Raw genomic sequence first — 71,055 nt, 5'->3', positions numbered from 1 at the left:
ATTTTTTGATTGTACCATAAAAGATCCTGATTTCCTTGTCCTGATCTATTTTTTGGTAAGTGTTTTTTAAGGATTATTTTATTTTATTTTATTTTTATTAAAGATAAACAGTTCATACATGTCTAGTATGAGTACGTGCAACAAAATCAGAAAACAAAACATCTTTAAAAGTAGTCAAAAATGAGCCTATAGGACATCTACCAAATACAGGGTCATAAAGAAGGTGATTCAATCTACCGCATTGTTCACCTCGCAATAGACATATCTGGCTGCTAGGGAGGCATAGTCCAATAAAATCCTCCGGATATCATATAGCAAGGCGTGGTTATGGGTTCAGACTTGGATCTACCCTACTATGAGGGTTGAATCCCCCTCAATAATCAACTGATCAACTCTGAGAGCCCAAGGGTTTTTTTTTTTTCGGTAAGCGTTTTTAAAAGATCTTTGACATTTTGTCTTATTGAACTTGTTCTACGCATATGACCAGCAATATGGAACGTTCTGGCCCATGTTCACAAGTATTTGAACTCAAAACTCTAAGTTTTTAGCTGTTAGCCCACAATCCAGCAAACAAGCATGCTTTAACTAAGCCTAATTATAGAATCATCTCAACTTTCCTTCATTATTTTTCCTGGGTATGAAAAAGAATGCTTGCTTGTAGACTACAAACAATTCCATTTTGAGTAACATGTGAAATTGTTCTTTCAATAGTTTAGGTGTAGTAAGTCTAGCAACCAATCTTAGTCTGAGTGGACTCAAAATGGGTTTAAAATCCAAGCACAAAATTTAGAGCATGTTACTATTATTGTGGTTTTTGTGTTTTTTCCCTTAGAAAATAGTGGAATACCACATATTTATTGATGAATCTAACATTTGGACAAAATTTATGCTATTCCATACTAAGTCACTCTTCTTGAAAGCAATAAGTCTTTAAAGATGCCAGCTTATCAAGCCAGTAGAGTGTTTAGTGGTGGTAACCTGAAATCAAATCTCAGCTAACGAAGTTTGGCAGCATTAGGGGTATTTGAGGGAGGTTACTAATTATGTGACCCATTGGTTACTGACCTTTTCTACCCAAAAAAGGGAAAATAAGCAATAGATTTTTATTACCAAAAACTCAGAAAGGTTTTTATGAACAATTTAAAAGGCAAATATGTTCGCACATGCTGTTTGGTTTAGTTCATTTGTCTTTGTTAATTTTTGAAAAAAGCAAGAGCAATAGAAAATGGGGTTTTTGTTTAAGTTTTTTTCTTTTTTTTTTTTTTGGAGAACTGTTTCAATGCTTTATCAAATCATTCAATTTCCTGCAAACTTTAGCAAGGGCAAGTTAAAGGTTGTGGCTCAATCGAATTTTAAAAATTTGTTTATCATCGAGCACTTACCGTGATTGCAGCATCCCTTACTACTTGCAGAATAAGGATGGATTTCGACTTTGGTTGGAGTCAGTTAGAAAAGAAGGGAATTAACCCCTCTTAATCTTCAAAAACTAAAAGTTTACTTGTTTTGATTTAAAGAAGTCTATTATTGCATTTGTTGAGCCTTGAAATTCAATAGTAGAACAAGTCCACAAGTTATTTGGCTCTGCAGAAATTCAATTCAGAATAAATTTTGTAGATTTTAAAGCGACACACATGCATTGTATTCTGCATGGTTGCCTTATTCATTGCACCAAAAGATTGGTCGTACATTGTGATCCCTTGATTTCAACTAAAGCTACTTTAAGAACATTCTCTCTCTTTTTTTCTTGGTTAAGCTTTAAGAGCATTCCTCAGTTGACTAAAGGGCAACATCTCAAAGCCAAATACAAAGTTCTTTGGCAAAAGTGGAAAGCACTGAACCACACAATAACTGACTTAATTGTGAAACATGAATCTTTTGTTGACGGAAATCTTGTTATGATAGAGATTTGATAACTTTTCTTCCTAACTTTTCTAGGCTTCCAAATGGATATATAATTTCAAATATTCTCTATATTTCAAATCTAAAATGAGTGAGACACATGATTTTGACCTATCATCCATATCACCCAGTTGCTCTAAAACTTGAAATCTGTTGCATGGTCATCAAAACTTTCACTTCTTAACATTAATTATTTAATTAATAGAGCCAAGAGCTTAAATCTAAGATGTCAGCCAAAGTGGAAGGTCATAAAAAGGTCATGGAATATTGCCCAACGAGTGACAACTTCAAATTTTCAGCCCTTGAAGATTTTCTCACGCTAGAGATATGATGTCTCTTGTCCTCTTCTCTTTCTAAAGGAATACTTTGAGCTAATGATGTGGACTACAAGGCATATCCAATGCCATTACCTTTAACAAAATACTTCTCTTCCATCTTCCAAATAAACTATATGAGGATAGGCGATGTGTCAATAGTTTCTTGTACACATGCTATGCAAAGGTATCCACGCCATCTTCATTCAAAAAGCTTATGGTTGGGTCTTTCCAACCATTTGGTGGCTGGAAATCACTAGGTGGATGGATTTCTATGGTTGCTCGTGAAAGGAAAAATAAGCAAACATGTCTGCACCTTTTGGAAAAAGCTTGAGACTCCAACGTCGAAAAATGGGAAAGCAGTTAAAAAGATGGAGGCTTTTTTTGGTGTGATGGAGGTGGGCATGTCCTAATGGACATCACTAAGATGTCAACTTTGGCTAATCAAGCCACTAAAGGGATTTAAAGGACAAACTACAGCCTATGCCTATTCATTGTCGGACAAAGATCGGACACACCTAATTGACGTTTGGTAATTGAAGCCGATGCAAGATTTTCCATGGCTTAAATTAAGAATTAGTTGTTATCAACACTAAATTATATATATATATATATATATATATATATATATATATATATTAGCTGTTATCGATGTTAGGAACATGTGGAGATGGCAATAAGTTGGATATGGATCAAGTTAGTCTATATGTGTACCCGCTTCATAATTAAAAATTTTATATTCATTCCCATCTCATACCCACTCAAGTTGAGTAAAGTCGGATGGATAAGAGGGGTTGAGTTGGATCGGATCAAACATATATAAATAATATAAAATTATTATAATTTTAAAAAATATATATATATTAAAATTATATCGGATCGAATTCGGAACGGGACATATTCTTATCCAAATTCAATATAATTTATTTTAAATATTTTTTTTCTAAAATTCATACTCTCCGGATTCTAATCCGTCGGATAAAATCTATCTCATTAGGATCGGATCGGATCGGATATCCGATGAATCGACTAAAATTATCATCCCCAGATATATGAATTACACGTGTCACGGTTGAACAAGTCAAATACATAAATAAATTTATTGATAGCATTTCTATATATGAATAATATTTAATATAAGAAACTAAGAGTCTGTAATAAACTTACAAGCATATGTGATTATTTAGAAACATCAATTGTAATTTATGATACAGTCACAAGCATTCTGTAATTTAGAGGAAGTATTGGAATTTAACCAGAAAATATGTCAAAACGTTTTTAATAAATGTGGTTTAAATATATAAGAATAACTAGACAAGTAAAATGTTATATATGGATGTTTAGAAAAAATAAACAAGTTTGGTTTTATTAACAATTTGAATAAATTGTAGTAATGCATCCAGAGAGAGTTAAAATTAGTTAAAGATAAATGATTAAGAGTTAGTTAAGCTACAATTCTTTTTCGTAGTACCAATATATAACATGTCACTAATATATGCTCGTCGAATAAATTTTTACTCACAAAAAATATTAGCAATTCAAATAGCTTGCAATAGCTATTTGTTACCTACTTCATCATCAATGCATATAAGCCGGCTAAACTTTAAAGGTCATTGCAAATCTCAAGTCTATCTAACTATCAATATGAAAGCAATTACCAACTAAGCTAAAAACAATCTTATGAAATACTGCCCAAGCTAATTCAATTGGTTAAGTTGGTGAAATTATTAGATCTCAGAAAATGATTATTTGCATTTGGATCTCACTCTCAAGTTCTTGGACAAAGAAAAAGAAAAAGAAAATAAAAAGCTGAATGAACTTGCCCTCGAAGCACTTAGTCAAAATTTAACAGGCGATTTTGGTAATTGATATATGAATGGCTTGATTTAATTATACATATTGACCTCTAACTAAATGAAAACATTAAAAAGGGAGTGAAATCCAAACTAAGTTTGAAAGGAATATTGAATAGTTGTTCTCCTTTCATACTAAAGAATTATAGAGCAATATATGTAGTTAGTATTGCTTACTCAAATTATGTTTGGGACTGTTTTTTGGAAAAAGTTAGCTCAAAGAGACTAATAAAGTTTTATCAAGGAATGAATGAAGAAATTTTGGGGCTGTTTTAAACTATGGCTGTTATTTTTGTTTAACATGGCTTTACAAATAAAATTAGCTGCACAAAATGCTATGGGCTGTATTATTTCATGATGATTATGTTATCATCGAACAATCCCAGTACTAGAAAATTTACAATTATATTGACATTAAAATGTGCTGTATTACAACAAATATGTTTCTCTTTTAAAAAAATATTACAACTCCTCTAACAAACATATGCTATTGTCATAATTCTCTAAATTTAATGCCATTATTATGATCAAAACATGTATGAAGTCTATGAGATATCAGAGTATAGAAATTTGAATACTCAAAAAGTGTTTTTTTTTTCTTTCAGCAAAAAAAAAAAAGCAATTGAGTTGGTGGTGTGACCATCTGAACCTTGTAAATTATTGTGATGAATACTTATCATGCACGCGAAATTCTTCATGCACCGTAGGTGGTGTAGAAAATCCGACATAGAGCGCATCGTCTTGTTCGATTGATCTATATAGTCATCATTTTTCAACATACATTTAATATCTGTAAATCGACTTTTTTGTTTAATAATTTTATATGATAAAAATGCTCTTGTTCTTTGAAAAAATTACGACATTCTATGTATATATTATGACATCTTGCACTTAGAAAGTTATAATTTTTATTCACAAGATATCGTAATATAATGCAAGATATCATAATATGCACAGAATGTCATAATTTTTTTCAAAGAATAGAGGTATTTTTATCATTCAAAATTTTCAAATGAAAAAACCAACGGCAGGCATTAAATGCGCATTGAAAAGTGATTGAACAAAAATATCTCTTTAATATTATAATATCTTAGATAATAGTATGACATCTTGAGTCATATTATGTCATAGGATGTGATAATTGTTTCCAAAAGATAGGAATATTTTTGTCATATAAAATTTTTAAATAAAAAAATCAATCTGCAAACATTAAATGGATGTTGAAAAATGATGACTATGTGGATCAATCGGATAAGATGCACAATGGACTTGTCTATCATGTATATAATGATTTGCCCTTTTTAGACTATGCAAAACTACAAATTAAAAGCCAATTGTAGAAAATGTTATTAAACAAAAGAATACAATCTCAAACTTGTTTAGTTCTCATGGTTCAGGTTCGTCCATCAAAAAGAGAACACAAAGTCCATCCAGGTCCAGCACTTGGGTCCCATGAATCCCATCAAAGTGATATGGGACCCAGTCCGCCAGCTAAATTCAAGGTACTGCGCCCATGCTGGGACCTACATCAAGTCAATCGTGGTTGATTGAACTGGACAGAACTAAAGTAATGGTCGGAACTCAACCCCTTCATCCTATTTGTTCTCAAAAAAAAATCTTTGTCACTTACGACAAAAGAACCAAAAGAAAAAAAAATCATATCACGTGACTTTCTATGAACCAAACTTCCCTTGAGAGGTATCTTATGGGTGTTTTTTTTTTTTGGTGTATGTTACTTTAATCCAAACTCTACTCTTGGGGCCGGAAGTCCGGCGACCCAAACGACTACATTCCCTCGTCAAAGTCAAGAATCTCCCAAGCTTCATAATTTTCGAATAATATATATATATATTGATAAGAAAATATTTTTTTTATAGGTTGGATGAATTAATCATTTGAAATAAGTATGAATATGTTTTGAAAATTAAAAAATAAAATATTCAAAAAACTTATGGTATAGATTGCAGATGATTAGCCATCTAACTTACCATCCCATCTCCGAGAACAAAAATAAAAAATTTATGGTATTTTTAATACATTATCTCTCTTGAGACCCATATGTAACGGTTACAGGCTATAGATCAGATTTTTTAATTTCTACCAGACATATATACTTTTAGAGGGATCAGAAATTACAACAATTGTAGTCAATGGACCGTGGTCTAAAAAGTTGGTCAATAAAGATGCTTTGTTAGAGTCCGGTCCATATAAAAACCAGTCACTAAGCTCCCCTAATTTTAAATCTCTCTTTACAAGTATTGATAATAGTTTAATGGATCTCCCGTTGTGGCTCAGCGTGCGCATCTTAGGCCGAAGAAGGGGAATAAAGTTACGGGTGTTTCAATGCATGTAGGGAGAATGTCCTCATTACCTTTATTTTTTAATATTTAATTTAGTTCTTATTCTCTTGTTTATGTCAAGTTCGAGCCATCATCATCATTGCATGCAATTAGAAATGCTAATTTAATTAAGAAAATAAGCGATTACAACCTAGTTGGTTCCCTCGGAAATTACGGAAGCTACCTAGCAAGGTAGACCGAGCGCTAGCTCGACCAAATCATTACTCTTTGGAATCCAAATCTGCAATCCAGAAATGAAGCTGAAATATAGGAATTTGTGGCCGTATTCATGGGTAGTGCTTTCCCAACCTAACAACGTACGTCAGGGCTCTCTTATACTTTACTGATGTAAGACATGTGAGAACCACGTAGGAACAATGGGAGGAATAGTCTTTTTTTTTTTTTTTTTTTTTTAATATAAAAATTATATTTTTAATTTTTAAATTTAATTAAATTTTTTTAAATTATTTCTGAACTATAAAATGTTGTCTTTAGGCACTATTTCAATAATTTTTTCTCATTAAAAATTTGATACGGTGATCCTCAATATTTATGTGGAGTATTTTTTTGTTTATGTGACTCAAAATATGTTGATGTGATTTAAAATATTTAAAAAAAATCCTACTGACGTGGCCGTGAGGGTTCCACGATGGTGGAGCTCCATCGAGAAAGGGTCCAAGAGCTCGTGGGTGCGGCTCTACCTAATCGTTCGAGCCGATCTCGATCCTTGCTTCATCCTCGAGGGTCCAAGAGTTCGTCGGCATGGCTCTAGCTAGCTCACCGTCCTGGCCGATCCTAACCCCTGCTTCGTCTTCGAGTTCGGCAGCGAGCCGGAATGTCATCCTTAGATGTTCCAGGTCCAGGGCTCCATACGCCAACCCATCCCTAGCTAGGTGTTCCGATCCCGATCCATGCTTCGTCCTCGAGTTTTTCCTTCTGTGTTGCCATTTCAAGAAATAAATGCTCATGGGTTTCTCCAAATAACACATCATTTTTATCGATTTCGAGTTAAATCATGGCGGTTTTAAACTATGCTATGATTTTGGGGACAGGGAGGATATTCGATTCTCTAATTTGTTGGCCTGATGCATTTTCTTGATTTTTTTTTATGATTTTTTCTAATGACCAAGTCCATGCCGACGGAGCCGTGCATGAGTTCGAGAAGTTGGGGCTACCATCGTTCAGGTCAGAGCGGGAGTGCCCGATCAAGCAACAGAAGGGCTGGTCGCTGACCATCCATGACCTCTCCGACTCGCCTCTATGGCGACGCCCTTCGTGGTGTCCTCAAGGACAGGACCGACCAGGTGAGCCGCTCGAACCCCAACACATCGCTCGTGCTCCATCTAGATCTGCCTCAAGGCCTAAAAGGAGCGTGATGGCGACACAAGCGACGGCCTTGGTTATCGATTCTAGCTCATCTCAGGCACTGCTGTGAGCTCTAGCATCTCCCTAGCCAAATCTGCCGTGAGCACCAGCAGGGGAGGGGAGGCCGACGGTGGTGGAGGGGGAGGGTAAGTGCCTATCAATATCAAAAGAGGGAGCGCCGACTTTGGTGCCAGGCCATGCCCTTCTCGGGGTAGTTGTGATGTCGTCGACAGTGGAGGGAGAGGGTAAGTGTTGGTGAACAATGACGAGAGCTCCGATGCCATGATGGCTGCCTCACCTCCCTACCATGGGAGGCAAAGAGGTCAAGGAAGGTGGCGGACTTGAGGGGGAAGGGGGCATGGAGGGATGGGGAAGAGGAAAAAAAAAAAAAGAGTCATAGGGAAAAGAGATTTTTTTTTTAAAATTTTTTATATCATTAATATTTTTTAAAAATATTTTTTGCCACATTAACTCTGATTCGGATAATGCACGTAAAATTTATTTTATGTAAATATTAAAATTTATCATATCAAATTTTTGATGAGAAAATATCATTGAAATCATATCTAAAGGTAATATTAAATTGGTTCAGATAGTTCGAAAATTAAAGTTTAAAATTTTGTAGTTCAAAAATTTTTTTAAATTTTTTTATTTATTTTAAAAATTATAAATATAATTTATTTATTTATTTAATTTTCACATTACGGAAGATGAAATTTTTGATCGAGAAGAAATTATTGCATGCACGATGTGCAAGTGAACCATCCCGGAGCATATGCAGGGTGGATATACTTGATAAATACTCACCCATTATACTATATTTTTTTATATTCTTAGTTATTATGAGAGTGCACATTAGAAAAATAAATTGATAAAAAAAATAGAAAATAGAAACAGATAAAGATCTCACATAAAAAGTAAGATACAATGCCAATCAGAAGAACAGTATTTTCTAGCAAAATAAATATTAAAAAATAATTTTCTTTCTCCTCAAAATTTATTTAACTAACTTTTTTCCGCCTAAACCATCGAAAGCAAAATTTGTCTCCTGGCTGTAAATAATTCTTTATATATGGTATTAAAAAGCTGGAATTGCACCCATTCTAAAGAGGATGTTTGATGAATATGGACCAAAGTTTTGATTTTAATAATAATAAAATATTTAAATGCAAATGGTACTAATTGAGTGCTTTATGAATGATTGTACGATCTCTTAAGTACTCACATCAGCCCATTCAACGAAGGAAGAAAACTTCTTAAACAAGTAAAGTCAAAAAGATTTTAAAGATCAATTATATAAGTTTTGGCTGGAAAAAATCGGTCCTCGACAGGTCGATCCCTAAATGATCATAAATGGAAACAAAGAACTCATATTTTTAAAGGTTTTGGGAGTAGACCCCTCAAAATCCATAAATTAACTTTGATATATTGGAAGAAACTGATATGATTCACAAATCGATCTCAAATCTTATACAAGTCGACAGCAAAATGACCATATGCAAAAGATAGAGAGAGCTTAGAAATGACCATTTCATAAGTTAATGAACCCAGCTTCTGAATGAGTCGACTCCGAAATGACCATAGGTAAAAGATATAGAGTACTAAAAAATACAGTCTTCATAAGTCAACCCAATCGAGAGACACGATTTGACCTTCAAAATTAAGAAGTTAACTCCAAAAGTAGATGAGTCGACTCCTTTACGGGTGACAACCCAATGATTGATTTTTTTAATAGTTTTCAATAGATAAAATTTAACTCCAATAGCTATTTTGGCTTCTACAATAATTAATTTACTCTTTTCGACAAAACTTAGGGGGTGTTTAGTTCGCAACTGAAATCAGAAAGGAAATGAAAGTCAGAATGGCTTGGAATTGGAATGGCCAAATCTCCTAAAATATTTGGTTTATCATCGGAATCGAAATTGGAATGAAAATTTGAATCTATAGAGAAAAGTAGAGATTGAGTTCTATATAGATTGAGCCATTTCCATTCCACTTTGAAATCGGAATCAGAATGGGACTCCTCCCAACCAAACGATTGGAATAGAAGTCACTGATTCCGATTCTAGACCTCACTCCCTCCAACCAAACACTCCCTTAAGTTATTTAACACATGAAATCAAATTGGAAAGAAAAGACTAAAAGTGAAAGTAGAAAACAAAGAAAGATTAATAAAATGAATGGTTAGAGCTCAAAAGCCATCTTTTGAGAGTGTATTTAATTCTTTGAGAGAAATTTAGAGCATTTATTGGATGAGCAATCTTGGGTACATCATTATTAATATCAAAGAGCCTCTCATTCATTGAAAAAAGAAACTCTAAGTCTCAAAGAGCAATTAACTTTGACTTCTTACAAGCTTCAAAGAATTTTTTCTTTCTTGAATGTCAATTTATTTAATTTAACTTTTACTTACTTTTTGTTCCGTGCAAGTTTCTTGAGATTAAAACTTGTGGAAGAAGCTTGCCTAAATCTGAAATTTGACAGTTATATTGACTAAGTCTTAGGAGACTTAGTTAGAAAGGATTCGATTGGTAAACATATGCAAAACTCACTAGGTTGGTTGTGAGTTCGGTCAAAACAATCAAATTATAATCTTTGGATCACATAATGAAATTATCGAGCAAAAATTCTTAAAAAGTAGATATAGATGCTGAATATGGCATCGAATCATTATAAATTTATTTATATCTGTGATTATATCTTATCTTTACTCATTTGTATTATATTCACTCGTAGTTATTATTTTATTCGACTGCATTTACTTACACTCACAAATCACTATTACTATATATAATTGCTTTAAATTTTAAAGAGCCCAGTTCATCCTTTTTTTTTGGGTTACTATATTTGGTTAATATATAAAAATATCTAAAAGATAGGATCCATTTTCAATTTTTTTTTTAATAATAAAATTTGAACGAGAAACGTGATTCACTCAATTTCCAAACACCCAGTGTCTCCTGCTTTGGTCTCTCTTCTATATGGGGCTCACACCATATCATAACAAAAGAGTTTTGCTTTAACGCTACGAGTACAAAGCCGTGCAACGAAAATAGCATGATTATTCTTTTTTCCTTACCAAATATTATTATAATATTGTGATAGTGATAATTATCCTAATATTACCATAAAATCTAAGTGGTATATTAAACGAAATCAAAATATATATTCTACCAGAATGAAGACCGAAAATATAACTTTTGGAAGCTTGAGGTCAATTATTTTTGGAACCTTTTTTTGGCTATAACGTTCTTGAGAATAATCTTTCTCATTGTAGCACAAATTTGTAGTCATGAATCTATTTACTAATTTTTTTTTTGATGCAAATGAGTTAGGGAAAACCTGACTCAGAAAATATCATATTAGTTTAGATAAGAGGTACAATACTTATTTATACAAATGTATGCAGTGGGGATAAGGTGTTAATTTCCTATTTAACACCTGAAAGACAGAAGCAGATTGTCTACAGGCCCTTGTTACTTGCATTTCAGAGTTTTGGTATGCATTCTTTGGGATTCAACCTGGTTAAGCTATTGCTGTCTTAAACTTGGCACGAAGCACATCTAGCATGATAGATTTCAGCAGACAAGATGAAGATTAGTTTGAGCCAATAGTAAGGATGCTGATTTTTTTTATTCTTGTCCAGGTCCGCTGCCAGGCGAGGATTTTCAGATTTTCAGGTCTTTTTTCAGATTGGGAGTCTTGGCTTCAGTAGGTTGTCTTCAAAGTTGCATTTCAATTCCTGGGCTTTAGGTTTTGATATACTACAAATCCTCCCATGTTGCATGCCATCAGTGGTCTTCAGGGATTATTAGTCAATTGAGGATCTGCTGGGCTGCGCATTTTTTTGATTCATTTCCAACAACTCTTTCATACGGTTTCTGATTTGCTGGTCAGACATTGCGTTTTCCCCACAAAAGTGTTCGGTCCAGGAAATGCAAAATTTGGCATACAGATTTTGGTAAATATGCATGGTATTTGAAACATCTCTTATTTTGTTCTTTCCGTAGAATCCATAGTCCCATGGCCAACAGTACACATGGGTCTCCACGAACACCATAACACCATAGGATGGTTTGGACGTCCTTAAGGTCATGGTTTTCATGAGTATCGACCGGATCGGTCTAGAAAATGGGCACTGAAGGAATAGTAGGTGATCTACCGTCTCTGTGTTTGAATCACACTGTGTGCAGCTATATCCTTTCCTTTCCACCCTCATTTGACAAGATTTGATTTCGTTAGAAGCTATTTACAATTGAAATGGAAATGTTTTGCATAACCTAAGGGTATGGCAAAGGGAGATCAGTGAGTGTGGCGAGATCATCATCGTCGGAAAGTTTTTTTGGAAGTTTGTGGGACGTTAGTGCTAACTCTATCAAGCAAGTTTCACCATTAACTAACTTCCACGTATATAAATGAGAGCTTGAACTAGGCTTGTATCATGGGCACCCAACCTTGGTTTCTAATATATATTTCAGGTAAGATAATTAGGAAAAAAATTTTACAATCAAATCGGTCATGAAAAAAATTATAGTCAGACCGTCATTGTCTACCACTTGTATATATTAGGACATTCATAAAGAAAAGACAATTATGTGATGTTTATCGTTCCAATATCCTTAGGATTTATCCATTCTTCTTTTCTTAGTATTTTAGCACGCGTGGTTACTATTTTGTTGATGAACATTTCGAAAGCATGTCCGATCATAATTTCTTTCATGATCGATCCAAATATAAAAATTTTATGCAGATAATTAGATTCATTAATTATAACTCTCGTAATGGAGATTTAATTGGCTTAAAAATATAAAAAGCATTCATCCACCATAGTAAAATTTACTTCTAAAATTTTAAAATATCCTTAATTTTCTCCCCCGAAAATTGCCTGTCCAGTTATTCTAAAATAATAATAATAATAATAATAATAATAGCGTGCATGGCAGTTCCTTCTTGCAAACGTGTTGCTATACTGCGTCTCCACGTAGACATATCATACCGTCTTACACGTACCTTCTTCCCATCCACCAAATTTCTGTGGATCCAAAAATTTGCATCTGATTTCTCCCATATTATTATTACGATAATAGTACGCAGAAACTTTTCTATGAGTAGGGCTTTTCTGCTGTCCATCCTTGTCCGATATCTAGATCATGGATTTTTGACGGCCGATTAGATAGCTCGCATAGAAATAATGGTATATGAAATTGCATAGAAAAAGTTACACGTGTGGGCGGGGCTCGCAGAATCTCATCCCGGGCACCCATTGAGCTTCCGACCAAATCAGAAATCGAGTTTGACTCTCCCCACCAAGCGTTCCTGGAGCTCCGGTATTTGTCACCACCAGGTGACGAGACCTTCAATTTTTTTTTTTTTTTTTGGTAAACCGAATTTACTAAATCATTCTCGCATAAATACAACTGTAGCTTTCTGAAAAATAAAATGTCTAACAAATTTTTGTTTCCCTTCAAGTTGCCCCTAGGAAACCATTCCTGTAACCTAGAACACCAAAAATACTATGCAAAATTTAATAAGAAATGAAAAAAACAATATAGGAAAGTCTTCATCTTGAGATGTTTAAGATAATTCTGGACTCGAAGATTACATGATTGTGAATAATAATGCATTAAATCCGGATATCGAAATCTATATTCATATTTTATCTGTACAAATGAGTAAAGTGCAGAAATGTACTTATGTATACCATGCTATTGGAATTAAAATAGTACCAAAATTATGTGTTGGTGCATTTTTTTAGTTCTTTCCATTCTCAAATTTGTATTACAAAGTATACTTATTGTAAAGATGAGTTCTATGTGATGGAATTCTAGACGTGATAAATTGGATGAAGAATTTTAGATGAAGTCTACTAAGATCGTATATCATGGTATCTTATCTTTAGTGAGTAATTATGATACGAACAAGGGATAGCTAAGAGCAAGGGAAGTTGAGGTGGATAAATATGTGATAGATTTTTTTTTTTTGGGGGGGGGGGGCGGCGGGCGGGGGAGGAAGAAAGTAAAATTTTTTAAACTTTTGTGCTGGAAAGCAGCTGAAATAGATGTGCTCAAGTAACCTCCATGTTAGCATCCTGGTTGGCTGGGAGAGAATTCATGTCGCATCAACCATGATGCAAGTCAACTTCGAATCTAAACCAATATCTATGAAAGTTGCTTCAAATAATTCTCCATACGTTGTCCGTCAGGTCACATTTGGTGCTTTGATTAAGGACTCATGCTTTTGCAGTATAATCAAACTTTTAATAGCGTTATTTCAAGGCCTAATCCATCACGTAAGTGTATAGGATAATAATAGTCTGCCATTTTCTATTACACGTCATCCGCATGGAAAGGTAAGAGTTCCATTTTGGCTTGTTTGGATGCAAGCCATGTGGAAAACCATCTCTTTCACAAGTAATTTGGAGGAGGTGGGAGAACATTCTCTTGTCTTGCCTTTTGAAAAGTCCCCCGAGCACTGGAGCCATGGGATGGTTCCAAGCCATGATTGACCGCAGCCACCACCTCCAAAATGGGACATTAGATGTTACACAATTTTGTTTTTTTTTTTTTCTTGGCCTTTTCTTTTTCTCTTTCGGTGCTAGGCTCTTGTAAAACCGTTGATGCTATGGTTGGTACAGGGTGCTCAAAAAATATTTTCACTTTATGCATATACTCTCTCTAGAGAACGAAACAAGAAGTGTTTATGAGGGAAAAAGATCGCGTCCTTTTATCAATTCCCTCATCGTACCCATAACCACTAATAGAAGCTTCAAAAATTGAACCATTATCGAGTCCTAAGATTTTGTCCTAATTATGTAATCTTGGGAATTAGTCCAGCATGAAAAACATAAAATGGATTGAGTTAACTACAAAGCCATCTCCTTTAGTAATATTGCAGCCAAAATATGAGACAGGGAAGGAATTTAGTGGACGAATCATGTTCTTATTATTTTTCTTGAAAAAGAGATTGCAGAAAGCCATCTATTGGATAGATAATATTTGTTAATATAAATTCTTAGGTAACATCAATGAGGATTTAAACTTTAAGAAAGTAAATATTAGATAGAACATTTTAATTCATGTAATCATCAATGGAGATTTGATTCCAATCGATCTTACATGAGGTGAGTTGTTTGTTTGCTCTATATTCTTCTTGGTTTTTGATGCAGGATAGAGGAAGAAGGTGGGAAAAGAAGAGAAAAAAGAAGAGGGAAGAAAAGAGAAAAACAAGGAAAAAAAGCCAAAGGAAGAGGGTAACTTAGTATTCTATATTCTTAAACTTTAATTAATACAAATTGCACATATTCTTGGTTAACATAACCGTGGATTTATATAGCCGACCCAATACCCTGACTAGAGTCTGCATAAAAACAAAATGTTAGAGTCCTCATAAAATTCTAATTCTAGAGTCCACAAATTTTAGTCCTAGAATTCACATCAAAATAAAATTCTATAATTTTTAAATAAAATAAAATTCTATAATTTTTAGATAAAATAAAAAATTTTATAATTTTAATATTTGTGCCTAACAGAAATGTGCTTAGGTTTCTTATTGCATTATCCTCCATCATATTCCTCCATTGAGAAGAATTCAATTTTGAAAAGTTCAATTGCAAGTACCATCGGAGAAGCTAAGGATCCAAAGCTGGAAAGTCATCCTCTATAATCCAAGAAATATGAGATGAATGGCAACCTTATCACTGGATAAGATACACTAGAAGCTACCATCAGAAGGAGTAACAATCTAATCATCCATAGCTACTTCAATCTCATCTCTATGTTGAGGAAAATATAGTATCTTAGGAACTAAAGAAACTATAGGAACACTAAATGGCAAAGTAGGAGGCTTCAAGGTACCTCGATAAGATTACAAATCCTCCATATTAAAATAGGATTAATATTATTTGTTGCAAGATTATCTATTAATTAGTATGAAATCCAAAATAACAATAAGTAATTACATACAAAAAATAAAATATAGCAATTCACGTGGTTCAATTCCTGTCCTACGTCCATGGGCGAAGATGGAGAGAGATTTCACTATATCAAAAAATTGAGTACAAAGAGGATGAGCAATAATCTCTATAGTGTGTAGTAGCTTAAATAACAAAAGACATGATTACAATATATAAATGTCAAATTCTAAAATAATAAAAAAAGATAAAAATGACCAAACGGGCCAATTAAAGTTTAAAAATGGATCGGATCGATATTGCCGGGGTTACGTCTCCACACCCCTGCAAGAGGTTAGTGGTGTACTCCAGGCTTAGGCCACCCAAGCTCTCCGCTGCGACTACAAACTTCACAAAAAAATTGCTTAGATCGCCTCCCTAAGTTAGTCAAATCAGATCATAAATCGGGTCACACCAAAATTTACCACACTTAATAAATCTCCATCTTGACTTGAATCCCATCAAACTATAATATAAAATAGTAAACCCCTCTCCATCTCTGCTAATAATGCCCATAAGGGCTTAGCTCAACATCTTAAAATATGAACCAAGTTCAAGCAGTGCTGGAACTTGAGAGGTGGTAACTAGCTTGGTCATTATATCTACAAGACTATCTACTATAAGAATCTTTTTCAATGCACTAACCCCTTGTGATATAATATCCCGAATGAAGTAGTATCTGATATCAATATGCTTGGTCCTCTTATGATATATCTGATTTTTAGTCAGATGTATGACATCTGATTGTCACAATAAATAATAGTCATATTCTACTATAAGCTAAAATCATCAACTAAACTTCGCAATCAAATGACCTCCTTCACTATCTCTACCATTGTCATATACTCTATTTTTGTAGTGGACAAAGCAATAGTAGACTGTAAAATCGCTCTCCAACTGATGGCACAATCTGAGAGAGTGAAGATATAACTTGTCGAAGACCTCCTATCCAAGTCACTTGTATAATTAAAGTTCGCACAACTAATAATACTGTTACAAGTATCTGAACCCTAATCATATATCAAACCAACATTCGCAGTGCCTCCTAAATAGCATAAAATCTATTTTATAGCCTGCCAATAGACCCTTCCTAGGTACCCCATGTACTTGCTAGCAACGCTGATGGTTTGTGAGATATCTAAATATATGCAAACCATTGCATACATGATACCCCTGACTGTGCTAGCATATGGAACACATAACATGTGCTCCTCCTCATCTAATTGTGGACATAAAGCAGTTTAAAGTCCGAAGTATGCTGTGAGTGAGTGCTTATTAACTTATAATCTTACATACCAAAATGCTCAAACACATTCTCAATATAATTTTTTTGCAAGAAGAACAATCTATCTGCATATCGATCTCTATGAATCTTCATATCTAAAATCTTTTTTGATTCATCTAAGTCTTTCATCTCAAATTCACTACAAGCTAAGCCTTCAACTTCTTAATTTCAAATATATTTTTTACTATAATGAGTATGTCATCAACATAGAGCAACAAATAAATAAAAGAACTATTTAGAAGTCTCTTGTGATAAATACAACTATCATAGTCACTCCGAGAGTAACCATGTCGAAGCATAAATGTATTAAACTACTTATACCACAATCTAAGAGATTGCTTTAAACTATACAATAAATTTTCAACAAGTAAACATTATTCTCCTTACTCCAAATAATAAATCTCTTTGATTGCTATATGTAAATATATTTTTCAAGCTCACCACTACGTAAAAAAGCTACATTGACATCAAGTTGCTCAAGCTCTAAATCAAATAATGCAATAATAGGAAGCAACATATGAATAGAGCTATGTTTCATAATAAGAGAAAAAACTTCATTAATGTTTATACTTTTTCTTTGACTGTAGTCCTTTGCTACCAAGCGTACTTTAAATCTTATTGCTCCAACCCTTGAAATTTCTTCTTTCTTCTTAAAGAACTATTTACACACCTAATAATCTTTTGGCCCTATGATGGTTTCACAAGCTCTTATGTCTGATTTTTATGAAGAAACTTAATTTTCTCACTTATAGTAAAACACTACTGTTCAGATTCACTACTATTGTTGGCCTTATGATAACTAACAAGATACTGAACCTTAATAAACTTTGCTATAAACAATACAAAGGAGACCAAATCTATATATCTATATCTCTGAGGGGTCTAATTTTTCTTCTCAATCTACTAGTAGCTATGGTGTACTATTACTCCTATGGGGTATTTATCTTATTAATAATCTCAGACTTATCATATTAAACTAGCTGAACTGAAGTATCATCTTGTGATAGATGAGCTAAAGGTCTAACCTTAAGCTCCACCTGCTTATCAATATTAGGATTTTTATATATAGCAACTGACTCATTATTTTTTGAATAAAGCATAGCCTTTTTATTAAAAATAACATCTTTATTAACTATAAATTTTTGAGAACCAAGCTCCACACACCACAAATCTATAATTTTTTATCTCAGAGTAATAACTAAGGAAGACAAATTTCTATACTATTTTTTAAAATTTACTATCATTGATGTGTGCATAAACAGGATAACCAAATATCTTCAAAATAGAATAATCAGTAAGTTTACTAGACCATACCTCAATAGGAGTATTCATCTCAATAGTAGTGGATGAAGATCTATTTACCAAATAGCATGCCATATTAATAACTTTAGCCCAAACATTTTCAGAAAAACTAGATTGAGAAAGCATATATCATGCTCTCTCCAAAAGAGTCCTATTTATATATTTTGTGACACCATTTTGCTGTGATATCTTTTTAACTATGTGGTATCTTATAGTGCCTTCAGCCTCGTAGAATTCATTAAATTGATCCTCACAAAATTTTTTGCCATTATCAGTTTTCAATCTCTTGATCTTCTTGATGGATTATTTGTAAATAAGTACTTTTTACTATTTAAAAGTAGGAAAGATTTCATTCTTCTACTTCAAAAAGTATATCCGAACTTTTCTTGAAAAATCATCACTAAAAGTTAACAAATACTGAGAACCATTTTTAGATTGAATAAGTACAAGATTCCAAAGATCAGAATAGATATAATCTAATATACCCTTTATCTTATGGATAGCTGTGCTAAATTTGACTCTACACTACTTCTCATAGATGCAATTGTCACAAAAGTCAAGTTTTCTGATTTTTTGACCATACAACAAATCATATTTCTTTAAAAGAGATATGCCAGCCTTACTTATATGATCCGAATGCATATGCCACAAATGAGTACTATTCGAATGTAGATCTGATGAGGAAACTGATGCAATATCAAATTATCCTATCTTGAAGCAAGTAGAGGCTATGGGACAATTTGCTTTTAAGCACTATGAGGGAATCCTTTGAAATCTTTAAAATTCTACCTCTACTAGAATACTTAAAATCTTATGAATCAAGAGTACTCAAAATAAATTAAATTTTTATTTAAATTCGGTATATACCACATATCAGATAAGGTCCTAATAATACCATCATGCATCTTGATCTAAATAATTTTTACACTTACAATCTTACAAGATCTTTTATGACCCATGAGCACAACACCTCTATCAATAGGGTAACAAATGAAAAATCAATCTTAATGAGGATACATATAATAACATATTGAATTAAAAATCCAAACATCTTTAGATGAGCTGACAGTTATTGAGAAGATATTGGCATCATTAGAATTATCCTCCACTATACTGGCTAAATCACCAATATTAAAGGCATTATCAGACTTTCTCTTTTTTCTTTGAGTTAAGGACAATCATATTTTTAATGTTATTTCTTCTTATAATAATTGTATATGCCTTTCTTTTTTTTTCCTTGGATTTTTATTTATATATCTCTGTTACTTCCTAAACTTGAATTTGACTTCCTTTCTTTTAATCTATCTCTAGCGCCTAGACCATTTGTTTGGTTTTCATCCTAAGTTTTAAATAACTTTTTTTCTAACTTTCTCAAGTTCAATAAAGCTCTCACATCTTCTATAGAAAGAATATCCCAATCATATAGCATAGTATTAATAAAATGCTCAAATGAGGAAGATAATGAATACAACAGAATAAGGGCTTGATCCTCATCATCAATTTTAACATCCACATATTTTAAATCTAGAATAATTTTATTAAATTCATTAAGATAGTTTTTAATGGGCATACTTTTCTTCATCTAAATAGTGTAGAGCCACTGCTTTAGATAGAGATGATTTTTTAGAGACTTAATCATATAGATGCGCTTTAACTTGAGCCATAAGATTATAGCAGATGATTAGTTCACAATCTTTTATAGAATCTCATCTACTAAAAATTACTGAATTATACTATTTGTGTGCTTCAAGAAATCATTTTTATCCTCCTCTAACAACATCATCGACAAAACATCTCCACCTTTTAGCATTTTTAGCAATCCTTGTTGAACTAATATGGCTCACATTTTTATATGCTAAATATTAAAATTGTTCTTTCCATTAAATTTTTTGATCTCAAATTTCAAAGTCATCATGAAGAAATCATAAAGAACAACTACAAACTTAATAGATAATCGGAACCCAAAATAGATCCAACAAACAAATCTGAATAAATCTTAAATCGAGGCTTTGATCCCAATTTATCATAAAATTACATGTTAATTAGTATGAAATCTAAAGTAACAACAAGCAATGATACATAGAAAAAAAAATATAGCTATTTACATAGTTTGGCCATTAGCCTGTATGTACGGTTTGAAGATGGAGAGAGATATCACTATATCGAAAGATGAAGTATAAAAAAATGAGCAATAATCTCTACAGCATGAGATAGTTTAAATAACTAAAGATGGTATTATAATATACAACCATCAAATCCTAAAATAATGAGAAAAGATCAAATATCCAAATAAATCAACTAAAATCTACAAAAGGGTTGGGTCTCTACTGTGTGGCTACATCCCCACACCCCCAAAGAGATTAGTAGTCTTAACTTGCCTTGTCAAAATTAATAGTCAGATTGGATGATAAATCAGGTCGCATCAAAATTTAAACCACACTCAACAATATTTGTATGACCAAGAAAATCAAATAAATATCATTAAGTCCAAATTTAGAAGATGGAAAATAGGCTAATGGTTTAAGCATGCAACTTCTTGAAGGAATGGTTAGGCAAGCATTCTAGACCAATATAAAACATGATATTATCTCCAACGTTAAACTTCTCAGCTCCATGATGCACATCAATAGCAAGTTTGTAATCAAAATTACTCATTGCAATTTTGTGTCTAAGTTTATGGTTCATCCCCTTTCATTGATTAAGAAAATGACATATGGAGAGTATATTTGCCATAAAAATGGTGTGGATATGTCAGTATCCAAGATGAATTTCAAAAATTAATTATCTTGATAAATTCTCTATATATGAAATTTAATGCTTAAAGATGAGATATCTTTTTATTGTTGCATAAGTTATCTCTTGGTCATATCTTAAGATTTGTTTTTCCTCTACGAGTAAAAGCATATTAATCAAAATTGATAAAATTTTAATATTTCATAAAATTCAGTTTCGAGCTTTGCATAAATAGTCTAGCTTGTCCCTATAGCATTAAATGCTTTAAGTGTATATTGGTTTCCAATCACTTTCTATTGTACTGAGTGACAAGATAATTACCTTCATGCACTTGTCCGCTTTATAGATCATAGTATGATATGTCAAAATTTATAAATATGAACTAATTGGCTCTCTACCTATAATACAAAGTTCTTGATAAGTTGGCATCAAATGCTTACATAAGGAAAGATTATAAGAAGCCAGCCATTTTTTGAATTTTAGAGAAAAAGCAAGAGAACATTGGGTTAGTATAGTGGATTGGAGCTTAGCCATCATTTTTTTTGTTAACTAGGATTAACCATATTTAAACATGGTATTAGAGATAAGGTTGCAAATTATTTGGATCAACATAAGAAACTAGTCAAATTCTTGAAGGAATCTAATATATAAATTTGGAATTAAACTACAACATTCTAAACCATATGACTTTATTAGATTGTGGCTAGGACATAGAAATTAGACTTATATTTGTCATACATTATTCAATTTACAAGTCATCTTTCATACATATATGTTCCCAAATCCAATCAACCAGGTCTTCAACTTAATTTCAATCTAATTTATTTAGTAAGATGTTATTGTAGCCATAATAGCTCTCTCTATCTCTCTCTCTCAATATATTCTACTAAAAAATAAATTCTGGAATGATGCATGTGGCTTCATATCTCCACAACAAATGTAACTTACATGTAATATTCTAGTGTACACTATTTTGTTCTGTATAATTAATGTCTGATAAGCAATTATGGGTAAAAAGTTCGTACCTTTATATACAAAAACCATTGGCTGTATAGGACCATATTGCTTGTTGGTAAATGTGATGCTTTTTTTGCATTAGTATCTCTAAAATACTTTGAGTAAAAGACAAGGAAGTAAATCTATCATGGACCAAAGGTAGATTTATGAGATTCCAAATTGTACATGGAAGATTTACTATCTTGGCAAAATCTCCATAAAAAATTAAAGTAAATCTTACTCTATTAAGAAGTATGGTTATGAAATTTCAAAAAGAATTTTAGAAGATTCAGAATCCTATAGGATTCTTCTTTTCCAAAGAAACACGAGGGACTAAATCTATCATGAGTCAAGAAGTGTATCTATGAAATTTCATAAGATATGTAGGAGATAAACTATATCTAGAAAATCTTTATATGAGACTACACTAAGATCTGCATCATATAATAACAATTTTTCTAGAAGTTATCCCTTGTCAAATAGCACTTTGATCCCTAAAACTTCATAAGATATGTAGGAGATATACTATATGTAGAAAATCTCTATATGATATTGCACTAAGGTCTGCATCGTATATAATAATAATTTTCCTAGAAGCTATCATTTGTCACATAGCACTTTGATCCCTAAAAGGTTACAATAATATATATAATAGGTATGAATTTGTGCAAGGGGACAATATGACAACTTCACGATGTTAACCAAGAATATATAGAAATTGCTATTCAAATGTGCCATAGACATAGACATGCACTAATTCATTAGGATATGTTCACTATAGGATAGTTTATCTAAAATAATTCACATATTTATTTAGTTTAAGTAGTCTTTGGTTTTGGATTAATTTTTACAATAATTTTTATTTTAATTTTAATACTAATCTATACTAATCTATATATGTGAATTATCTTAGTGTTTGTCAATCAACTTCCTTTGTATAAGCATGATTTTATAGCGATACATATTACAAGAAGTGCAAAAACTTTAAACATCAATTAGCAATGTATGTTTTGAAAGGCAAATATTTCCTTGGGTATCATCTAGATGTCATGTGCAAAATTCAAATAGTATCCTAAATAACATTATGGATTCATCAATAAAATAGATCATAATTTATAGAATTTAGTTTAACCTACTATTTTTTTATTGGCTTCATGATTTACTGTAAAGTTCAAGAAAGTTACGGTTCTTCAAATTCTCCAAATCCAAGGTGATTATATTATTGGACTAGTTCTATTACTAACAATTAGTTTCATTAGATGCTTACTATGCATTTCAATGCAAAACATGTCTACTGCTACTCTAAGTCAACTAAAATCAGTCAGCACTTTTACTTATTAAGCAACGAATGTGTTCCTTTCTCAACTAATCAATCATCTTATCGAGATTCCATTCCAGCTAAATATGATGAACAGTCGATGAATTCTATAATCATAATTGTTAATTGCCAATATTAATTCCACCATTAAGAGACAACTATAAATTTTGGGGCTAAAATGAATAAATCAACTACTGGATAGTACCTCTTGATCATTAATAGTTCTAGTGTTCATGTTGTAGAGATGTTATAGCATCAAAGCTACGTGACGGGTGTTTCTCCTCAAGCATGTTTTTTCTCAAATGCTTGAGGCCATGATAGGCACCATTAATTTCAATTTTTTTAATACACTGAACACGAATTATACTTTAAGTGATCATTATATCCATTACAGAAAACAAATTTGTAAAGTACAAATTATAATAAGTTTATTTAATAAATTCTACATGTAGCACTATAATAATGATCGGATGACTTAAAAAATTCCATAGGCATTCAAAGTCTATGTATTGCCTCTTGACAACCTCATTTCTCACAAACAAGTAGATAATTTAAAGCTATTACATGTATAAGAATCACATGGGAAAATAATGTAAATTACAAAAGAGCATGGGACCTAAAAGTAAATAAAAATATTATCTTATTCCTGATTGGTCGGGTGAGGTTGGCGAAAAGAATCTGAGTTAATCCAAGAGCTCCAGACAAACACCAGAGCAGAAGAGAGGAGAAAAGAAACAACCCTCAGAGGGTGGGGGGTGAGGAAAGCTACCAGGCTTTTCTGTTCTCTGAGAGAGAGGCCCTGCAAGCTCACCCTCTCTCACATACATCCATCTCTATCCAAACCCATGCTTGCAGCCAGGTCCAGAGAGAACCAGCTGAACCCTAGCTAGCTAGGATTTACTATGTTTAGAGGGATGAGGGTGAGACATTCCTGAGGAGGGGTGGTGAGCTTAACACCCTAAGAAGGGGCTCTTTTTGGAAATATTTTAATGGTTGTCCACTTTGTTGTAAGAAAATCCTCCCCTCTCTGGCCTATAAATCCTCCATCACCTCACCCGTTGGCCCCCCATCCCCTCCCCTCTCTCTCTCTGTCTCTCTCTCTCTATCTCTAGATTAGGTGGTGTAGTGTTTTAGAGGAAGTGGGTCTTCTTCCTGTGGAAGGAGAAGGAGGTGATGGTGAGGTGAGATGTGGTTTCTTTCAGGTGATGGTGGCAGGAGGAGAAGTGGCTCCGAGGGAATGGTTTTTCCCTCTCACAGAGAGGTGTAGAGGTGATGATGGGAGGAGGAAGTGGAGTATTCTCTCTCTTTCCTATTCTTTATAGAAGTTGTGGTTTTCCTCCCTCTGCGGAGGGAAGAAATGGTTCTGGCGAGAAGGAACAGGTGAAATGGGTCCTGCCTGGCTCCCTGTATGCCACACGTATAGACCAATCAATTGTGAGATTGGCTACTGTGGGTGGCGTGCAAGGAGCCAAGCATGCCCTCTCTCCCCCTCCCTCCCTCCCCCCAACCATCTCTCTTCTTCTACGGTAATAATCTCTTTTGTGTTATGTGAATGATGTTTAAGAAGACGAGGTAGGAATGAATGGGTAGGTCATTCTATATCTGGTTCTAATGGTGTTTCCATTTTGTTTGCAGGGGCTTCGAGGGCTTTATTTCACCACAGCTAGCCCTTGTCAAGGATTAGAAAGTCAAGGTTTAAGATTTCTGTGATCTTTCCCTGCCTTTTTTTTCTTTCCATTTTTGTGGATTGAAATTCTTAGAGCTTCCCATCAAAAAAGAAAATCTTAGAGCTTTTAGAGATTTGCGCTACGAGGGTGACATTTCTGGCATTCCTATCTTGAAATATCAAAGTTTTGATTAGTATGAATCATCAATAACATAGAAATGGAAGTATTGATTATCATTGGATAATAACAAAATTTTAGTGAAATCTTGCATCAAGATCTCGTTTCATTTTACAGATGCATTATCAGATGATTACTTTATTGATGCTTCCCCATTTACGATAGAAGGAAATGTGTGAGATATTTTTCTTCTTATCATGGTGGATCACAAATCTATAGCGATGTTTATATGAAGCTTCTTGTGAATTTTTCCTTATCTTAATATGGATATACTTCTAAACAGTAGTGAGTTCTTTCATAAATGGAAAACTTCCCCACTATCCTTTTGGTGGGATCGTAGATCAGAAGGGTTCTTGTTTTATAAACAGACATTGTTTTGGTTTTCTTTATTTTTTGGTGGGTCGTTTTAACAAGGAATACAGAAGAATGTCCAAATCCAATAGCCCTTAATTACTTTATTGCTTAACCGGTAGATGATTCATTCGTAGTTGGTCTTTTTATAACGTTTTGTTGGAAGTTAAGGTTTGGATGCTGCTGAATTCATGGACAGCTTTGAGTCATTATATCTCGGAACAAAAATTCCCTGAACTACTCTATCTGCTGAGATTCTCACTGAGTTCAGATGTGTCAGTTCCTCAAATTATATTGATGGGACTTGGGGTTCTCTCTCACGCTCTCTTTCTCTCTCTCTCTCTCGCACACACACACACACGCACGCACGCACGCACATGACAGTAATAGGTATTGCAACACCACGACCATCACCATGATCTCTCTTCGAGACACACAAATGCTCCCACATTTAGAATGACTTCAAATATTCTTTTGTGCGATTTACAAAATTTGCTGAACAATTTTAACTTGTGATATCTGGGCTTCTTTTCCTGAGATGCAGCAGTTTTCGACATCATTTCGCTATCTTCTTTGTCGATATATGGCTCAAAATTCTTACTCAAAAAATATATGGCTCAAAAATATATTCGACATCATTTTCACAAAGACAATGCTTGGAAAATAGTCAGTGTTGTATATGTTAGCTTTTGTTTCGAATGTATTCAACTCTCCTCTCCTCGTTATACGCGGAATTAAATATATGTTGCCTAATAATATCGTTCTCTATGCACAGCCAGCAGCCTCTGAACGTGTGACAATTTTGATATTCTTAGAGGAAGAAAGATGTATATATAGGCTTATCTCATCCTTATTTTTAGATGAACCATTTCCTGAACTCTTTGCACTGTTCAACATGCAGCGCACATCCCTCGTTACCTGTCTCAGGTTTGAGTATTCAGTATAGTTGAGTGTCTGCTAATATATGTTTGGAATATATCAGAGGGCTTTAAGGTATATCTTAAGCAGTCGAATGTCATCTAACGTCCTCCTAGAGCTGAATGTCAGTATGTATTGTTTAGAGACTCTCTCCTATCTCTATGTATGCGTGGGCGTGTGTGTGAAAGAATGTGAAAGAGATCCATATTCCACTTTAAATTTGTTATTCTTTGAACTATGATCATTATGATAGTAAGAGGTGAAACCTTCGCTATACCAAGTATACATATATCAAGATGCAGTCATGATCCTCTCTATCTCCCACCCAGACAACATACATAAAAGAGTGAGTGTGTGTGAGAGAGAGAGAGAGTCTAATGTCAATGTTTAGAGCTGCGTAATGAATATTTTAAAATTGTTCCATCGTAAAAATCTTTGCTCAGAAAAATCTTTTCCATGTTTAAGACAGTTATTTCGCGGATATAGTCTAACTTCTTGTTTTTTCTTTCTTTTTTCTACGAGTAATCAATCTTTTGGATTCTGCAGTCTGTACGACTCCTAGCTCCTTCATCCACTCAAGTAGTCCGGTGCTTTCTTGCACTGCCTTCAAAAGCTCAAACCTCACTATTTCACTCTCTCGTATATGGCATGGAATGCAGTTTACCACATTGGCAGGTCCCTATAAACACACAATGTAATGTGGTCAGAGGCCCCTGCTCATAAACACACAACGTGATGTGGTCAGATATGGACTCCGGGCTGTGGGGTCCACTTCCACCGGGCCCTACTTAGGCCTGTGCCTATGGTGGCCAGGACCCCTACCACATGGGTGGGTGCAACACGGTCTGCCTTTCTGCCTTGCTTTTGTTGCTGGCAGTGCAACCAGGAAGACCCAAGTGTTCTGCCGCAGGGACTCAGCTTTCTATCCTTCCGAGGAGGGGGAGGGGCGGGGGGAGAGAGAGAGAGAGAGTATTGGTGTCCTCCGTAAGGAATTTTCAAGGGCAGCCAAAGAAGCCCATCAGAACAAACCCAGCACCCGGAACTCATACAACCCACTGCCCTTTCCCCAAGGCATTGTCCGCAACCCTCATGATGCCGTGTCTTTGTACGGGCTGATGCAAGAACATTATGCGTATGTCCTCAAAAGAGAGCTTGGTTCTTCACGTCATCGTTCCCTTCCCAAACTACCCCCATCATCATTCCTAGTGAATTCATCCATATGAGGCTAAGAGCCCTCCATCCAATATTTTCTAATGCAGGTCAAAGCAAAGGGCATGATACTTTTTCTTACCCAAAAAAAGGGCATGATACTTTTTCTAAGAAATGCTTGGATGAGTTATGGTGTCGTCGGGTTAACAGAGATGGCAAGGGTTTGCCATATTGTGATGTCTTGGTACGATATATTGAATTATTTAGTTTGCCTGAAGTGCTGGTCAATTGACACCCGGTCCTTTAATGATCTTCATTTGGTCTTTAATCCTTATGGGCCAAAAGTTTAATTCCCTCCCTCTATACAATTCCTAGGCCATTTAATCTTGATCTTGTGTTGACTGTCTTGCCTATCCTGTCTTTCCATCCATAACATTTTTCTGTTTAGATAATAATCGTGAATGATTTTTTTTTATTTAGGAGATAATCAAAAATAGATTATCATTTTTTTTTTTTTTGAAGAGAATGAAAATCTTATATAAAATGAGGAGGATCTCTGAGACTGTAATATGAAGAACAAAATTTAAAAAAAAAAAAAAAATTCTCTTTCCTCTCCCATCTCTAGTTTTCAACACCTTGCACACACTTATATTTGACCTTCCATGGTTTCAAATAATTGTGTGCCGAAAGATATAAGCATGCACAGGAATAGTACAATTATATTCATGAACTAGAATAAGTAGGTGTAATATACGCGCATGCAAACTCCGTATAAGTACGTGTAAGACTAAAAAAATTAAATGCTAAATAGTCAAAGGACCAAAACTAAAATGGTAGTCAATAAAGGATCAAGTGTTTGGTTTCCCTTTTTCATCCTTCTTAGTTTGCCATTCAATGAGAGTTTATTATCATTTTTGTCCTTTTTATAAATGTATAAGCCACCCAGCTAGGAACCAACGCCTGCCTACTTGGTTGCAAGTGTAAACCTATTCAAGGAACATCAAATGCAATATTGTTCATCCTAGCCCATTTAATGTTGATTTAATTTGCCCAATTCGTCAAGCCAATTGGGAAGTCAAAGAAAACATGAGGTTGCCTTAATGTATAACCAGAAGCCAAAAAAAGGAGAGCATATATTTAGCTGGTCGTTGTGTTTACTTACAAGTCATCTACTCATTTCTTGCACATTTTTCACAGCTATAGGAGATTGAATTGTGACATGTCATGCCTTAAATTCTTATCAATTTTGAAGTTACCTGTGATACCCAAATGGGATGCCCTGACCAACAATATTATTGGATGTAATGCCAGCCAAATTTGGGTCAATCATAAGTGGCACTTTGTATTGTTACAACTATGGCTCACCACAGAATTTCTGATTGTTCAGAATTGAAAAAACATCAAAACAAACTTGTCGCCCTTAGATATTGTTCCCTAGATTCTGGATATAGCATTAGAGGTAGAATTAATTTGGAAGTCACCAACAACCCTTGCTCAGTTCCCATGATTGAACAATCAACTCTTTTGGTGGTCCTACTGTGCATGTGACCATCGTGTGGCCATGTTTCACGAGATTTATGGTCAAGTCAATGTACGACCTTTGAATGGGTGGTACACTAGCCAAATTTACTCATTTTTGTCTTGATATTAGAGGGTTATTTTTTTAACAAATTATCCAATTGGTACTCTAGCCAAATTTACTCATTTTGTCTTGATACTAGAGGGTAATTTTTTTTAACAAATTACCCATTAATTAAGTAACAAATTAGCTAACTTGCAATTCCCTATCATAGTTGAATTCTTTTGAGATTGAGGAGGCCAGAGCCATAGCTACCTTATTAGTTATATCTAGACAATCAAAGATATATTGCTTACGGAATCAGGAATGTTTATCATGAATAAAATTCCAAACAAAATAGGGTCAAAGTTTTGAGGGATAATACTGATTTCAAGACACAAATCCCTAACTTCTCATTTGAAACAATTGAGAGAATGTACCACAAACCTAATGCTCAACTACTTATCGTGATTGAATTTTTATCTTTGAAAAAATTTCAAAAAGAATAAGATTAAATTTTGAGGGTAACACTAATTTCAAGACACAAATCCCCAAATTCTCATTTGAAAAAAAATAAGAGAATGTGCCATAAAGCTAATGCTCATCTACTCATTATGATTGAATTTAATATCATAATATTATATACTTATGAAAATCTTTTGCCATTCTTTTCTTGCCCCATTCAATATTAAAAATTTTTTTCTGCAATACAAAAAATTTATTGTTCGTAAAAAAATGATGGACATCAGGCAAATGCTATATAAGGCAATTTAGCAATAAGATTCCACTTTTTTTTGGTTGGCACATAAATTTGCCATAACTTATGCTTGTACATAACAACATTTAATTTTGTACACTAGCAAATTAAGTTGTGATAATTTCATGTACATAACTACATGCAGTCAGCATATGTATGGTATGATAGGGATGAAACTGTATTAATTTCTTAAAATTATTTTGAGCAGAAGGGCAGTATGGTCTTATGGTAATTGGGGACAGTGGGTCAGCGTGTAATCTAGAAAACCCAATCATAGATAGACCCATGATTTCCGCCCCTAGTTTTCCGCATGGATGTTGCGCTGCGGATGGACGGAATTACCCTCCATCCTTATTTCAGGACACTATTTTCTTGTGAAATAACTGTTCTGCCATCCCTTTATCCTACGCTGGTACGGTGTCTCCGAAATAACCGTCCTGATCTCCTTGGAAGGCGTTCTCGTAAAAATTGGGACGTGGAGGCCAGCTAAGGGTAGTCTCGTAAAAGTACTAGCTTCAGCGAGGGCAGTGCCGTCACATGTGAATCTGACGTCCACGTCGTGTCATTAGAGGTGTACTGCAGAGAGGAACTATTTTTTTTTCTTTCTTACATAATATTTCTTGCCACATGTCTCCGATCCGAACGGATTTGGCTGAGGATGTACGCCGATTGGGAGTTGAGATGCCAAGAATGAGTTATTCAGGGCTCAAGAACGGTGGAAAAAAATAGTCCTCATCGAGTGAAAGGTCGGGATGGTATTAATTTCACATCGAATATAAGCCAACAAGAATTTTGATTTATATAGAATTAATTTTTTTTTTAATAAAATATTTTTTTATATAAAATAAAATTATATAGATATAGATCAAAATTGATAATATCTTGTGTACTCTGACACTCATATATATTATTATTTTATATATATTAAAAAATTATTTCTAACTCATCTTCATATTTTTGATCTATTTTTTTATTTTCATAAGTTAAAATTTTCTTGGACCGAATTTACATGAGCGGATGTTGTCCTCTTTTATTATGAATTTTTTTTTTTGCTAAGAAATTGTGGACTTAAATATTGCTCACCTATGCTTTTACATACTAGAAAAAATTATATGAACATCCCTTTAAATTTATTTTAATTTTAATTATAATTCTTCTCATTTAAAATGCCTCAATTAGACCCTTCAAATCATCGAACTGTATCGACGTGCCCCTTCCATCCATTTAAATGATAATGTCGTTATGTTGCCCTTGAAAAGATGAAAATACCTATTCCTTCCTTCACATGCTCCAATGGATATTTCAATCTTTTTATTATTTATATATTATAATTAAATTATCTAAATTATAATTAAATTATAATTATTTTATAATTAAATTATTTTTAAAAAAATCCACCAGTGTGGATGAAGGGTGAAACTGTGGGAGATGGGAGGTGGACGAAGGGTGGAGCTGCGGACGACGGGGGCTCGTGCCGCCCATTTTTTCTCCTCTCTCTCCCTCATGACCCCCCTTCCCTCCCGTGATCATGCCGCCGCCCATCTCCGCCCCCCTGCGGCCCTCTTTAGCACAACCCCCCCCCCCGACCCCTCCTCCCGACCCTCTCCCTCGACCCCGACGTGAACCGCCCCCCCTTCGACCCTCACAAAACTCCCCCCTCCGCCCTCGTGAAAACCCCAGCTCCCCCACTCTGCCCTCCTCCGACCCTGGCATGAACTGCCCCCCACCCCCTCCTCCGACCCCGACGTGACCCCCCTCCCCCGCTCTCCCTCGGCCCTTGCAAAACCCCCACCCTCCGCCCTCCTTTGGTCCCTGCGTGAACCACCCCCCACCCCCTTCACCCTCCCCCGACCCTCGCAAAACCCCCAACCCCCTCTATCCTCCTCTGGCCCCAGCGTGAATCACCTCCCCACCCCCTCTGTCCTCCCCCAGCCCTCGCGAAACCCCACCCCTTGTGAAACTCCCACCCCCCTCCCTCCACCCTCCTCTAGCCCCGACATGAACCGCCCTCCATCCCCTTCACCCTCCCTCGGCCCTCACAAAACCCCCACCCCCACTCCGCCCTCCTTTGGCCCCAATACGAACCGCTCCCCACTCCCTCCCCCCCCACCCGATCCTTCGCCCTCAAGTCTGCGACAGCCCCTCCCCACCCCACGATAGCATTCCCCCTTCTCCCCTTTTCTTCTCTTCTTTCGCTCACTGCCACACCTCCATCAACACCACCGAGCCCCCTTCTGCGATAGCCCTACCCTCCCGGGCCCCCCGCCCGTGATAGCCGCCCCCCACCACCCTCGGCTGGCGTTAAGGAGATGACGGCGGCCTGTCAATTGGCTGGTTTTCGGCTGCCATCGGTCGGATTTTGTAGAGGAATACGTCGAAGGGGGTGTAAGTAAAATTAAGATAAATTTGAGGGGATGTTCGTATAATTTTTTTTCAATTAAAATTAAGAGTAATTTTATCATTTCAAAAAAATAGTACATCACATGAGGGTCACGTGACAGTATTTCATTAACGGAGATACACGAAAGGGGCACATTGATATGCTTCGATAATTTGGAGGGTCTAATTGAGATGTTTTAAACTCGAGAGGATATAAGTAAAATTGAGATAAATTTGAAGGGATGTCTGTATAATATTTTTTAAATATTATCTAATACTATATCTTCTATCCGTGAAGTGCATGCATGATGGATGCCATGAGATAATTAGGTAATCGGCATCGGGTAAGCCCAAAGAAAGTGAAAGAGCACTAAAAATAGCAAAATAAAATGAAAGAAATAAAAGTAATATATGAAATAAGAGATACTTCTTTTGGGGTAAGTAATTATTTCTACATATTTATATAAAATAATTAAATATCAATAATTGCTTAGGGGGATGAAATGACTATTGTGAGAGGAATGACTTAACTTCATATTTCATATATCTTGTAAAATCAATTACACTACTAGGTATGTATCTTGGGTGTCAAAAATAGTGAAATGGATCATATATTATAAACTAGATCTTTTGGAAATATAGTCTTGATGTCCCCTACCTAGCAATATCTTATATTTTTAATAATATTTAAAAAATTACTCATGTGTGTTTGAACTATCAACATTCCTTTTTAAATTCAAATGTTTGCATATGGAACATTGACCATTAAAATTTTGGCTCGTGACACCATGGATGCTATTTTGTAAATTTGCAAAGATTTCAAAAATAAATAGCAACAAATTAGTAGCATTTTATTTAATTTATGGATTATTAAATCTCTCGCATATTAAATAATACTATTATTTCAATCAATGCATGCTACATAAGGTATCATACTTTTCAAGCTTTATGTTACATTATATGATTATAAATACTAAGTGTTATTTTTAAGTATCAAATAAATAATAATATTAAAATAAAATAGTGAGTAATATTAAATATAATTAGAATGTCTTTAATAAGCAAAATTGTTTTAAGATCCTTATTTGATTATTGAAAATGACTAGTTGAAAACAATATAAAGAATTAGTTAAAAAATAATAAATATCTAATCATAAGATAATATTATAGTATAAAGTAATAGATGATTATTGCTATAGCTTATGATAAATATTGATTTTGTTAATTAAACATTATAAAGGTAAGTAATCCTCAAATAGTATTATTCTATTTAACTAGAGCATGGCCGACTCATATTACATATGACAAATAATACTAGTTTAATATTTATATAATAAAAAAATAATATAATAATGATATTGAATTTGTTCAACACACGCTCATAGGTTGATACTTATAATTACAATATTAAGGATCATAATTTTACTTAAATTTTGTGAATATAATTGATAATATAATAGTCTTTTAATCTATCAATACACTCTCTATAATATTATTTTATTTATGTTATTAATGAAAAGTGAGATAATACATTACATACCAATTTACTAAAAGGGGTGATTTCACCATCTACTCCAGGGTGAGCATATTTATCTGCTTTCAGACCAATAAAACATCAAAAATGGCTGGAAGTGTCTTTCTATACTATATAACCAAATATCTAATCATCATAGTGCACTTCAACAATCTTTACTTTTTTTGAAAAATAAAATAATAAAAGTACTCACTCCAGAAAGAGCACTTTCTAAAAATATTTTTTTTTGGTAAGATAAAAATACTATTTTTTTAAAATACCTAGTCACTCCTCATCCACTTAAGCAATTAAACAAGCCCTTAGCTGGCTTGGCATGCCAAATTCCAGGATCTCTCTCTCTCTCTCTACACACACACACACACATATGCACCTATGTATATTTTAGAAATAATTATATTGATGATGGCATTTTTATAATTATATAACTGTACATATTCAAGCATAATTAAAATTTTGTGTGCCACGACTTTTGTTACAATAAATTATAATAAGGGGACAATGTAACAGGATATTGGTGTTAATTAAATTCTGTGAAGAAGGAAGTTTTCATTTTCTTTCTTTTACTACTTTTTCATTTATACTGTTATCTATATATCTAAGTATACATATCTTCATGTGTGCGCATGCGGGGCTAATTTTGAATTTATTTAGACGACAAGATCTGGCTGTGGTTCAAACACCAAAAGAAAGCCTCTGGCCCTGGTCTATCAAAAAGCTACAGACTTGCAACATAATATTTGATTCTTGTTTCTAAAACGATAATGAGAAAAGATTAATAGTTTTAGTAACCAACAAATAAGTTCATAGAGAAGGTGCATGACAGATGATTAGATTGAAAATATCCCCATAAGAGTTCATTATTGTGGCCATAGATATTTCTAGATGCATTTTTGGAAGGTGGGCAAAGAGAAGCACAAAGCATGCATAGACAAACAAGAAATTTTAGGCAAGAGAAACTAAGAGAAATAGAAATTTTTGTTTAAGGTACTCCAATTGAAACAATTACCTCATAGGTTTTTCAAGTATAATTAAGAAATATATATAATTTACATTAGCTAGGTAGGCAAGCCAGGGGGCCAAGCCATTGGGACACCAAGTGAGACAAACTTCCCGCCCAAACTTTAAAGCTCCTGACAAAGATAGAATGTGATTAGCTACTATGGTAATACTAAATTACTTACAACAATGCTAACAACTATATACGGTTGATTATTATAAATCTGCATCAACAAGAGAGATGCTTGAGACAAAGCCAAGGACAAAATGTGCTCAGGCCACCACTTGTGGACGCTTGCTTGGCATGTGGGTTGTCATAAGTTAACAGGAGAAGAATTCATTAGAAAACAAGCCTTTATTAATTTGGGTATAATATTTTATAATAATATTTCTTAGTTGTAAAGCAGGTGCATAGTACTCCAATGAATTAAATAGTACACAAAGATTTAAATTTATGAGACGGCGTTTTTTCCTCTTGAATTGGCTAAAGACAAGGACACAAACAAGGACTTGATGAAACTAGAGTGCTGGAGGCGCCTACAATGAAATGGGTCGACCAGTTCGAACTTCTTGTCATGGAAGCAGCAGAAGCTTATAATTGTTCCTTTTGGAAGTAAGGAAATTGGTTGTGCAACCTTTAGGAGTCGATCTTATTGGTGTCTTATTTTTCCCCTTTTTTTTTTTTTTTACTAAAAAACATTGTTGTGCAAAGTATGTGTACATTGTGGAGCTCATAGTAGGAACATGCATGGGGTTGATTAGGCATACAGTTATACCTTTTTATGTTTTTTTGTTTGTGTTTCTAGAGATGGCAATCTCTATTAATGTTATAGACTATGAAGGGTCAAACCATCTAATATATTTTTATCAACTAGGTAGGCCCAAGTGTTTGGTACCCTCTTCAATTCAATTGAAGAAATCTTGTTAAGGTACCCTTTGTTTTCCAGTTATTGCCAACAAATATTAATTATTTGAAACATTCTTGATGCAACTTGCAAGGCATGGACTCCTGTGGAGCAATTTGTATTTTCTTTGGTAGTTAGGAACTGTAGGGCAATATGCCCAGGGGTAGAAGGGGTCCATGTAAGTTTTTGTAGTTCAAATGTGCCCTCTTTCAATACCGTACCAAGATCATTGCGTTTGAATGGCCAAGTTCGTGTGCTTGTGAATGCAGCCATGCGGAATCTAGTGGGGTTCAAAAGGTAGGTAAGGAAAACCCAAAATTAATTTAGAGCTAGATCAGGTAATGATTTCTCCATGGGACCACTACTTGCTATTGACCAGACTTTACTACAAAGATAATGCCCAAAAAAATTACGTTCTAAATGCTTGGGAAAATTACAATCTAACTTGTATGCTTTCGATCAAAATAAAAATAAGATCTAACTTGGACTTGATATTTAGAATAGGGGTTTTTTCTTTCATTTTTCTCGAAATAAGCAAAACAAAGTTGAAACCGCCTCTCACTTTATCAGATTAATGAGCAGGTAGAAGAAGAGGCTGTTATTAATTTTTAAAAATGACTGTGGACAGAATAATTAAAAAGTATTTGGTTGGAAAAAATAGGGATCTAAAATCAGAATTAAAATGGATGACTCCTATTCCAACCGTTTGGTTGGAAGAAGTTCCATTCCAATTCCGATTCCGGAGTAGAATGGAAATGGCTCAATCTATATAGAACTCAATCTCTACTCTCCTCTATAGATTCAATTTTTCATTCAAATTCTAATTTCAATTTTGATTCCGATCGTGAACCAAACACTTCAGAAAATTTGATCATTTTGATTCTGAGTTCAAGTCATTTCGATTTCGATTCCTATGTTGATTTTGGTTGCGAACCAAACACCTCCTTAAGTTAAGCCAGTACCAATGACTGTAATATAGCAGGTTCTTACTCAAATAGTAAATTGCATGCCAATAGCCATTGCTATCTTTGTTGTAAAATGAAAACTAATATGCTATTTTTTTTTTTTTTTTGGTAGAATAATATGTTATTACTTTGACAAAGCTGAAATCTATTAGATGAAAGCTAAGAACTAAATGTAAGTAATTTACATATTAGGCAAATGATCTTATGAAAGCACCTGCATAATCCATGACATTCACATGCAAAGCAATTCTAAGTAAAAATCTGAATCATTTGGTTTTACATTTCTTTTCTCTCTTTTCCATTTGGAGAAAGAGATAGGCACGTCAGAAAGTTTGTTGGTATTTTTTTTTTTTTTTTCTTGTTAAGATAGTTGGAAGAAGAATGACAAATCTTGTGACTAATTTATGTACAAACATACCACTGACACTTATATAGCTAAAAAGGAGATAGAAAGAGAGTTATGATGATGGTAATAGTATGGATCCAAATATCTTGACCTTCAAGGTAGAGCTCATTAAGGACCAGATTTAGATATAAAAATGTTAAATTTTAAATAGACCTCGCCTGAAGCCTAGCTAAAATAAAATATACTTTAAGTCTGAGGCTTGGTCCATGACCAAGTCTGTAGTTTAAGGACTTTCATTAGCCACCATCACACTATCTGGAAGGAGGATGAGCAGCGAGTGTGGCCGACACTGTGGTATTGCATCATTAATGGAAAACTTTTCCACTCGTAAGCTAAAAGTATGACGTTCAAAAGGTACAACGCATGGGACTTAGAATTGTAAAGGACAAATGCAATAATAAATAAAAGATAAAGATAAAGTGCGGTCCTTCGTGTGGCAAAAGGCCTTTAGTTTGGGTTATGATATTACTAGTAAAGCAAGCGATAGGACAGCCTCCCATTCCAGCAACAGTAGCTAACATCTGGATCTCACTTCTGGGGATTTTGATAGCTGACACCAACTGCGCTTCCACTACTCATATCTCTCATAACATCAAGATACTGTGTTATCTGTTAAACTGATTTTCATATTTAATCGTACTCAAGCCCTAGTATATATATTGTCTTCGTTCAACTTGCTCTCAATGGTTTACCTTGGCTACCTATCAACCTATAGAATGTTGCCCCCACACTAAGGTACCTCAAAATTGGCTCGGTCAGCTCCCTTGAGAGCTTGCTTGCTGTTCCGATATATATCAAGGGGCACCTTCCCTTTAATCCCACTGCATGATACAAAAGTCATCTTATTTCGCTCCAGACTATGAACTTGTTCTCGATCGACATCCCGGAGTCATGACCATGTCTATGGTGATGCTCGGATGTTAAGATATGGTGTAAGCAATATTAAAAATGCCATTCTTGCTTCTTGCATTGATTTATAATTAGTTGTCATTAATATTTAGCAAAACCGATTTACCTTTTAAAGGACAGCAACGGGTAACTCGAGAACAAATGCGTTGGTCGAATGTGACATGATCTTAATTATTGAAGAGAGAGAGAGATGTTGGCGCCTGTCTGTCTGCTAGGGTTTCCTGCTACCTTCGGTTCTGTTCCACACTACTTCACATGATCTTTCACTCGCTCAATTAACTATTTGGTAGATGCTCATGTCCCTCCTCCTGGCTTTCTTTGGTTTGCAAGCAGCCTTGCAGGACCACCTGACTCATGGACCACCAAGCCTTAGCATACACTAGCCATGTTAATAAATGGACACACCCACAGGCCATTCTCCAAAACAAGGGACTTCGGAATGCTGACACAATGGGGGCAGTGAAACCCACCAGCAGCTGTACTGCCCAAGTTGGCACACTCAAGAGAGGGGAACCACCCTGACTTTGTTTGTGGCCAAAGTATAGCAAGTGACAGCAAAAAGTAGTACTCATCGGAGGGTCGGTACCCAGAGACATCAAAGTGAAAAGAGCCCTTTAATCCACTAGCCATTTAGGCATATCAAGAAAAGGGAACCAACCTGCAGAACCAAAGCAGGAAAGAGACAACAGCAACAGTACATTTGAGATGGAATTTTTTTTTTTTTTTTTTTTTTTCTAGAGCTATTATTGAAGCTGTGCAGCTAGATTCTTGTATATACGTACAGAGCACTATTAATTTACATACTTGTGGGAAAAAAGAAAAGGTAACACTGAAGTAAACATGAGTGAAGATAGTTGTTGATGTGTCCTCCAGCCATGGATCCCCAAAGCAGTTGGATCCAATGCTTTTGTTCCGCTCTTCTTTTGAGTTCATATAGAGGGATGCCTGCAAAGTGTAACAGCTGATCTTTTTTCATATAAAGCATGCCTGCAGAGTGAGATCAGAAATTCTATTGCGTGGCCTTTCTGCTTCGTTCACAGGTCCAACTTTTCAAAAACCCCAATAACGTGTGTCAAAAGGAGACCCATGATTAGGTAACACAGGGAAACCTTTTGCTGGGGCCAAACTTCCAGGCCAGAAGCACGAGGATGGATGATGTGGTCCCCTGCCAAAATTGGTTCTTTCAAAACCATACTATCTTGCCCTTGCTAAGATCTCCCTCTTCCTCGATGGATGGAATAACAGTGAGATTTTCTAAAGCCTCTCTTTCTCCCTCCCTGAAGCACAAACATGGACTCTAATTCAACTTTGTAGATGTCATCTGTTTCTTCCCATGGGGTAACTTCTCATCAATTGTAGAGAGGACAGTAATTGGGAACAAATAATCATGGTGGAAAAAAAAAATTTATTGTATTTTTTGGTAGCCAAACAACAATTTTAGTGACTAGAAATAATACTAACTATTATCATTCCAAGTCTTTAAAATGAACTTGTAATAAAGGTTGAGATGATGAGCTTGTAACGTTAGGAGTGCAAATGGATACAGTGAATATTTATCCTATACTAAGGTGACAGAAAGTAAGGTCCCATTATATTTGTTAGTTTTGGCTTTGAAATCCTTGTCATACCAGGTTGAATTTGCAATACAAGTGCCAAAAGTGAGACTTGAACTGACTTTTTCTTTAAAAAATAAGAAAATCAACTGCCTAACAAAAATCATCCTATACTGAAAGGAGAATTTGGATTTAATTTTAGACCCAAATCTTATACATGCATTAACGAGTCACACTAGACCAAAACTTAACAGAAGCTATTATTCTATTGTTCTGTCAGTAGAAAAGGGATAATGAAAGGAGAAAGGGATGGAGGAACCATAAATCTCCCTTTTTTTTTTTTTTAATTTTTTGGGGGTTAAGAGAAGAGGATTTAGATCCTCCATAAACCCATAAATTCCTCCTTATGTAGAACACTGAAAATGAGAGGTTAAGGTTTACCTTCCTTTTCTTAAGTAATTCACAAGAAAATGAGATGCATCACATGTACATGCGAGAGCATGTTCATGCACACCAAGATCAACTTTGTTATAAGATCCGTTTATGTGGTTAAATATCTTGGAGACCGGAAAAATTTTAACTAGATTGTAGAGATTGTTTAGTGACTATCCAGCTACAGTTATATTTAAAAAAAAAAAAAAAACTATCCATTTACAGCAAATGCATGCAGAGAAAGATCAAATTGTCCCATGTGTGACCACAGTACTCTGAACAATCAGAAGCATGCAGTTAATATCAGATAAAGTTTTCTGCTCAAAATAATAAAACAATGTCCTCTTATCAGTTTATACTTCCACGTAGTTCCTAGTTCTAACGAAATTGGTTGCGTATGTACACGGAATCTAAATTTTAGTTAAAAATGAAAAATAAAAGGAAAAGAATTACTTTCAAAAAATAAACCTGTTGCATGGAATCCACTTGAGTCTTGAACACTGACCTCAATATCTTTTCTCCAGTTATACTTTCTGAAGCTTCAGTCTTGCTCAGATGTTGAAGGTCATGGAGCACATGTGATGTTCTCTGATGACACAGGTGAAGTCTCTGCTACAGACATGGTGGAGGACACATGGGCCTCAGCAGCTCTCTTCTGATTTCTGACTTTGAGGTCCATGATATCTCTGATAAGACCAGGCTTGGTCATCTTCCCCGCTTTGACATCCTTCTCACTGGTCGGCAACTTGATGACAGAGGACATGGGGGGACAAAGCTTTGCAGAATCTTGGGTACCTAGGAGTCCTACTTTTAAAAGCTTGCAAGCCTCTTCCACGTCTAAATAATCAATTAAAGAAGTATCTAAAATCTTCACAAGCTCATTATGATTGTAAAGCATCCATGTTTGCAAGATGAGAAGCCCATGCATGATATCTAGGGACTACAGAGTGAAATATCTTCCTGGATTAACATAGGACAGCCTCTAATGTGCAAGGAAAACTATATTGGAACTTGAAAATTATCATGGTGCAAATGCACTGATCTGTATATTAGATCATCAGTTATTGCTTCAATGAATGTTACACGACATGCAAAAGCTCACTTGTAGTCCATTAATTAACAATAACAATATCTAGGTGGGAAGAACAAGTGGCCACAATGTATATGAACTCATTGTGTTGGGTCCTGAGGCAGTATCTCTTCCATTTTCTACCACCTACTTATGATTTCAGTTAGGTTACATTCACTAAAGGGAAGATAGAATAAATACATAACATTGGAATGGATACACAAGAAGGAAGGATCAGGGAAGCACTCTTCCCACTTATGAACTCTCTTGGATCTCATCTGTGGCCAATTGATTAGAACTCATGAACCAGTCTAGCAGAATGGGTGATAGCAACACAACATCTCTAGTTAAACTGAATTTATTAATGGAAAGATTTCCTTCTGTTGCCATTGCGGACCGAGCAGGAGGTGGGCCTGAAGTTGAGTTGGGAAGAACGCTCCACTACTTACAATCAAAAGTCTACCAGACACCTTTATTTCAGATAAAAGATTCTCATTAGAATTAGGAGAGGAATTCAACTCAATTTATGTAAAGGTAGATCTCGTTATTATAAATAAAGAATATATATCTCATTTTTAATTAATAAAAAAAATAAAAAAGATAAAAAAGTGACTTGAGCCCTACTTTCTCAAAATTATCCTCTTTTTTTCTTTTTTTCTTTATGAAATTCGAATTAAGTTGAAGAAAGTCTTCCTTCTTTCCGATCGGATTAACATCTATCCCAAGCCAACCAAGACTCTCTCACCTCAAACAACAATCAGAGATATGCTTCTTTCATTACTCCTAAAGTTAAAGCTGGCATCAACTCATCTGAAAGATTATAACATGTTCTACTATAATTACTGCATGATCCTAATCCTTTACAACATGATCCCCGACTATTGCAGTTGGATCTCATGCAATCACAACTAATGCGGTTTCAACATGACTCCAGACTATTAGAATGCAATCTTCAAGGATTTTGAATCGCTCAACTATAAATAAGCCCAAAAACTCTCCATGAAAGGTACTCATATAACCATAATTAGAATACTGTTCTACTTTTTTTGATTCCTCCTTCCATTTCTCATACTGAACGGTCTCTCGCTCTAGCTTAATCATTGAAGGGCCCAATTGGAGTAGAGTTCAAGCAAGTTCTCCGACTCTCATTGTTATCTTATAAGTTTATAAAGGTGATCCACATCAATGGTTTGGAGATCGATAGCAACATTTAAGAATAGAAAATTATTTTATTTTGTGTCTCCTCATACTTTCTCCAATGATATAAAATGAAGTTTTCTTGAGTCTTTATTACTAGAAATAGTACTATGTTTAGTAAATGGCAGATTGTTTTGGCTTCACTTTGACACGAATTGTGCTGTCTTAAGATTGGCCAAAGCATGCTTTTAGATTGATGATTTATACCTTAAGATTTAAGGGCATTGGTGGAATCCATACAAGGGAAGTAAACCGAGGCTAGCATATGTGCAATAAATTCTCTTATTAGATAAGTACATTTATTTTCAACAAATAATTTTCTTAATTATCTAACTTTAAAATGCAGGTTAACTTCGACTTTTTATTCAATATAGTATATTGATGTCTTTAGTCAAAATGAGGAGACACTAATACAGAATCAATCATCTTCTTCAAGCCACCATATTGCCACATCCCATCGGGTATCTAATTACATCTTTAATTTTTGTATTCTTATTAGCCTTACCTCTTAAATACCATATGTGCTTCTCTAATTGGATTTTTATGTTTCTGAAATATGCTATATACTTGTTACTTATGACAAGTGAAGAAGAAGGCTAGGCAAATATTTAATAACTATTAATTTTTTAAAATAAATAATATAACTTTTTTTAATAGATATTACAATTTTGACTGATATTTATGAAATCTATAATGTTTATGCATGGTCTTGCATGCATATCTTAATGTATGTTCATAAGATTTTTGTTCCTCTAATTACTCAACAACTTCATTTTTCATTTTAAAGTCATATTTTATATATACATTTATATATGTAGCCCAAGTCAATTTATGTATTTTTTTAAAGAAAACTTAAAATGATTTGTCTATTTAGATATAGGAGATCTTAAAAAGGGCAAGATTACAATCTCTTATCTCCATTGAGATAAACTAAATCCCTATTAGCCTTTCATTTTATTTTTCTAATTCATGTAGATATAATTGTAATCTATTAGACTTCTTTGCATTTGATTTTGTTTTTTCTTGATAGAAGTTATAGAATGGAAACGAGGTTATCCTAAAAGACTATAAATTGCCCTATAAGCCTATTGCACAAGGAATTCTTATCAGTAAAGATCCACTCACTATGTTAGAAAAGATGTACTTAGACATTAATTTTAGAAAAAACAGGTTAATATAGTATGTATACCTCAAGAGCCTCTAAGAAGGCCTCGAAATTGATTAAGAAAAACTGTAGAGACTGTGAATATTCAATTGCTTGGCCTTTGACATATGTATTATACTAACACAAGTGATTTATGCATTTATTGCAAATTTATTTTGCTTAACCATTAAAAAAATTTATATACATAACCTAATTATGCATTCTTTTATTTTTGTAGGTGGTACTTGCTGACAGTTAGCTGAAGAAAAAAATGATTTTAGTGTACTTGTTAAGAACTTATTTAGTGTACTTGTTAGGACTGGATGTATTCATGGATGTTATTCAGTATGTATAACCTTGCAAAGAAACATCTTTTGTTTTGGTTAATTAACAAATTCAACTTTTGCTATACCTTTGATTCTTATGGATGTGAATGATGTATTAAAAATGGGTTCCTAACATAACATATGGATATTTTATATAATATCTGTATAGGTTTAAATGCCACTAAAAATATCATAAAAAGTTTCTATATAAGATCACAATAAGTACTAAATCACCACATCTTTAAATGCAGCAAAATGCAAATAAAATTTCATTAATGTGGCTTTCCTAACATTTCTTAATGATGGTAAAAACTATGGTGAAATATCCCCCAAAAGCACTCAATCTCTCACATTTAGAAATGTGATAAAAAATAGGTAATATTTAAATAGAATAGTCATTATAGATGGCTTTCCTGACACATACAAGTGCCAGCAAAAATCCTGAAATTTTGTAAATGTTAGAAAAAACTCATTAAAAAATACTGTCAAAGTACTAAATCCCCCGCATTTTATAAATACGGGGATATCCCCTACACCACATTGGCGTGTACTTGTCCGGCATTTTTAGAAAATGTGGGGGATATGATGGGCAATATCTTTTCTATTTTTTGTATCATTTTTTAAATGCCGGGATTCCATGATTTCTTATGGTACAAGGCAAACAAGACATGACCTGATATTACCGGTGCTACGGGAAAATTAATTAGATATATCCGTAATCCTAATCGATGTCATCGGACTGCTCTAGAATAGTATTCTGATGTCTTAAAGAAACCCATAATCTTTCGCTACCATATAGTAGATACTAACATGGTCGAGGGTTATGGGGATACAAATAGTCATACTTTAGATCTTAATGCCAACCACTATTATTTTTTGCCCCTCAAAGGTGCCATCATATCTACACCTGCTCATATTATTGGCAACCCACCTGGCTTGCCTAAGCCTGCCTCTTTTAAAGTGGGCTTGGGCCATATTTTTCGGCCTGATGCATCAGATCGGGCCTGAAAATCAACCTGCATTTTATATGGGCCAAGCTCACTTTACATCGACCCAACTTGGGCGTGACTTCAACTCATATCCCAAAGTTAACCTATTGAATCTTGGATGATCTAGATCTCTAATTCTCTCTTCGGCTCTTCCCTAATCCATCGTTTCATTGCAAGGCATCCTGGGGAAGGCGGTGGCAACAACTCTAAGGCTGCTCCTCCCCACCTTCTCGCCACCTACTCGTCTTGCTTGCCTCTTTCCTGGCATCCCTGCCGCCTCCTCGCATTATTCCAGCCTTTGTGCCTCCTCCTCGCGTTGTCTCAAGCTCTCTGCCTCCTCCTTACATCTTCTACTTATTCTATTATGCTCTTGGTATGCTGCCAACAATATCGATAATGTGTTCGTCTTCTTCGACACTTGCATTTCTGAATATATTGCTATGGACTTCTTCATCGGCATGTCTTATTATTTTGCTCATTTTGATGCTGTGGAATTCTTTATCGGGATGTGATTACCTGCTCTATCCTTCTCCTTTACTCCATGCTGATATGTTGTTGCTTTATACTATCAATGTATTACGTGCTATTATGTTTTGGTCACAATATTGTTCTATGTGGTATCATTTTGGTTGGTCCTTCGTATTGTCTTTGGGGTTGTGTATGATATAATTATGTATGTGGGTTTTGCTTCTTTGCTCTAGCTCTGCCTTTTGGGTTCTCTTGTTATCTAGCTTTTTGTGAATGTTTGTGTAAATGTTTGTTATATCTTTGGTAATATAGCTTATGCTCTTGTTTCTACAAAAAAGGAAAAAAAAAAAAAGATAGAAGAATGATGGTTGAAACAACAAAACAAAAAGGAAAATGTTGGGCCAATATAGTAAATGTAGGGCAATGCTTTTTGTTAGAGAAATTTTTTGTGCACCACGGGCAGTGTAAAAAATCCGACGTGGAGTGCATCACCTCGTCCGATTGATCTACGTAGTCACCACTTTCCAACATACATTTTATGCCTGCAGGTCGGTTTTTTTGTTTAAAAATTTGTATGACGAAGATACTCCTGTCTTTTGGAAAAAATTATGACATCCTATACGTAATATAGTCCAGAATGTCATAATATGGCCTGAGATATCATAATATGAGAGGCGCAATTTTGTCCAACCACTTTTCAATATGCATTTAATGCCTACAGATCGAATTTTTCATTTAAAAATTTTGAATGATAAAATTTCTTCATTCTTTAGAAAAAATTATGACATCCTGTGCATATTATAGACGTAGAATGTCAAAATATAGACATAAAATATCATAATTTTTCTAAAAGATAATAATATTTTCATCATATAAAATTTTTAAATGAAAAAGTCGATCTGCAGATATTAAATGAGCGTTGGAAAATAGTGACTACGTAAATCAATTGGACGAGATGATGCACTCTACGTCAAATTTTCTACACCACCAACGGTGCCCAAAACTTTTTGTTACTCCAACAAAGCAGTTGATGGAAAGAAAGGGTTTTAATGAAGCCTGAGGCTCAAATCGGAAGCCAAAAGGCCTATATAGAGGATGCTTGGGCTTGGAAAGAGACTCGAAGGCCAGGTTGGGCCTCATTGGGTTTAGATCTGGAAAATCGATGTTGTACCTTGGGTTGAGCCCAGCCCAGCCTACTAGATAAGCAGTTTTGGTCATATCTTAGGGATCTCCTAAGTGAACCGCATTGGTGCGATGTACACCATATCTAATTCAAATTTGATGAAAGCTATGCGCTAATTAAAGACTTAAATTGCTTCACCCTTCATTAAGCTAAAATCTTATAATTGTCTTCCAAGGCTTTTATTGGTTGGGTTTATGGTAAGTTTTGATCTCTTCAAACATTGCCTAATCTAGGTGACTCTTGTACAAGACCTACAACTAGTTTCTACGTTTTGATTTTGTCTAGTTGCTGTTAATTTTAGGATATAACAACAAATCTGCCCATTGCTTTCTTGAAAACTTAACAATTGTACTAATATTGGCCACAACTTGATAAGAAAATGATAAATGTATTTTCTTAATAAATATAATTAATAATTATTTCACCAATAACACCCTTTTCTAGCAGAGCCAGAGTACTTTCTAACATCAAAACATTACTTTTTAGGTAAATTATGCCAGTAGTTTTTGAACTATATCAATTCTTTTTAAATAGTTCATAAACTATAAAAATTTAAATTCTAATCTTCAAATTTTCTGAACCATTTTAATGTTGCCCTTCCGACAATTTTCGATGACTTTCTCTCACTAATTTACTTCTTTCGCTCTGAATCGATACTTACGTGGACAATCAAGTTCGATCGACATCCTGCACGAATCATAAAGCATCTAAAAAAAAAGGAACGAAGAAGACTCCTGTATACAGGAGTCTTCTCCTTCCTCCGAACCGACCCATCTGCCTGCACCCCCACCTGCACAAGCGCACAATCCCCCCACCTGCCCACCCTGGTACCCGCCTTGCCGCACCTCCTTCGACTGCACCCCTGCTCGTCCTGGCACCCGCCCCGCCACACCCCTGCTGGCCGCACCCCCGCCCACCCTGGCACCTGTCTCGCTGCACCCCCTCCCGCCTTGGTGCTAGCCCCGCCGCACCCCTGCCCACCCCCTCCAACCGCACCCCCGCTCGCCCCAGTGTCAGTGAGTTGTGCGCTAGTACCCCACCCCACCCCGTCCCTGTGTGCCCCCACGATTCCCACTGCCACCTCCTCCAGTGGGTTCTGCACCCCTCCCCCCATAGGCTCAACAGGATGGGAGGCGACCACCTCACAACCCTTCGCGCAGTCATGCCCCCCTCCGTCCAATGTGTACGCTCGCTCGCTCTCTCTCTCTCTCTCATCTTCTATCAATTCCATCCATGTTTCCTCATTTGACAATGTTGTTTTTGGCCAGGCCTCCATCATTGATGGGGCCATCAACTTCATCAAGGAACTTGAGCAACTCTTCCTCTCCCTTCATATCAAGAAATGGTAGCGCACGTCCATCGATGCCGAAGTGGGCGGGGGTGCGGCCGGAGGGGTGGGTCGGAGGGGGTGGGAATTGCGGGAGTGCGCAAGTGGCGAGCTGGTGTGGGTGGGGGGGGGGAGTGGGGGCAAAGAGAAGAAGAAGAACGGATAAAAAAAAAAGTCCAGTCAGCATCGGTGCCACCTGTTCAAATGAATGAAATCATGTAAGCATCAATGACTGCTACATAAAATTTTCGGTGCAAGAAAGATGTTAGAAATGGATAAAAAGTAATATTAAAATGGTTCAAAAAATTTGAAAACTAAAATTTAAATTTTTATAATTTAAAAATTATTTAAAAAAATTTGATATAGTTTAAAAATTACAAATACAATTTACCTTTACCCTTTTAATTTTTGAGATTGTACCGAACACTGATGTAGTTTTGTCTTAAAGAATTTTTAGCAAAAGTTTCTCCTTTAGATGAACCCATACACATGGGTGGTGAAGGCCCACTTGAAGGCCTATTTCGCTTTTGAGAAAATTTTTGTGCACCACAGATGGTGCAGAACATTTGGCACGGCATACAAAAAGAAAAAAATTTCTTCCAGCTCCGCACGTGAGCCAACTATCGTGGGCAATTGGCGTGGTTCTCTACCGCCTGCGGTGCACAAAGAATCTCTTTCGCTTTTGAGATTTCCATTAGTGGGCCGTTCAAATGCATCGCAAACTTGTTGCTCTCAGGGCTGCAGTCTCCGTGGCATTTTTGTCTTTTTCTTTTTTCGGATCATAGCCTCCGTGACCTCTTTGGTTCCTCTTGGAACTCTCCTCTTCTCGCCCCTATCAATTCTTCCTCAGCCCCTATCTCTCCCTCTCTCTCTTTCCTTGGCAATGGAGGCAGCCGAAGAGGGTGAGGGAGGGGCGCCTCAAGGGGAGATCCAGGGGGATTTAAGTGAGAGAAAGCGGGAGCCTTTGGAGGAGATGCTCTCGAGGCACAGGTAGTTAGCAACCAACAGTTGTGATTTTTGTTTCCCTCTGTTTATCTATTTCATTAGTTTGGTTCTATGCTTTGGATTTGTTATTTGCTTGCTTTAACTTAATTTATTAGTTTCTTTGGTTTTTTTTTGAAGCGTTACAATTTTTTTCAATTACGAGATTATCTTGTTATGCTTATGGTTGTTTTATTATAATTCAGATTTTTATTTGCTTGCTTTTTTGTTATATGGACATGGGTTACTATTCAAGAATTTCGATCACTAGGTGAAAATATGTATTTATGCTTGATGTAAGTAAAAGTCTCTTTAAGACGCTCACATATGCAGGGTCTCTCTTGGTGCATCAATGTCTTACATCTTGCATAATCGGTGATATGGACTGTAGGATGAGATGATTTATCTGCAAATACCATTGAATTAAAAGCATTCTTTATAGGCAACATCTAATTCAATGATTTGATATGTGCTTGGCATAAATATTTTCCAAATACGATCAAATTGATTGATTTAAGTAGGACTTGAGTTGTAGTTTTGAGTTTCAACTTTTTTTCTACGGCTTGCTCATTGTACATTAGAGATAAATTGAAATTATCTATATCGAACTGTATTTACCTTCTCATCTTTGTGATACTATGCAAGTCAAAAGGAACCCTAGACATATAGTCTTGCTCATGAGCTACTAAACTTGAAGTATATAAGAGGTTGCAGTACCACCATTTGGCTTTTGAGGGTACATCTCTAACATCTCTCCCCCATAGTTGCCTTGTTCAGGAATCTGTCACTAATTTGAATGGTTGATCTCAGGCGAGGGTTGGTAATATTCTGATGGCTCTCTGTCTTGAACCTTATAGCCAAACAACACATACATTGAATATGGATTCTTGTTTTGTTGGTTATAATTATGTTTGTTATGACTGAAATAGCTGATTTAAGGAGGAACTGATGCTTGCCTCACTGTTATTGTTAAGAACATACAATATTGAGGTTAAATAATATGATTTTTAGTAATTCACATCTTATTAACATTTGAGATGGAATGTACAAGGTATTGGTTATGGATAACATGCCAATCAATTTATGAAAAATCATGGGAGGACAACTGGTAAGTTGGTGAGCAATGTTAACAGATGAGTTCTGCAACATTGCAGACAAAGGCTAGATGATTGGAGAGACATTATAATGATATATTAGAAAATAAAAGATCATAACAAACCGTAGCAACTATGTTGGAGAATATAATAATATTTACAGGTGTTCATAAGATCAAAGGATCATCTTCACCTACAATGCAGGTGATATAAGCTTTCTGAGTACATTTTCATTGCGTCGGCATTCTCCTGATGTAGATATAAAACTTGCTATTTTAGAGACTTCAGCTATTTCAACTTTCAAAGGGGTTTATACTTTATACATTTTGTCTTATGTTTGTAGCTGGATTATGCTGAACTTCATTCATTTTTTCTGGAAACAATATTACATAATAGGATTTCAGAATCTAGATTAGATGTCTGTAAGCAAACTTTGGTTTACTTTGACAATACTGAATTTATGATGATGGATTCCACTTGGTCTTTGATTCTTGTTTTCTTTTCGATTAGTTTTATTTCCCCATTTTGCAAAATTCTTTTCGTCCCTTTCAATCTATGTATGCATCATAGACACTTGGTCAAGAGTAGGCTTTTTTGAATTTAGGATCCCCTGTGTTTATCATGATTTAAAAATCTAAAATTCCTATAAGAAATGGAATTGTTATAGAGTTCTCTTGCCTATGGTTCAAGTGAACACAAAATTGAAGCCACCAATAGTTCAATTCTGTTAAAATAGATGATGAGGCATATAAATTTTGGGACTTCACTGTTCATTATGATTTAAAGGTCTTGAACATCTACAAGCTAATTTTAAGGGGCTTCATGCTTCTATACCATAAATTGTGTCACTACTTTATATCAGACTATCGATATGTTTTATAGGTGACTTGATAATAGTTAAGAGACCTTTTGAATACTTGATTTTGGTTATATGTATTTTTAGATAATTCAGAACATGCTCAACCATATGAATATTAATTTAGAATGCCCATAATTGATTATTTGATTTTTGATATGGTACAAGTATAAAACCGAAGCCTCAATCCCATTGGAAGTAAGGTAACTTATTTATTTTTCTCTCTTTTTCATTATCCTTAGTGAGATCTACCAGATTCTAGGGCAAATGTAACCATGCGGACTTCAAAGATTGGGTTCCAACTTCCAAAATTTAACACACACATATACATTGGTTGTAGTCTAGAATGTCTAAACTGTGCAATCTAAAATACATGTACATTCAGAAATTATGCATCTAGTCATCCCATGAACAGTATAAATAGAACTAGCATTTTAAAAAGTACTCCGTGGATTTGTATTTCAAAAATTAATCTTGATCTAGGCATCTTGAAACATATGGAAACCAAAACCAAACTATTATGCTTGTGCTCATCATAGATCAAATCAAAATACTATAGCATGGCACTAAAACTGTTAATTTTAGGACAATTTAATCCGTAAGGGGTGTCCGAACATATAATGCTTGGTTCCTAGGTAGTTTAGTCATGAAGATAACATTCATCAGTTTATATCAATTTGAAATTCCATCATTGAGCTTCACTTGACCGAATTTGCTATAAATCAAGTTGTTTGATACATTGGTTGACATGAATCATTCATCTAAAAAACTTTCAGTTTTTTGGGTGATGATTATCCCAAGACTTTATTATTTGTTTGTCACGCAGGAAAACTTTTTGAACTGTGCAAGAAAATAGTTAAATAATGGATTATCTAAATGTTTGATGCTTTAGAGTGAAGTCTAGTGGCACTAAAAAATAGGATATTAGATCAATGACCAATTGGTGCACTTTTAGGGTTGCTTAATGCATGCCTTACTAAGTGTTCTAGTGCATGCATCGAAATAGCAAGATTGTTTTCTAACCGGAGAATAAACCTTGTGTCCCTAGGGATGTCCCTTAAAATACAAGAGAGATTGAGATAGACCTAATTTAGAATTTTGTTGATAGCAGTCATTACCCTTATCCATTTATTTAAGTATTAGCATGAAGTTCATATTCTGGGCTCCAAACTTACATGCTAAAGTGGGCAAAATCTGCCTATGAGCAACATGAATGGCACCCTTCCCCTCTTAATATATAGGCTCCATGTACATTGGATGTATGGTCCACTCAAAACAGAGGTATATGGGCCTTACATTATGTGCAGGAAGAGCTGTCTCCTGTATAAGCATGTAGGTCTAATGCTCCTCAATTATATCATAATATATATTGGAAAAGTTGAAATTCACTAGCAATGGTTGTTATCAAGAAGCTATTAATCATCCATTCACTTGTATATATAACATGTGGGGTCCTTTGAAATCATAATAACAGGCTGTGTTTTCAACTATAATCACTATCCACGTAGCTATATTGTTTGTAGTCATGCTTATTCTTCACAACTCTGATAAGGCAGCCATATATAGTGCATACTTAGGTGCTAGTTCATGCAACATCTATTACAAAGATTTTTCATGTTTAGGAAATGCGAGTCACATGTGGAAGTTCTAAATCAGTTGTTTTGGTTTGATTGTAATAGGATGTCCAATGATGTCCCAAATTTCCTGTCCCTAGATACAGTAATGGACCATGGTAGGTGCTGGTGCTGCTGTGAGGAAAAGATGCATTAGACTGACTTTCACAAAATACACTAGAGATTGACAAAGGAATTTAATATCTTTATCCAACAATATATTACTGCACGTCACATCACTCTGCATGGAGACCTTGGTAATAAGAATTGGGTAGATCAGTTGTGTCTGCAGTGTTCTTGAATGTCACAAAGTGCATCTTTAGAACCTGTCCATGGTAGCAAATATTGAATGCTTGTGCAAGAGATGGCCATGCTAGGTCCTCACTTTCTTTGATTGCGTCATGTTGGATTGCCCTTGCAAGAGATTAAGTCATCTAGGACATCTTCTTAATCTAATTTTCCTAATCTCAATCATCAGAGGTTATATCTCTCAGTTATTTTGAATGGTTGATATCCTTACACTTCGCAATCAAGGAATAAATCTCTATAAATTTGAGTCTTCTTGAAAATGTTGCACAATTAGAAAGGACTCCAGAATTATATCTGAACTAACAATTCTATTTTCAGATTTAATTGCAGCTGCATCCTTCAAGTGTCATAATTTGTAATTGGAGTTTGGATTAGCATTGTTCCATTAATATATTATTTGGGTTGTCTCGATGAGTTAATATTATTAGAAATACTATAGTCTAAGTTATTATGGCCTGAAAGTGTTGATCAATTTGGGAGCATATTTATAACCTTTTGCTTTCGTTAGTTCTAACTTTAATGAGGGTTACTATTAGTTTACTTAAATCAATGATCTTATTTAGTATAGATTTGTTAGGATTTTGAGTCATTGTCAAAAGGGCAAGTCCCTCTGCAAGATATCAATAAATATACATAAAAATATGGTAAATTTTTTAGTTTTTGTGGTGGATTTTGTGCAATAGTTTTGCCTCTAGCTTAAGGCTTTGTCTAAAAATTATGGTTTGGATCAAATCTACTTCTCTTTCACTTTCTTGAATATGTGATCTAATATTAATGTTATTATTTGTATATCTAGCCATCAGAGAGTGAACTTTGTTACTATGTCAGTTCTTCCCCCTATGTGGGCAAGGATTATCATTTCCCAAGGTGATATTTGTTGTTCAAACCATGGCATTGATCTAACCAATGAATGTTACCATGGCTTCATATGTCATTGATCTTGAACTTACTAGCATTCTTAAGCTCCATTGGAAAATCGTAGACACATTGGATGCATAACATTCATGCAATATCTATCATTCATGCTGGAAACTAAGTGCATGTAAATGAAGTTGGATCCATTTGTGAAGTTGAAGTTAAATAGATGGAAATACCAAAAGAGCCAAAATGGGAAAACCTTTAAACCTTACAAGGTAGCTGAAGGGGATACACATGAATTAAATCTCAGGCCCTTTTCATTCTCAAGAAAAAAAAAATCATAGAATAGTTGTGTCAAAAATGTTGCTGGATCAGATGGGACTGGACAAGACAGGAGGAACAAGGAAATAACTAGTATATGCCACTGGTGAATAAAATAAGGATCAATGCCTGATACCCGTTGTATGAAGATTGTGGGTTTAAATAGAACCCAAAGAATCAGAAACCAGCAACATATGTTTATAGCCAGGTTTGAAAGCAATCTTTTGATGTAGAATGTACAAATGTTTGGGAAAAAATGGATGTGATCTCTGATAGAAAAACATGACTCTAAACTAGGTTATGCAATCCAAATCTTTGATATATTGAAAGGCAGGAAAGCAATAGAATTTGTTTTGTATTATGCTTGAATGCCAGCTATCATTTGGATGTGCTTGTGGTGAACATAGAACTTGTGAGACTAAGTCATTCTGAAGGATTATAGGAAAATGAATGACTAGAATTCTTGCTTATCATTAATTTTGAGGGAGAATAAGATGTTTGGAAGAATTTTAATGGAATCGCAAGACTTGAGTGCTCTTTGAATTCAAGATTGGTTTTTTGAAAAATGATAATGAACTGTTTTGCAAAGTCAAATAGCTCAATCATACTGTTAGTTAATTGCACTGTAAGGTTATTTCGTTGGTTAGTAGATTTGAGTGATAGGGATTGTGTTTCTATCTTTTGAAGTATTAATTCTATTATATATGCCACACTTGATGTGGTGCAGATTTTGGAGAAGTTTCTCATTTGACCCCTCCATTTTATGAACAACAATTTAATTTGATCTTCTAATTAGAGTTATTTGTTGAAGTAGCAATATCATTTTGGTCTAGAAATATTTCAAGCCTTTTCAGGCTGAAATTGAACTCACCAAGGGTGACTGGAAGGGTTGGTTTTGGCATGAAGATAGATGTGTTTATGTAAGCCTGAAGCCAATTTGTTTACTGGACACTTCTCTAAGGAATATCAGATGAATTAAAAAAAGCATTACAGATCTCATCACTGAAAGACTAGAGAAAATGTGAGGAATTTGGTGAAGCACATAGAAGATTATTAATTGCTTATCAGTGTCACTTATCATGTTGCTACCTATTCCATGTTATCTGAAATGCCAACTTGAATGGCTGATAGTTTGGCAGAATTACAAAGATCTTTCCTTTTTGACTGTAATAAATTGTGACAAGATCTTATGCAGAACAAAAGGAAGATGAGTTAAGAAATTGATGGTGGATTACCTGTTAAAATGAATGCAGAGCAATATGTAGCTATCTCTGCAATTGTGGAGGTTTGAAGGAAAAAAAGGGGTTATATGGTGTATCATGGTCCATTATTGCTGCTAATTCTAATAAAGCTGACTGCCTAAACTAAAGGGCGTTTGCTCTCTTTCCTTATATGATGGACAGATTCACAAATATCCTTTGAGCTAATCCTCAATATCCTAGTTTTATTAAGTTAGATTTCAATAGAATATTACTTTGCTGAATACATTAGAACACTGATTATCTGGAGAAAGGATGGGTAATTTACATTGGAACCTTGATACTGCAGTAAACTATCTATTTGTAATTTGTCGATATTGAATCTCATAACTTATATGTTTTAACATTGCATGTTATACTATTAATTCCACATTGATGAATGTATGCCTTCAATCTCATAACTTATAGTGCATGTGGCTTAAAAGGTCTCTTAAATGCTCTCCTGAAACAATTTTATCATGGATAAATCCAAATTAATGGGGATGCATTTGAATAAAGCATATTCTTCCTTTTTGGGAGTGCAGCAGTTGAAAATTCAAGTAGTAAGGGCATTTGATTGTGCATTAGGTTGTAACTGCAGAGATTTCATATTACATTCACATTTCAGTCTACAATGTTGAATTGAACTTCTCACAGTGTGATTGCTAGCAAGGTTTGCTGAACCAGTACCGCTAGCTGTATCAGCCGTTGGTGATACGGTTCGGTACGGTTTCGTACCGTGCCAAATCGATGCGAATCGATGAAGGAAACGGGAGCCGAATCGAGAGAAGAAAAAGAGAGAGAGAGAGAGAGGGGGCGAAGAAAGAAAAGGAGGGAGGAGAAGGAAGAGGCGGGGCCGTCGGACGGTGTCCGATTGGCCGCCGTGACCGCCCGACGGCGCAGTCCGTGCGGGCGGTGCCGTATCGGCCCCTGTTTCACTAATTTTTTTAAAAAAATCCATGAACAGGTGAAGTCGGCAACCACTTGCCGACTTCACTAATTTTTTTTAAAAAAAAATCTTGAAGTCAGTAACTGAGTTGCCGATTTTACGTCTTTAAATCAAAAAAAAAAACCCACGGACCCAGTTTTGTTTCGAAGGAGGCAGACCGGCGGAGCCACAGAGGCCCTCTTGCTCAACCACCCTCAGGCCCATTGGCATGGGCTCGCCGGCCATCGAGGGCCTCGCGATGGAGGCGGCGTTTGTCCAGTAGGTCGTCCCCCCTGAGCGCGCTCTCTCTCTCTCTTTCTCGCTCTCTTGAAAGTCCTATTGAGCGATACGGGGCTCGAAAGCCCTCCGACGGCCGCAGCGGGCCACCGTCAGCCTCTGGCGGCTCCCGCCTCCCTCCCTCTCCTCTCTCTCTTTTTCACTTTCCCTCTCTTTCTCTTCCGGTACCGTCGGTATATTGAATTTACCGGCCGAACCGTATCGGTTCCTTTTCGGTCCGGTATGATACGGGATGAATCGGCCAGTTCGGCATGGTACGGAAAACCCTGGTTGCTAGTATCCAATGTTCAGAGAGCGAAGAAACTGTCTTGAGTTTGTTTGTGAACCTATGGATGCTAAAAATGGTTTGAATATTTTGATTGCATAACATCATGCATATTTGATAGGCTCATATTTTAATGAGGATGAGGGAATAGGGTAATGACCCACCACTTAGTGTGGATGGTAGACGACGAGATAAGTTTAACCTTTGATCATCATTAAAACTCATGTGAAAATTATATACTGGTCCCTAGTTTAACTTTTGATTAGTTCAAAGCTCCCGAATCACTACGTTCACATAATAATAAATTAAAAAAAATACTGAGCAAAGATAATTTTCAGATCTCTACATGAGAAGTTGATCATATGTTGGTCCATAAGTTACAAGTTTATATAGAGCCCTTGAAGCAGTCTCCACCAAGAAAAGTTTGCTCTGAAATCCCTAATTAGATGTTTGCTTCATTACTTTATTTACAAGCAGGCATGTGTGTGTGTGTGTGTGTGGTCCCTAAATTGGATGTTTGATATTCTGACAGCTCTTGAATTCTCAGGTTTCATGTGAAGGCCTATCTCTCCACATGAGATCACAATTTGGTCATAATTTTTTCTTTTCTCATATTGATCACTATATGGTCATAGCTGGCCTAAACCAGATATTTTTTTCTTATTTTGAGGAGAATGATCCAAACCAGTTCTTTAAAACCATGAATTTTTTCTTCAACTACATATGTGCCTTACGATATCAGCGAGCACTTAATATATAAGCACTTGATATAATATTACACTAATTGGTGCCTCTAGATATACTTCAATATTGCATATATGACATTGTTAGAATCATGGCTCCATTTTGGTGCTGCTTCACTCAATTTCCTCGGGACTCTTAATATTACCTTTGTTGATAACATTGGTTACTCAGCCTTCACATGAAAAATCTATGCCCAAATTGTGATCTCACGTGGAGAGATAGGCCTTCACATGAAACCCGGGAATTCAAGAGTTGTCAGATTATCAAATATCCAGTTTAAGGACCAACAATATGTACCGATAGACTTGGCTACCTTGAGTGGATCTCCACTCAGATCTAGTTGGGTCTAGATTCGACAATGGAGGTCTATGATCGAAACTGTTGGATGTGATTTACTATCTCTAAACTGCTTACATACTAAAATCATATGATTTGAAGGCTCCTAGTCTATGCATCAAATGGTAAAAAAATAGATATTTTAAATAACATTAAATTATATATATATATATATATTTTAATCACGTGATCCAAGGCTAAGGGTTTTCAAATCACGAGTTTGAGCATGTAAAATGTTGGAGATAGTAGATCACATCCGATAACTCGGATTATCGATGTGGGAGCTCCATTATCAAACCTAGACTTAGCTGGATGTGTGTGGAGACACACTCAAGTGTAGCCAAGTCTAACTGCCTCTCTCTCTCTCTTTATACACACACACATATATATATAGACACACACACTAAGTCTAGCTGTCTCTCTCTTTATACATACATACGTACATATACATTTGTATATATGTATGTATGTTTGCATGCATGTATGCTATACACTTGCCTATGCTTAAGGTAATTAAGTAAACATCTAATTATGAACTTCAAAGTAAACTTTTCTTGGTTGAGACTGCTTCATCTCCATACAAGCTTGTAACTTATGGACCAATAAATAATCAACTTCGCATCTAGAGATCTCAAAATTATCTTTCCTTGGCATTTTTTTTTTTAATTTCCTATTATGTGCAAGTAGTAATTGAGGAGCTTTGAACTAATCAAAGATTAAGCTACCAATACATAATTTTCACATGAGTTTTAATGATGGCAAACCCACCAGTTAAATCGAGTTTAACCCAGTTGCTAATGAGGAAGGTGGTGTTCGATGCTGTTATGGTCAGGAGATAAGTTTCTCTGCTAGGAACCGGAACACCTCTAAGGAAAGTAATGCAAATATGCATACATACATACATTCATACATACATACGTACGTACATACATACCTACATACATACATACATGTATATGTGTGTGTGTGTGTTGGAAAGTCTGTTTAAAATTGTCAAATAACAAATATTTCTTTAACAAGATATGATTATGAGTTATTAAATAGTAAGATGAAAAAAATTCACTATATATATGTCTTGAGGTTTCTTAAAGCCTAGCAACAAGCTATATTCCAAATGAAAACTGCAAGACAGAGTCCTCTGATGTAGGAATTAACATCAAAAACCCCCATTACCTGGTGTTTGTTCCATGGAAACTTTTTCTCAACGTCAGCAAAACATCGAAGCTCCTGAGATATAGTGAGAGTTATCTTTCCATATTTCTATCATGCTCTTGACTGTTTGCTCCCTTTTAGTTTCTCCTTGATGTATTTTTCATATTGTTGTCCATTCTCTATATGTCATGATACATTAAGAGTTCATGTTACATGCTTAACGCATGCATGATTATAAAAAGACACCATGCTTTTACTACAATAGAGAATTATGCAGATATGAGTCACTTTCTCTTTTTGGAAGTGTTTAAGTTTCAATTAACTAAAGGTATCTGGTTCTTCTCTTCATCTTGCTTCAACTTTGCTTAAAGTAGGAATTTTCCAAATTGCTTGAAGATTGTCAGAGTAGTGAAAGCGGTCACATGCATCATTAACTAATTACAATGTCCAGATTTTCATATAAAAAACTTTTTAAAATATGTTAAGATCTCTGACTTGTCCACCTTATTGTTCAGATCAAAGGGCTTCATTCTTCATGAATGCATTATTATTTGGATGTTATTTTGATGAAAAAGAGAAGGAGATATTTGTTTTTATTTTTTCTTCTTACAATCAAGAGTACGTACAAGGATCTATAAATACAAATATGTAGACCCAAATATAGATAGGGAATAACAAGAATATGCCAGAGAATAATCAAGAATATGCTAAGGAATAAATTTCTGGACCTTTAATTGGATAGTTTTCCAATTAAGTTCAATCCTTCCAATACTCCCCCTCAAGATGAGGCGAAGATATCTCGAAGCCCCATCTTGTCAATCAATCTAGAAAAAGACACCTGAGCTAAGCCCTTTGGTTAGAATGTCTGCCACCTGATCAGAAGACCGAATATAGGTAATGCAGATCTGGCCCTGATTAATCTTTTTCTTGATAAAATGACGGTCAATCTCGATGTGTTTAGTACGATCATGCTGTATTGGATTGCTTACAATCTCAATTGTTGTTTTGTTGTCACAATACAACCGAAGAGGAAATTTGTTTAGAAGTTGTAATTTCTGAAGCAACTTCTGAATCCAAAGCAGTTCACATATGCCTAGAACCATTGCTCTATATTCAGCTTCTGCTGATGATCTAGCCACCACTGACTGTTTCTTACTTCTCCAGGTAACTAAATTACCCCCTACATATGTACAATACCCAGAAGTAGATCGCCTATCATCCAATGATCCAGCCCAATCTGCATCAGTGAATCCCTCTACCTGGAAGGTGTTGTGTTGTGAGAACAACAAACCACGACCAGGACATCCTTTCAGGTAGCGTAATACTCTGAAAGCTCTCTCCATGTGTGATTCTCGTGGATCATGCATGTATTGACTGATGACACTGACAGCATAGGCTATATCTGGTCTTGTATGTGAAAGATATATCAACCTTCCAACCAACCGCTGATACCTTTCTCGATCAACAGGAGCTCCACCATCTGTCACTGTTCGATGATTCTGATTTATTGGAGTAGTAGCAGGCTTACACCCCAGCATCCCAGTCTCAGAAAGCAAATCTAGTACATACTTTCGTTGTGACAGAAAAATACCTTTGGATGATCGTCCAACTTCTATGCCCAAAAAATATCTTAGTGGATCCAGATCTTTTACCTCAAATGCTTGCTTTAGTTTTCCTTTGAGTTGTTTAATCTCATGATGGTCATCTCCTGTTATTACAATATCATCAACATAAACCAAGAGTATAGTTTTCTTTCCCTTGAGATGCCTATAGAATAGAGTATCATCTGCATTACTCTGTTTATATCCCATTCCTTTTACAGTCCGACTGAATCGATCAAAGCATGTTCGAGGAGACTGTTTAAGGCCATAAAGTGAGCGCTTTAGTTTGCAGACTTTTTCAATAGTTGCTCTGGTCTCAAATCCTGGTGGTATTTGCATGTATACTTCCTCCTGAAGATCTCCATGAAGAAATGCATTCTTCACATCTAACTGATGTAATTTCCAACCAAAATTAGCAGCACATGATATCAGTGTTTGAACAGAGTTCATCTTGGCTACTGGAGCAAAGGTTTCATCATAGTCTACTCCATATATTTGAGTGTAGCCCTTTGCTACTAGCCGAGCTTTGTATCTTTCCACCTTGCCTTCTGGAGTCTGCTTATAGTGTACACCCACTTACACCCTACAGGATGCTTACCAACTGGTAGAGTGATCAGATCCCACGTCTGATTTTTGGATAAAGCAATTATCTCTTCTAACATTGCTTCCTTCCACTTAGGTTCTGCCATAGCCTTTTGTCAGGTACTAGGAATACAGACAGAGTCTAATGCAGCTACAAAGCTTTGATAAGATGGAGACACATTCTTATATGAAACATAATTAGCGATATCATAACGGTAACGAGCAGGAGGAACAATTGAGCGAGTACCCTTCTGTTTTGCAATAGGAATATTAAGATTAGAAATGGAAGGAGTAGTAGAGATATTGTTACCATTAGGAGACTCTGGAGAAGAAGCTTCAAGCGGTGGAGACATCTGGGCAGTTGGTGGTGAATGCACACTGGACTCTTCTTCTTTCTCAATACTAGGCTCCCTCTGAACATCATTACTATGATACTCCTCCTGGGCATCAGAATTTTTTGGTGTGTATAGAAAGTCACCCGGAAGAAGTAATTCTGGTGTCTTATTATCAGATAGACGACTTTCATAATAAGCTTCAGTTTCTCGAAAAGTAACATCCATAGTAACAAACATTCGCCGCTCAGGGGGGTAATAGCACTTGTATCCCTTTTGAGTAGCAGGATAACCGACAAAGACACATTTTAATACTCGTGGATCTAGTTTTCCTACTGAAGGTCTATGATCGCGAGCAAAATAAACACATCCAAAGACCCTAGGAGTGACTACATAATCAGTAGATCCTTTCAAACATTGTATGGGGGACTTAAACCCGAGTGTTCTTAGAGGCATACGATTGATCAAGTAAGCCGCGGTCAAGACAGCCTCACCCCACAAAAATTTAGGAACTTGCATGGTAAAAAGTAAGAATCGGGCTACTTCCAATAAGTGCCGATTTTTTCTTTCGGCAACTCCATTTTGAGCAGGAGTATCAACACAAGTAGTTTGATGAATAATTTCGTGAGTGTGAAGATACGTACGGAACTCCTGATTAATATATTCTGTGCCATTGTCAGAACGTAGAATTTTAATTTTGACACCAAACTGAGTACCTACAAGTTTATCAAACTCTTTAAAGCAGTTTAAAACTCCCGTCTTTTCCTTCAATAAATAGACCCAAGTCACTCGACTAAAACAATCAATGAAGATAACAAACCACCTATGGCCCATGAGAGTATTAGTACTACATGGTCCCCATACATCAGAGTGAATTAAAACAAAAGGTTTAGAACTTCTAATTTCAGATATAGGAAATACTGCTCTGGTGTGTTTAGCCAACTCACAATGATCACAAACTAACAAATTTTTATTGCATTTAGTTGATAAAGACGGAAATAAGCGACTAAGAATAGAAAAAGGAATGTGACCCAGCCTACGATGATGTAACATAAGTTCTGAAGTGGCACCTTCAACAGACAATGCATACCCCGTCAAAGAAGAGTTCATATTTTTTTCATCAGTTGATAGATAATAGAGTCCATTGTGCAGTCTACCACCTCCAAGTATCTTTCTCGTTTTCAGCTCCTGAAATAGACAATGAGAAGGCCAAAAAGTGACAGAGCAATTCAAATCTCTAGTAACAGAGTTGATAGAGAGTAAATTTGTAGGAAAGGATGGAACATGCAATACTGATGATAATCTTAAACTAGGAGTACAGTCAATGGATCCTTTTCCTGAGACAGGGGTAAAGGATCCATCAGCTATTCGGACTTTGTCATATCCTGAACATGGTGAATAGGAAATAAAACTATTAGATGCCCCTGTCATGTGACTGGATGCTCCTGAGTTTATTACCCAGGAGTTGGATATTCCGCAAGTAAATGCATGTGATAATTTATATGGAGTACCTGAGTGTGCAAAAAGAGAGGAGTCAAGATATCCGTCCTGGTGGCTAGACTGTTCCAGAGTAGGTGTGGTGTTAGAAGATAATTCATACTTTTCCATCATTCGTCGGAAGGTCTGATACTCCTCTGCAGATAAGCTGTGTACAGCACTCTCGGTCTCTTCAGAGAGATTGGCTTGGGCAGGTCCACGAACATGATTCTGTCCTCCAGTTCTTCCACCATTACGACGACCACCACGGCCCCGACTACTACGCCCAGGCTGATTTGGGCGGCCATGGAGATTCCAGCAAAATGCCTTAGTATGCCCAGGCTTTTTACAATGAAAACATACTTTCTCACCTACCTGCTGTGGCTGTACAGTAAGAGCTGATCTTACAGAACTATTGGAGTCAGAAGTCACTCGTCGCCGTGTCTCCTCGCTTAAAACAGTAGAGAAGACTTGACCTAAACTAAGTAAAATATCTCTGGCGAGAAGCTGAACTCTGACAGATTCATATTCCAGATTCAGACCATATAGAAAGTCCTGAACCCGTTCTTCTTCTAAATATTTCTGAAATCCATCAACATCGATGGAGCATTATGGAACAAAAGTTCTATAATGATCAGCTTCAGACCAGAGACGTTTCAACTCGGTGGCATATTCAGTGATAGATAAATCTCCCTGACGAAGCTGACGTAATTGAGAACAGATCTCCAGGAGCGGGATGCCGTAGTTGGTGATCTGGAAAAAACCCCAGTCGTGGGAGGTGGTGCGGATGAGATCGACGGGTCGATGGTGGGGATGATGGGCTCGGCGGAGGCGGTCGGGGAGGGAGCTGCGATGGCTGCGATAGCTGCGGTGGCTGCGGCGGCAGCGATTCGCTGTGAATCAGGAGGAAGGAGCGGTGGCGACGGTAGAAGCGGTATCAGCAGTGGAGGGAAGAGAAGGGTTTTAAGAAGGGGAAGAAAAAAAATGGAAGAGAAGGGTTTTAAGAAGGGGAAGAAAAAAATGGATCAGAACCTGAGTGCTCTGATACCATGATGAAAAAGAGAAGGAGATATTTGTTTTTATTTTTTCTTCTTACAATCAAGAGTGCATACAAGGACCTATAAATACAAATATGTAGACTCAAATATAGATAGAGAATAACAAGAATATGTCAGAGAATAATCAAGAATATGCTAAGGAATAAATCCCTGGACCTTTAATTGGATAGTTTTCCAATTAAGTTCAATCCTTCCGATATATTTTTTCTTCAAAAGAGTGGAAATAGTCAAGAAGGGTTTTGGATGGATCATACAACAGTTTGCTTCTAGAAAATTTTCGATGTCATAAACTTTTGTTTATAGACAACTTAGCTCAACTCAACCGAGCATTGATCCCAAACTAGGTGGGTCAGCTACATGAATCCTTTTCCTTCATTCTGCTATGTTTAGGGCAACACTTTGAAAAGATGCAGCGACGATAGGTCCTTTCTTACAACTTCATAATCTTGTGTTTATCTCATATTTTTAAACTTTTGACAAATTTTTGGGTTTATAAAGTTTTCTCTTACATGTGAGTCCAACTGTCTGATTTTACAGGCAAGAGATCACCGTACTTCAAAATAAAGAAATGAATCTCAAAAAAGCGGCTGCTAAAGGCAGCAAAGCCGAACAGAAAGCCAAGAAGAAACAGGTTGAAGATGAGATATCTCGGTTGTTATCACAACTAAAAGCAAAGCACTCTGAGGAACTTGCTTCTTTAGGCTACAGAAAGAGTGGCAACTCCGAGAAGGCCAATCTAGAGTGTTTGGTAAAAGCTGTTGCTGGTATTTCGGTCACTAATCATAGTGAGTCCACAAAACCTAGCAAGGGAGCAAGGAGGCGTGGAAGAAGAGCTCAAGAGGAAGCAGCTAGAGAGCAAAGGATACAGGAAGAACAGAGAAACAGCATTAGTGATTGTATGACTGAAAATGAGAGTTTGGAGAGAAAGCTTGGGCCTCTTGGTTTTACAATCAATGAGATCAAACCAGATGGTCATTGTTTATATCGAGCTGTCGAAGACCAATTGTCGCTTCACTCCAGAAATATCTCTCCATATAGCTACCAAGATCTCCGGGAAATGGCTGCTAATTATATGAGAGAACATGCATCAGACTTCCTCCCATTTTTCTTATCCGATGGTAAGATTGAGGTCGATTCAGATATCTCACCTGTGGAAAGATTTGAGAAGTATTGTGAAGAGGTTCAGACCACAGCAGCTTGGGGAGGACAACTTGAGCTCGATGCCCTCACACATTGCCTCAAGAAACATATCGTGATATATTCAGGATCTTTTCCCGATGTGGAAATGGGCAAGGAATATAAATCTGAGAATGATAATCTCCGCAACTCGAGCATTTTATTATCATACCACAGACATGCTTATGGGCTTGGTGAGCACTACAATTCAGTGGTTCCCAATGGAAAGAGGTAATGGTGGCTTCCTTTTATATATATATATATATATATGTTATCAATTACTACTTGTCAAGTTGTACAATGACCCTTTTGGGGTTTTATTTTGGAATCACATTGTTGGTTTCTTTCAATTTTGTTTGGTGTTCACTTGATCACATATGCTCCTATTATAATTCACAAAGTTAGCTTAGACAACCATCCTTTCTTTTCCTAAATGCATCACACGTGCCATATATATATATATGTGCCAGTAATATGGAATGCAAAAGAATTTCCCCTTCAATAGCTCAAGATATTGTCAATAATTGGAGTGAAGAGACTCTATCCAATTTTGGAAATTCACGAATTGCCATGCACGACTACCCAACATCAATTAGGACCTCTGCTTACGTTGGAATATATGGAGAGCACATAAAGCACCTTCTAATTCATGCCAGGATGTTTGCAGCTTATAATCTTCACATTTTACTATATATGATGGGAAAACTTGGAGGTTTCGGCTTCATGCAGCAGGCCTCTCAAAACTCCACCTTCCATCGTGTCTGGTGTCAAAAAGCGCTGTCAAAAATTCACCACATTGTGCTTTGGCTTAATATTTTTTCCCCCATAAGAAACTCATACCCAAAGAGAATAGATAGCACATATGCATGTCATGAATGAATCAAAATCCACATTGCTTCTTCCATAGGCATCAAAGTATGGGACTCTAATGTAGTTTCTGACAGATACAGCTATTGTAGGATGGTACATTATCTGGAGTAGATCAAGCATGCCGATTAAGGATCCAGAATAAATACCAAATATACGAAAAGTATTCGGAGAAAATTATGAGAAATTGAAGAAAGAATAAACTTGAAGAGAGAACTAAAACAAAATTTTGTTAACAAAACTCAGAACTAGAAGCTAGCCCAATTTTTCCTCTCTCCTCAAAACCAAGATACATAGCTTTCTTGCCACAAGCTCTCTCTCTCTCACGCTTAAAGATACTGCATTGTGGAGCCATCCTCACAAGTCTAAAGGCTCTCTCTCTCTCTCTCTCTCTCTCTCTCTCTCTCTAAGGGAGAGGTATCCAAAGACGCGTGTCTTAGATGCACCTGCTCTCTCCTTTAAAAGTCTCACATCTCCTTCTCAAAGGCAGACACCAACTCCAAGCTATTTTGTCTTATTCTAGGCTTTACACACCAAAGGACAAGTTTAGTTTTACTCAAACTACATCACTCATCTTACTTGGGTTTGAGCTATAGCAAAGACTATGAGTACTCTCTCTCATTGTGAAATCCATGCCATTAATATTAGACTTGTAAATATCATAAAATATAATAGCAGTCGTTGCTAATATTACCAGAGTAACAATACTATGCAATGACTTGATGAATAATTAATTGAATAATGTAGCTCCTTTATTAGCTTGAACACTAATCTCTCGCTGGCTTGTCCTTTTTGATGCATGCATGTGTATGAATATCGATAATATTTTGCAACACTTTCTCTCAGTATTGACTCAATGGTTATTATGCCAATATTTCATAAAATATCTATAAATATCAAAATGCTAGTTATAATTACTACTCAATAGAGCATTAGGCATTTACTTGCACTCAAGTAAAATCAGGAACAAAATTTTGACCATATCTACGTGCCGGTAGTCGAGAAGCTCCATGTATCTGCATGCAATTGGTTCCTTCATACGAAATCAAATTTCGAAGTGTAGCATTTTTTAACTACTCAAAATAATTAACTTGCACATCAGAATTTTGTTGAACACTAGGAAAAAATATGAATCATCAACTGAAGCATATCTTCTTATTTCTTGATCTCTAAAGCCACTTCAAAATTTGCTAATTGGCTCTTTATGCATATGATTGATTAAATCTCTAAAAGAAATATCAATTACTTAGATAGCTTCAATATAGGAATCTTTTGTATGATTTGGCTCCTTAGTATGGATCTCTATGATCGAATTAACTAATTAACTGTAGCATCTTTTAACTTTTTATTAGTAATCTCACAATTGACTAATTCTTCAATCACGATACTTTTTGAACTTGATACAATATCCATCTGATCAGGTGTCTTTTGTTTCAGAATTTCATCTAAAACTGATTGGTACTTGAGTTGATCAACTTCGTCATACTCTTGAGTCTTCGAAAGTTGATCCAATCTCTAGTTGATCAAGCTTCCTCTTACTTTAAATCTTTATCTTTAAATAAATTCTACTCTTCTTTTAAATTTTCAAGACATTCTAGAACAAAACATATTCTTCAAATAACTTCTGTTTGAGATGTCGCATCTTACTAGATCTTGAGTGGATTGCTTTAAAAATATCCCCTACTTTCTCCAGCTTCTTTATATATATTTTATATATGGAGATACTTTTCTCTATTAACTGTTCTTAGATTTTATAATCAATTTTTTTTTCGTAACCTCATTATCAAGAGTATTTGCTGGCATCATCTTTAACTCTTCTAAAATATCCCATATATAAATCTTGCCTATCAAATATGTTTTGACCATATGCTTCTATCTTAGATAATTAGTACTATTCAACTTTAGGAGACAAGTGATATCAAAAGTAACTATACTAATATTGGTGAAGTTTGGCATGTTGTTGTTGGTGAAATTAGCCATCATAATAGAATATTGGATCACAATAAAGTCCGCGTGTTTGCACACATGCATAATAAATTACTCGAAATACTAAAACTATCTCGAACAATTAGCTTCAAAATGACCAACAATCAAATCACTACACTGAAAACTAAATCTCAAAAAATATAATCGAAGCCACACACCTTGACCACACACCTTGACCACACTTCAACCTTGCTTTAATATATATAGAACAATATGCTATCCAGAGTAGATTAAATATACTGACCAAAGATCTAAAATAAATATTAAATATAAAAAATTATTTATAGAGAATTGCGAGAAAAGATAATATAAAAAAAAATAAATTTGAAAAAAAACTAAAATAAAATTTTATTAATAAAATAATATAAAAATTCACAGCTAAAAGCTAACCTATTTATTCTCTCTCCTTCAAACTATAATATACTCAATTTTCTGCCACAAGCTCTCTCTCGCCCTCACATGCTCAAAGATGTCGGCTTGTAGAGCCCTTCTCATGAATCCAAAGGCTCTTTCTTCGAGGGAGCAATATCCAAAGACTTGCACATCTTAGATGCACCTTCTCTCTCCTTCAAAACTCTTACGTCTCCTGCTCCAGAGGTGGACACCAACTCTAAGCTATTTCGCCTTACTTTAGGTTATCCATACTAAAAGATGAATTTAATTTTACTCAAATTAAGATATCACTTATTGTGATTTTAATAATATGGAGGATACCAATAGTTCCATATAGATTGTGAGTCAAAGAAGATTCACGTTTATAAGAAGGAAAAAATCTTTTCTATATGAGGTACTTTTTGAAGGACAAAATCATGAGGCCCATGAGTCAGAACGGACAATACATCACATGACGGATCGAATCTTTATCCGCAACAATGGCGCGCCAAGTAGAAGTCGAGGTTCGTCTCAATTCTCGGAGGCTGAAGTCTACCTCGACTGACTGTGGGACTTTTCAGACTGTACACATCAGAGTCTCCCTTGATTGAGGGACTCTGTTATGGTTCTAATAATGTGGAGGACATCAATAGTTCTACATCAGTTGTGAGTCAAGAAAAATTTGTATTTATAAAGAGAAAAAAATTCTTTCCACGTAAAGTGTCTTTTGAAAGATAAAATCATGAGACCTATGGACCATAGCGGACAATATCTCACGTGACGGATCGAGCCCTTGTCTGCAATACCACTTATCCTAATTACGTTAGAACTATATCAATGGCCATGCATCAATAACTTTCCAAGAGATGTACATTGATATGTAGAAGCAAATAGCCCATTTTGCTCTTTTTTTATCCAAAAATCATGATTTTTATCATTGTGGGTGTCCTATAATTAGTTTTCCATATCAACTATGCTCATCTGTCTGACTTTGGCGGATCACTTGAGATTATAACAGTTGTCGAATGAACAACCGACACACAACCACTGAGAGTTTGCTTTGTACATTAATATAGTGAAGCCTTTAAACATTAAAACAAAAGTATGGTGTCTATGTAGCCAGTTGGTTTCTTTATTAAAAAAGAATCGGGATCCTCTGGGTGCATATTTTGCAGTGTAGGGAGCTGCATGGCTTTGATGGCCATCATATCATTCGCTCATGGAGATGGATGGTTGTCAAATAACAAGCTATATATTGCAACACAACGTATGAAATGCAACTTCATACTTCTATTTGGCAGCCATCTATCTCATGAACGTATGATTTCTCATGAAGGATCGGACGTCATGTCTTTCCATCGTAATAGTTGACCATGTTTTATGTCAAAAAAAAATTCTCTAACAACAATGAACCATTACTATGGTTTACACGTGCCAGCAGCCCCAGATGTCCTATAATAATTTCTATGGTTGATCGGATGCTCAATTGATTCCCTAGCTCTCACCAGCTCCTACCAATATATAGTTTCACACGTGCGCGCCTCTAATCACCAACTTCACTCAAAGTGTGGAAAAACCCTCTTGCCCCACAAACATTATCTTTTGCCTGATGACTGAGGGAACGGATTCTCTGTGGTACTCAAAGGGTGCTATACATGCTTTGGATATCTACGATACTTTTTGAGTACCGTAGAGGATCCCATTCTGATGACTGAGAGTAATTAACTTTCAATTCTTCTTCTGCCCTTCTTCATCATTATTGGCTTCGTAATTGCCGATCTCCAAACGGGATGGACACACGTCCATGGAATGGTGTGGTGATTCGATCATGGTAGTAAAATATCTAGCTAATTTTATGGCCATTGGGTGATGGTGGGATCTTATAATTGTGTAGAAGGTTCTCTATGGTGAAAATACAAGTAGACGTAAGGTTGGGCAATGATGGCTCTATAATGGAAAAATTATCACCATCACATATGCTGTATGTATGACTATATTGGTGCATGTCATCGATCACTGTAATATATTACTATAGACTAATTATTGAGATGAGTACAGCATAAATGGAACCATACTAACACATCTCAACAGTTGATATATAGTGTGTACCGGTATGAACGTACATGCAATGTATGCAATAATTCCTCTTGCAATGATGCTCCTAAGCTTAATTAGGATACATGTCATATGATATATTTCTTAAAAAAAATCATATCAATTTATTTATAACAAAAAAATATTTTAGGTTTTATTGAACAACTATATTTGTACTATGAAGAGCACAAAAATTTATTTGAATGGGTGTATAAAAAAGATAAATTGATTATACTTAAAATATTTTTTAGACAAATTTGATAGTTAAGTAAAATTTTCTGCATAAGCATTGTATAAATTATCATTCTCATGGTATGAGCATCCGCTCCTCTATACTTATCTAAGTAGCAACATTTGGTTTCACCATAATTAAGATTTTCCTGTTCCCTTATTAGTAAAATAAATTTTGACATATAGGAGCAGCACTACACCATCACCATTTATTAATCATAGCCTGCACATTTTGTTTTCATACTAATATTACATTCACACTAATCTTCTATCTATTGTACACGCAATGAAGGTTGAATAATTGAAATTTAATGTACTTTTTCTTCTTTGATGTGTATGAGAACTTGTCTAAACTGGGCTCTTTTTAGACTAAAGTCGACAGGCTTAACTAATTTTGATCATAATTTAGGAAAAAAATAAATAGGGGATAAGGCTTGAAATAAAAGAATCATGACCGCTATACTCCGTCAAAGCTCCCTCTTGGATGAGGACACAGGATATGGCCGGTGAGGACACCATGAAGCGATAGTCGTTAGCCATTAGGATCATTGCTAATCGATGATAGATTTTATTTCTT

At 35.5% G+C, this 71,055-nt stretch overlaps 1 protein-coding gene across 1 annotated transcript; it reads left to right on the top strand.

Annotated features, from left to right (window-relative positions):
• Window positions 1-48,487: 48,487 nt before the first annotated feature.
• Window positions 48,488-65,278, top strand: LOC105037001 (OVARIAN TUMOR DOMAIN-containing deubiquitinating enzyme 5). Its single transcript, XM_073244647.1, has 2 exons — window positions 48,488-48,701; window positions 64,290-65,278. The coding sequence occupies exons 1-2, from the start codon at window positions 48,595-48,597 to the stop codon at window positions 65,161-65,163; spliced, it is 981 nt and encodes a 326-aa protein (XP_073100748.1). The 5' UTR covers window positions 48,488-48,594; the 3' UTR covers window positions 65,164-65,278.
• The last annotated feature ends 5,777 nt before the right edge of the window (window positions 65,279-71,055 follow it).

This window comes from Elaeis guineensis, chromosome 10, assembly GCF_000442705.2.
Source record: "Elaeis guineensis isolate ETL-2024a chromosome 10, EG11, whole genome shotgun sequence".
In the NCBI taxonomy this organism is placed as follows: domain Eukaryota; kingdom Viridiplantae; phylum Streptophyta; class Magnoliopsida; order Arecales; family Arecaceae; genus Elaeis; species Elaeis guineensis.
This window is presented reverse-complemented; position numbering and strand designations above follow the sequence as displayed.

What these genes read in the sequence shown, in the direction of transcription:
- LOC105037001 (XM_073244647.1), top strand. Translation starts at nt 48,595, where the DNA reads ATGGAGGCAGCCGAAGAGGGTGAGGGAGGGGCGCCTCAAGGGGAGATC. An exon ending in GAGATGCTCTCGAGGCACAG is followed by an intron (nt 48,702 to 64,289) that starts GTAGTTAGCAAC and finishes CTGATTTTACAG; the next exon opens with GCAAGAGATCACCGTACTTC.